Source organism: Phodopus roborovskii, unplaced genomic scaffold (assembly GCF_943737965.1).
Source record: "Phodopus roborovskii unplaced genomic scaffold, PHOROB, whole genome shotgun sequence".
NCBI lineage: Eukaryota > Metazoa > Chordata > Mammalia > Rodentia > Cricetidae > Phodopus > Phodopus roborovskii.
Genome location: NW_026126434.1, coordinates 23,763,557 through 23,818,961, shown reverse-complemented (window position 1 = coordinate 23,818,961; position 55,405 = coordinate 23,763,557). Strand labels below are relative to the sequence as shown.

The following is a 55,405-nucleotide window of genomic DNA, read 5'->3' as shown; positions in this document are numbered from 1 at the left end:
TTAGACTTTTAATTTCCTGGGGTCATTGGAGAGTTAGGCTGTATTTTTCCATCCTTACAATGTCAGGGTCCCAAAGATGGACTGGGGGAAGGGGGAGGGTGTGTCACTGGTCCTCTTTGTTCTCCTTCTTGATGTGGCCACACTGGTCAGATCACTATTTTCTTCTTTCCACTGTGAATTGGTCTCTTTAATTGACCTGTTGAATTTGAGTGCCCAATGCACTCAAGTCTGATAATAATTGGACAAGTCGTGGCTGGGATTAAAAGACTGTTTTGTTAGCAGGTTGAACCAGGTGGAGAGGAAAGACGGAAGAGACCCACATGGTTACTGCAGTCACTTTATCCCAAGGACTTTAACCATCTCCCCACACCAATTTGGATTATGTTGTAGACTCTTGAAGTATGACTCTTGGTGAGCTAGCCAGCTTCCCCCACCCCTCACCTCTATCAGCACACCTCCCAATTTGCCTTCTCTTCAGCTTGGGGCTTTTCATGATTAATTTGGTGCTTTGAATTTGTTTATCTAGGATAGTGTGGCAGAGCATGGTTTGTGGGGATTGACTGAGTCCCCTAACACTTGGAGGTGTCTGTGTTCTTTTTGAGCCATTGTTAGCGATTGCCATTTGGTTCCTGGCTTTGTCTTTCAGAGACCTGCCCAGGTATTTCTGGTTCTGTTGAGCTAATTGGGCTATTTATTGCACTATGACATGACAGGCCTTTGATGGATGGCTTTGCAGCCCTTTGAGCCCTTGGTTGGGTGCTGCTGAGAAATAGAGTTTGGAGGAGGTGTCTGCTGTGACTCACAGAACCCTGAAGAGTACTGCGTTTACTCTTGGTGCCTTTGGTGCCCCAGGAGAAAATTCTAGCTGACCAGCCCTTTGTAAACTCAGAACAACATCTGAAGCAGCCCAGGGTAGTGTTGATCTGAATCACCTAAGAACAAACATGTGGCTCTCTTAATTTTGCATTTATAGTGTTTGGAGGGTGATTTTTTTTTTTTTTTTTTTTTTTTTTTCTTTTTCGAGACAGGGTTTCTCTGTGTAGCCCTGGCTGTCCCTGGAACTCACTCTGTAGACCTTGGCCTCAGAGATCCTCCTTTCTCTGCCTCCCCAGTTTTGGGATTAAAAACATGCACCACCATTGCCTTGCTGGAGGTTGATGTTTTTTTTTTTTTTTTTTTTTAACACATTAAATCTAGTAACCTTTGCCTCTGTCTTGTCCTCATTTGAAAAAGTAGATAAAATATAGTAAATTAAGGAATTACATTATGCGGCTCAAAAGAAAACCAATTTAACAAAACTTCATTAAAGACTTAAATGTATAAACTGACAACAAGGCTGCTCCGTGGTATGGCAAGGGGTTAGTTTTTATTGTAGATATTCTAGAAAGACTGACTGAGCATGGCAGCAGACTGGACAAGGTTAAGAGTATCTTCATGAAAGGGGAGAGGGTAGCAGGGGATGGAGAACAGACACTGCACAGTGAGAATAGCAAGAACAGGTATTGTAACTTTAAAAATCTGTGTTGGAGAGAAAGACGCCACTTGACAGAGCTTAGGTGGAGGGTTTTTTATTGGGGGAAAATGAATGGAAAAAGGGTAGAGGGGAGAAGGGAGACAGGCTCTGGAGACAGAAGGAGGGAGTGCCAGCGAGGTCCTGTTAAAAGGGAACATAGTACACAGGAGGTGCTCTTAGTGGCTGCAGCTGAGGGCAGATCCTGTCAGAACCCCAAGGGCAGGCCAGTACAGATGCCTGTATACCAACAGCAGGAGCCTAGAATACTGAGAATAGCCTGGTTAGCTGGATGGGGTCTTTGAAATGTGTAACAAATTCTTGAAAGTAGGGACTGAGGGAACCTGGAGGCTAGCATGGACTTGATAAGCTGATAGGCACCACAGGTGTATGTTAATTGGAAAGCCATTAGTTCCTTTTGCTGAAGGTAAGGGAAATGACTCCTGAAGAATGCTAGATTTTATCTAGCCACCAGAAATAATCCTATAGACCAGGTTGAACTCTCTAGTAGGCTTTCTCAGATCACCAGCCCGGAAATTATGACACAGAAACTTATTAGTTATGAATACTCAGCTTTATCTTATGCTTGTCCCACTAGCTCTTATAACTTAGTTTAACCTGTTTCTCTTCATCTACCTTTTGCCTTGGGGCTTTTCACCTTTCTTTCTAACACAAAGTAAGCTTTTCTTGCTTACTCCATGTCTGGCTTACTCCATGTCTGGCTGGCAGCTGGCTGGCTGGCTGGCTGGCTGGCTGGCTGGCTGGCTGGCTGGCCGGCCCCAGGCATCTCTCTCTCTCCCTCCTTCTCTCTTTCTCCCTTATTCTCTCAAGCCTAGATTCCTTCTCCTATTTATTATCTACCTACCAGCCCTGTCTATCCTTCAACTGCCTAGTTATTAGACCAGTCAGGTGCCTTAGGCAATCAAAGCAACACGTTTTTACAGAGCTGGGTCTAGACCCAATTTTTGATAAGTCAGGGGGCTGCCCCAAGTGTGTGTGGGTGTGTGTGATACCCTTTGGATCAGACACTAACTAAAATATGAAGTAACTAAGGAAATTCACTTGGGAGACCCCCTTCCTGATGCAAGGAGCTGTTACCATTCCTCTTCATGAAACATTGATTTCTTAAAAAAAGTACATAAATAGCCAGGTATGGTGGCACACAGGAGGCAGAGGTAGGAGGATCTGTGAGTTTAAGGATAGCCTGGTCTACAGAGTGAGTTCCAGGACAGCCAAGACTGCCGTCGTGAATTTGATTCTCAGAACTCACAGGGTAAATTAGAAAACCAACTCTCACAAGTTGTCCTGTGACCTCCAGATTCATGCTGTGATATACACACATATGTGATCACAAAATACACAAGTAAATACATTTTATTTGTTTATTTTGAGACAGAGTTCTCTGTCCTGGATGTCCTGGTACTCACTCTGTAGACCAAGACCAAGGCCTTGAACTCAGATCTGCCTGAGTCTGCCTCCTGAGTGCTAAGATTAAAGGTGTGCGCCCCCACTATTGCCCGGCTGTAAAATTTACTTTTTAAAACATAAAACCAGCAGTATTCACAAAAAGGCAATTATTAGACTCAGGTTCTTTGTTGTGTGGTTAAAGATGACATTCATATAATGTGGCAGTAGGGACAGGGCAGAGGTACCTCCATCTTGTATTCTTGCAGAGGTCATTTCATGTTCACCTGTAATGGGCTACTGAACTATAATTATGCCATCTTGTGGAAATATTCCTGAAAGACCCCCACTATGCATATTGCCTGTTTGAGCTGCTCTTGCTAACTTGTCAAGGTCAAGTTATGGGAAAGTACAGGAGGGAACCAGATGTTCCTCTCCTCTGATGCCTACCAGGTATCTGTGGTCTGCAGCTTGGACCAAAGCAAGGTCAGCAGGACGATATCTGGGAACAGAAGGTCCTGGGAGCATTCTATTGAGACCACCAGAGTGCTGAGATAGTCATAACTGAATTATTTGTATTCTTTGTGCCCAACCTGAATAAGCAACTCTGTCCTTGGTTGACCCCAATTGCCTTAATTGAATGGACCAATGAAATCCCTGTAACCATGCTTCTGCTTCTGTAAGCCTGCTTCTTGCCACCCCAACCCTATATAAACTGCCTGAGTTTTAACCTCGGCACGCTCAGTCCCCCGAAAGACTGAAGTGTCCACAGGTACCTGTGTGTAAACATTAAACAGCCTCTTGCACTTGCATCCAGTGGTCTGGTCTCGTCTCTTGGGGCAAGGGCCTCCCCCTGACAGGCTCTGAACTCTTGGGGTCTTTCATTCCTAAGAAACTTTAGTTGCTGAAGCTGTCCTGGATAAACTGGTCTCTGGTCCTGTAGAACACACCCACAACCTCACTGGTCACATAGATCATCCTATACAATGTGATCCTGACCTAAGGTTAACTGCCTGACCATTTAACTGCTTTCTGCTTCTGTAAATGCTTGCTTGCTGCAGATATCCAGAGCTGCATATATATACATATATAAATATATGTATATGTATATATATCTCACAATTGTGATTTTTGCCTTTAAAAACTCGAACCAATTGGAAGTTGTGGCTGTTGCCTGACACTCTGCCTAGGACAGCCCCACCAGTGGGGAATGGGAAGAAAAGCTCCATATAATTGGACTTATTCAGGCCTCAGGTGGTTTCATAAGTAGAATTTGATCTCCTTGATGAAATTTTCATGGAAGATAATCAACTCTATTCTAAGGCCAGAAGCCAAGTTATGTTAGCTTCTGTAAAACTACTTGCTTGTGCAAACCTCCCCTCAGCTGAAGAGCTATATTTCAAGATGTGGTTTTTGCTCTTTAAAACCCCTTGGTCTAAATACTTGGAGCTATACTTCGGTGGTCCCCAACATCTTACTGTAGTCACAGCTGACTGGAATAAAGACTTTCAATTGGCTATATACAGAGTGTCATCTCTGGTGGGTAGCCCGTAACAGTCTGTAACAAACTGTTCCATGACCTAAGGTAACCATCAGATTTAGCATGATGAAGACACCATTTAGAGGTGCCACTTCCTTTTGTTTCCCAGGTATGTTCTTGATGAATATGCAGTGATTACATCTACAAGTGCCCTTCAGTATATGAGCAAGGATGCAGAGAGGCCCCTGAGCTGGCCAATCCATTGGGTGGGAAATAAGGTTTTTATTATAGATAAGCCTCTTGGGTTTTAAAGAAAAACCAGTAGCTCCAGGGTGGGTGGGTGGGTGGGGTTTCTGTGAACTAGAACAACCTTGAAGTTTAAGGTCATGGGGAATGGGCTTGGGGGTGGGGTGTGGAGGGGCAGGCAGTGGCTTTGGTATGCCCCATAGGTATCTATCAATAAGGACCAGAGCTCCGAGTCTGGAGTTTAGGATTGGCTTTGGTATGCACCACAGGTTCAACTCAATAGTAGTACTTCCTGGTAGACAGAAACCCGGTTTCACAGGTTCCTGGGGAATGATGAGGGTGAGTACTACCAGCAATCCTGTAGTCCAGCTTGAACTGAACCAAGACTGTCATTTTAGAGCAAGTCAGTGGGCCTGCCCTTTTTTGGGAGTATTTGATGTTTTCCCTTTGAACCTAACAAATGACCTGTCTGTAGTATAGGATATAAATGTATAAGACTTAGTGAAAAATAGATCTCATAAGAAAAGATTTTGTGTAATGTACCTGACTATAACTAAAATACTGTCTGGAGGGTTTTTAATGCTTTATCTTCAAAGTGATTAAGTTCTTTCTCTGGGTATGTTGATTTGAGAGATGAGGAGGTAGACAGACCTCTGGGGTAGGCAGACAGATAGGGAGTGGGGTCTTAAATTTCCAAGATGGCCATCTTCCTCATTCTCCTGACTTGAGACAAAAGCCTGATAGCTTAAAACAAAGGCCTTGCAGACTTCCCTCTGGCTCAACAAGTCCAAGGCTGAACCAAGACAGGACACACAACAGTTCTGGGCCAACCAACCATCATCCCTAGATTTCTTCAAATGGACCAACCCTAAATTGGGGGAGAGGCTTCAAAACCTCCAGCCCTCAGGAAGAAATTGGGTTTTATGACTTTCTGAGCTCTCCCTCTGCTTTGCACAATGTGACAGCCAGCCCTAACCTGATGGCACTGTGTTTCTGCCAGCCCAGAATCGAAATGTTCTATCACAGTCTTTAGAGTGTTCATAGCTGAGTAATGATTTACACAGGCTCCCTATGATGATTAAAGAGACTTTTATGGAGCCAGGCATCCCTTAAGGGCTGTTGACCCTTTGCCCTGGAATGCCTGGGAGATCCTCCTTGTCTGCAAGAGAGATAAGAATAGGATAATGTACTGTGAAGCTTTGGCAGCTGTCTTTGCTTCTGTAAGACCTGCTTATCACTACGGGAAAGTGATGGAATGGTCTTTTTATTACTATATAGCAGGAAAGTAAGAAACAGCTGAGGAAATAGAACAGTTTTCCTGCTCATCTGTGGGTTTCATGGATAGTAGTAACACACCTTTCTGATGTCCCCTTTAGGACTCCATCTTAAGCCCTACTTCTTTGTGGCCTGCTATTTGGCTCTAAGGCTGCTGTCCTTCTGCTAGCAGTAAGAATAAATTCATTTAATCTAAATCTGAACTGAGGCAAAGTCTCTGGTTGCTCCCAGTGAATTCGAATGCCACAACGCAGAGGGTCTTTTCTCTGTGTGTGTGTGTGTGTGTGTGTGTGTGTGTACACGCACGCACACGCATGCACATCAGTTTCCTCATGCTCTTTTTATCTGCTAATTCAGTCTGGTGCTTGAGGTCTCTTTCCTGCCATCTGTCCTTCCAGATTCCTCTGCCTTTTAATTCTTTAGCTGGCAAAGAAAATGAATCCAATCAAGACCCCCAGACTGTATTAGATATGCTTTTAGTAAAATAGGAAAGGGTCAAATTTAAAACATTAGAATTTAGCCAGGCATGGGTGGCATGCTCCTTTAATCCCAGAGACAGAGGCAGGCAGATTTCTGTGAGTTCGAGGCCAGCCTGGTCTACAGAACGAGTTCCAGGACAGGTTCCAAAGAAATACAGAGAAACCCTATCTTGAAAACAGAAAACACTAAAATTTAACATTGGGTTTCTTGTTACTTTTGCTTTAACAGAATTTGTATCATATGAATGTCTGTGTAGACTGCTGTTTATCACAGCACTGTTTAAGGAGAACTGTCACACATGTGGGATGGGCTTACACATTAGGTACACTATGAAAGCATGTGTTTTGTAACAGTTTCCTCCAAGATTAGAATATTCCATCCTGCAGGGAAGTTCCTTAAGCAGGAATGTAAACAATTAAAGTAGATTCAGGAAGTCCCTGAAACTGACCAGAGCCACTAGGCTCCTCCTTAGCAATAAAAGCAGAGAATTCCCTGCCCTCCTTCAGACAGAAGGGAGCTGAGCTACAAAGACTCTCAGATAAGCAAAGCTTTTTTTTTTTTTAAATATTAATTTATTTTTTTATTTTCATTTTACATATCGATCCCAGTTCCCTCTCCCTCCCTCTTTCCCTTTCTCCCACCCTCACATGCACCCCTCCCACCCTCCCCTCCCACCCCACCCTCACCCGATTCCACATGTAGGGTGATGCCCTCCAGGAGAGGTCATCTACATCTGTCAAGTCATTTGGAGTAGGGACTAGGGCTTCTCTCCTGTCTCTAGGTTAAGGCAGTTATCCCTCCATGGGGGATGTGTCTGCAAAGTCCTTTTGTGTACCAGGAATACATCCTGGTTCCACCCTTAGGCTGCTCAGTCCTTCTAGCTGAGACACATGTTCAGGGGATCTGAGTCAGTCCCATGCTGGATTCCCAGCTGTCAGTCTGGGGGCCCATTAGCTCCTCCTTGTTCGGGTCAGCTGTCTCTATGTGTTTCTGCAGCCTGGTCTTGTCCTCCCTCTCTGCATCTGAATTCCAGTTCAGCTCAATGTTTAATTGTGGGTGTTTGCCTGTTTCTATCAGTTACTAGATGAGGGCTCCATGATGGTGGCTAAGTTAGTCATCAATCTCATTATCAAGGAAGGGCATTTATGGTAGCCTTTCCACTGTTGGGCATTTATGGTAGCCTTTCCACTGTTGCTCAGATTGTTAATTGGCGTCAGTCTTGTAGGTCTCTAGACATTTCTTTAGGTTCAATTTTCTCTTTAAACCTATAATGGCTTCCTCTTTTATGATCTTTCTTTCTCTCTCTGTCTCTCTCTCTTTTCTCTCTTTTATTCCTCCCCTGACTCAATCTTCCTAGTCCCACGTGCTTTCCTCTCCTCCCCTTCTCTTTCTCCTAGTTCCCTCTCTACTCACTGCCCCTACCCCCGACTCCCCATGTGCTCTAAAGAACTTGTCCCTTCCCCCTTCTGTGAGGGACCTTATATGAATCTCTTAGAATCCTCCTTGTATCCTAGTTCCTCTGGTGGAGTGAATTATAGGCTGGTGATCCTTTGATCTAGGTCTAAAATCCATATATGAGTGAGTACATACTGTGTTCCTCTTTTTGTGACTGGGTTACCTCATTCAGGATGGTTTCTTCAAGTGCCATCCACTTGCCTGCGAATTTCAAGATACCATTATTTTTTTTCTGCAGAGTAGTATTCCATTGTGTAAATGTACCACATCTTCTTTATCCATTCTTCAGTTGAGGGGCATCTAGGTTGCTTCCAGGTTCTTGCTATTACAAATAATGCTGCTATGAACATAGTTGAGCGCATGTTTTTGTTGCATGGATGTGGATCATTTGGGTATATGCCTAAGAGGGGGATTGCTGGGTCCTGTGGTAAACTAATTCCCATTTTCCTGAGGAACCACCATACTGATCTCCAAAATGGCTGTATGAGTTTGCACTCCCACCAGCAGTGGAGGAGTGTTCCCCTTTCTCCACATCCTCTCCAGCATGAGTTGTCATTGGTGTTTCTAATTTTAGCCATTCTGGCAGGAGTAAGATGGTATCTCAAAGTTGTTTTGATTTGCATTTCCCAGATAGCTAAGGATGTTGAACACTTTCTTAAGTGTCTTTCATCCTTTTTGATTCCTCTATTGAGAATTCTTTCTTCAGTTCTGTAGCCCATTTTTTTTATTAGGTTTATTTGGTGTTTTGTTGGCTAGTTTCTTGAGTTCTTTGTATATTTTGGAGATCAGCCCTTTGTCAGATGTAGGGTTGGTGAAAATCTTTTCTCAGTCTGTGGGCTGCTGTTTGGTCTTGCCAACTGTCAGACAAGCAAAGCTTTAAAGACAACTCAGCCAGCTGCTTAGATGAGACAGAAGCCGTGCGAGTTGTCTGCAAGAGGCTTAGACCGGAATCACTTGGAAAGGACCCTTTCCAATCCATTGAGCTGCCTGCAGGCTGCAGCATGCTCCAGGTTACCCAGCCTTGTAAGCTGTCACCCGTGCTGGCGTGGACTTTGGTGATGCAGCTGTCTTTGAGTCGTTTCTGCTTCTGTGAGGAACCCCTCACCCACCCTACTATAAATAACCCAAATAAAACCCATTGGTTCGACAAGTTGGACTTCAGTGGTATCTGTACTTTGATCTGTCTTTATCCATCCTATCTGGGGATGAATAGATGTGTGCATTGCCTTTCCCCTGGAAAAGTGTTGTCACACACAACATAGGCCTTTCACTTTAAGAGGCTTGTCACTGAGATCATGTGTACCATACCTTTCTGTACTTTGACCCTGAGACAATGCACTGACAATCCCTGCTGAGAGCACACACAACTCTACTATCTGAGTAGTGGTGGGGAAATACAGCCAGTCCCCCAGCGATATAAAAATCAGAATATCCCTTCGGTGGGATATCTCTGAAAGCCCACCCCCACCCCTACCCCAGACATCTTGTTTTCATGGAATTTTGCCGTACTCTTTTACTTCAGGCCACTTCTCATAATGGTCTCATGGTGCTTGCATACACATGTGTGTGCACACACACACACTCACACACAGAGAAAGATAAAGGGAATTTATTGGGATGGCTTACAGGCTGTGGTCTAGTTAATCCAACAATGGTTTCTACAAACGAAATCTAAGAATGGATTTCAGTTCACAAGGCTGGATGCCTTAGCTGGTCTTTAGTATACACCAGAATCCCAAAGAAGTAGGTTCTAATGCCAGTGAAGGAATAGACTTACCAGCAAAAGCAAGCTTCCTTCTCCCAAGTTCTTAACAGCAGAAGGCATGGCCCAGACTAAAGATGGATCCTTCCACTTCAAAAGATCCAGATTAAAAGTGGATCTTCCCACTTGAATGATGTAAAACAAAGAAACAAACCCTCACAGGTGTCCCCAACTGTTGGTTTTTAGTTAATTCCGGATGTAGTCAAGTTGACAACCAGGAACATCACAGCATCATGGCTGAGAAGCACTTTCTTCATGAAGCCTGTTTCTGAAGGGTAATTGGTGTCACTGCCTTCATCACCACACCTGCCGCTCATTTTTACACGGTGACAGCTCTGGTGTGGTCACTGTCAACAGAGTGTGAGTGGCCAGAATGAGCTTGACACTTTGCTTTTTGTTTCCAGTTTTTTTGTTTGTTTGTTTGGTTGGTTGGTTGGTTTGTCTGTGTAGCAGTAGCTGTCCTGGAACTCACAGAGCTCCGCCTGCCTCCCGAGTGCTGGGATTAAAGACACGTACCACCACCGCCCGTCTTTCTTTCCCGTTTTCTATGAACTATTTAATCAGTGTAGAGTAGTGAGAAGCCGAGAGAGCAGTTTCTTGGGTGTCAGACTCTTGAAGCCTGCACTGGGTGGGTGTGGGTGTGTGTGGGGTGTTTGAAGAGTGTTTTGTGTGCTTGGTACGGTTTCTGCCCGTTGGAGAATTAGGACAACTGCAAGCAGGCTGGACTTGCTACTTGTTGCTTCAGTAACTCACTGCTGGTGGCCAGTCCTTCTCTGGGTCTCAGCAGGGCCAAGCCTTGGTATTGTCCTCTGTAGTTGTGCCCAGGCTGGTGCCCCCAGCATGGGGCGGGGGGAGACAACACCACCTCTCCTTTGCCATGTGCCCCTTGTTTTACAGAGGTGTCTTAGTGTTCTATTGCTATGAAGAGACACATGGCATGACCATGACAACTCCTATAAAAGAGCATTTAATTGGGGGTTTGCTTACATTTTCAGAGGGCTAGTCTCTGATCATCATGGGGGGGGGCAATGATGTCAGGAAGGCAGACATGTTGCTGGAGAAGTAGTTGAGAGTTTTACATATGAATCCACAGACAACAGGAAGAGACTCTAGGCTTGGCTTGAGGTTTCAAAAGCCCACCCTAATGACACACTTCCTCCAACAAAGCCATACTTTAATCCTTTCAAATAGCACTCCCTGGTGACTAAGAATTCAAATCTATGAGCCTGTAGGGGCCATTCTTATTCAGAACCCCAGCTGTCTGCAGATGGCCTTGCAGGTTTGGTTTCTGCAGCTAGCTGGAGAAACTGAGGGAGAAAGCCAGGAAATTCCACCAGGAACTGGCAGCTTCTCTGTGGAGTGAGGTCTTGTTCTGGCTGGGTTCTGCTGCTCCCACCAAAGAGCACAGGCCTTTCTTGATGCCAATCTCACTTCTTTGGGCAACTTCTGCATCCATAGATTCCTCCCTGTGGCTTCCCAAGGTTGTCACCAACCAGCAGAGGAAGCCCCTACTGATTGTGCAGCCAACTGGCCATATACTGCCCTTGGCCCCATAGTCCCCGCTATGTATACTATTGAAGACTACTGAGGCTTCATCCCAGCCTGGGTGTTCCTCTTTGGCCACTCCCCGTTTCCCTGAGGGAATGCATGGCACCAGTGGTCTATCAGCTTGCATTTGGTGGTGGTGGTGGCAGTGGTGGGGAGGGGCTTTGAAAAGAGACATGCCCGGACGGAAGATGTCCCCAGTGGACAAGCATGCTCCAAGTGTCCCCATACTGGCACTAGTCTGCTGCAGTCCCTTCCCTGGGGCCTTGGTCAGGGAAGATAAAAGGCCCTGGAGAAGAATGGGGAGGTCAGCAGACACCAGGTGGGGTCCTGCCTACTGCCTAATGGTCTTTATCTGAGCTGGTGACATGGATTGACCTGCTGACATGACTGCCTACACTTCATGTTTGCAGGGTAGCTATCACATGTAGCCTTCATGGACAAGAGCATGACTTCTCCCACAGCTCTGTGCTTCCAATTTGATGGCCAAAACGTTCTGCCAGTCAGGACTTTGACCCAAGGAGCTGCCATGGAACACTTGTGGCGTGGTGGCCTGCATGCAGAAGCATTGAGACAGCTGAGATGCTCTACTCAGAGGCCTGAAGGATCCTGTGCCCTTAGTCACTCTCATTCCCCCGGGGCAGGACCCCTCTGGGAACCCTCTGACCCACCACATGTGTAAGGGTTCTGCCCGGCCCTCTCTGTCTCATTCACCGAGTTCCCTTTGTGTTGTTCCTGAACCACTCTGCATTCCTCAGTAGACCCCACCTGACATTGGGATTTTATTTAGAATGTTTACAGCTGGGGTGTGTTCTGAAGTGTACCTAGCCTCAGAGCCCCCAGCTGGCCATCAGTGTGAGCTGATAGCGGCATGGCTAGAGGCTGGAATGATGAGTCCAAGGAGCCCAAGTTCCCTAGGCACTCAGGAGGCTGAGGCAGGAGGATCACAAGTTTGAGGCCATCTGAGACCACAGAGTGAGGCCCTGCCTCAAGGCAAATTTAAAAATAAAAATAAAATTAATAAATATAAAACTTTAAAGCCAAGTTAAATTGCCTTGGGGCTATCTCCAGTCCTTAGAATAACTTAACCCTCCTCCCTGTCTCTCACCTGCCATCCTTGTAACTGGAATGTATGCTGAGTCCCACATGCTCTGGCCTATGCCAACCCTCAGGCTAAGAATGCAGTAACATCCGAATCCTGTAGAGTAGTTCCACCCTGTAAAAGACAACACCCTGCCTTCAGGAGAGATGTTTGTCTCTTTGCAGAACATTCCACCTTCCTGATAACCCTCCTTGGTGCCAGAGAACTTTGGCTTCTTTTCAAATAATGAAGGCCATGGATTTATTTATTTTTTTATTTTATTAATAATTTATTGTCAAGACCATGGATTTATAAAGAGGAAGCGTTTCTTCTGGCTCACGGTTTTAGAGGGCTTGGCCCATAGGCAGTTACTTGACCTGTGTCAAGGCAGTACATCAGGGTGGGACAGAGTGGTAGAGTAAAATGGCTCACCTCATAACCAGGGAAGCCAAGGAAAGAAAGAGGCCAGGACCCCTCAGTGACCTCTGACCTCCTTCCAGGTTCGGCCAAACCTTCAACAATGCAGTATAGGGTGTAACCCTTACAGAGTTTGTACTATCATAAGTCAGTAAGAAGTCTTTTTTAATGCCTAGAAGACCTCAAACAAGATTAAAATACCAATGTAAAAGGCAAAGGTCAAGCCAAGCAGTGGTGGTAGATGCCTTTAGTCACAGCACTTGGGAGGCAGGTGGATCTGTGAGTTTGAGGCCAGCCTGGTCTACAGGCTGGTTCCAGGTCAGGCTCTAAAGCTACACAGAAAAACCCTGTCTTGGGGGGGGGGGGAAGGCCAAAAGGTCAGGCTGGGAATATAGCCTAGTTGACCTAGTTGGTAGAGTGTCTTCAGAGTATACACCAGATCCTGGAGTTAGTCCCCAGCATCTTGTAAAACTGGAGGTGGTGACTCACACCCATAATCCCAGCACTTGGGAATTGGGGTCCTGAGAATCAAAGACACTCTTGGCTGTCCTGAGTTAGTTGGAAGCTAACCTGGTCTACCTGAGACCCTGTATCTAAATACAAACATACATGTATAAAGTTTAAAAGTCCAGGTAGTCTGTCTTTGACCGCCTCTGTGGATGCTAGACTGCTCTCGTGCTCCAGCCCTCATGAGGGTTGGTCCGTCATTTCTGGCTCATTCATGCTTCTATGGGGTAGTCTCAGCCATCATTGCCAAGGTCCCAAGAGTAAGGCTAGGGGCTGGGCTCCCCAGCCTCCTGTTAGACCAGGTGAGTCATTAGTAGTTTGTCCTTTTGGGAAGGGTGCCCTCACAGAGGGAGGAGGATGTCATGGTGGTGGCCTCGGGTTCAGTGGCCAAGCAGGGTGGTATCTTATCAGTTGTTCAGCTTTTACTCTCTGTGTCCATAATGTTAGGTGTAAAATTCAGTCAGAAAGGCCATAACTCACATGACTCACACAAAAGCATGCTTTATTGACAGCTTTCATCATGATGGCCGAGTCAAGGCAATGAGAGCTTGAGGCAGCTGGTCACATGGTATCCACAGTCAAGAAACAGAGCACAATGAAGGAAAGCCTTAATAGCCAATGGGGAACTGACAGGAGTTTCAGGAGGCGGGGCCTGGCAGTAGGTCACTGAGATGTGCTCTCAGCATATTTTGTCCTGGGCCCTTCTCTTCCTCCCTACCTCTCCCTCCCTCCCTCCTTTCCTTACCTGAGTTCATCCCCAGCCCCCATGTGTAAAGCTGGGTATAGCAGCAAGCACTTGTAATCCCAACAAAGGGGGGACTGAGACAGGAGGATTCCTGGTGCTTGCTGGCCAAATTGATGTTCAGTGAGAAAATCCTGTCTCAGAAAACAAGGCAGAGGGCCATCCAGGAAGTCACTGGGCATCGACCTCAATATGCATGGCATATTTATATGCACACACATGCATAAATACACACACACACACACACACACACCACAGAGAAGAACAGTTGAAATAACCCCATATTGTCAGAAGCCCTGGGGACAGCCTTTGAAGACATAAATGCCTATGATCCTAAGCACTTGGAAGGCTGAGGTAGGAAGATTGCTGTGAGTTCCCCGCCAGCCTGAGCTACAGAGTGAGACAATGCCTCCCATGTGTAATTCATCTGTAGCTGTGATGCTGCAGAGCGGAGGAGCAGTGGCTCTGGTTTCCCAGGCAGGAACTAAGCTTCAGGACCCAGTGACCTAGGAAGCAGAAGCCAAATGCTTGACTTCAGCTAAGGGAAAATGCAGGGTTTGGAGACAGTAACTCGTTACAATTAACAACAGATGAGCAACATTGAAAAACTCAAATGTAGTACTGGGAACATGAGAGCTGAAGCCCTTAAGATAACAAAGGAAGAGATCAGGCCTTGGCACTAGAAATTTACAAATGTGTTGGCAGGGAATGAGGAGTGGGCTCTGTGGGGCAGGTTCAGCGTGAGCCCTGACTCTCCACACCCCTAAAGCCAGGATATCTCATGGAAGGATTCTCTGCTTTGGACTTGAACAAGTTTCTTCTCCACCGTGTCTTACACTAGCAGGTTCCCTTCTGCTGTTGTAATAGAATTTTAAGCCTGCAATTCTTTTTTTTTTTTTTTTTTTTTTTTCTCACTATCCCATGCACTGGCTCAGAGGTTTGAACACTGCTGGTGCTAGCTACATGTCTGCAGGACTCCCTCACTCAGAACAGTCACACAGCCCTTGTGGCAGGCTTAACAGCTCTGAGACACATCCTGGCTCTGCAGTGTCTTCTGCTGTCCTCGACCTTGGTGCCATCTGCTGAGAACTTCCTCAGGTTTGATGCTGTTACCTTGGCGCTGAAGATGCAGGTTGCTCCTCACTTCTGTTTGGCAGTAGACTCCTCTGTAAAACTTCTATGCTCTAACCTCTTTTCTTCCTTTCTTCTTTTTTATTTTGATAATGTTTATGTAGCCCAGGCTGACCTGGAATTTGTTATATAGTTAAGGATGACCCTGAGTGTCTGATTCTGTTGCCTCCTGAGTGCTGGGATTACAGGCCTGTGCTAGCTGCTACATCTGATCTATATGGACTGGGAATGGAACCCAATGCCTGTGTGTTAGGCAAACACTCTACCAAGTGAGTCATATCCCGAGCCTTCACTGCCAAAGGTTCCGTCGCACACATTTTTATGACCCTTATGGTTGTCAGGGAAGTTATGTATCTTTATTATTACCACCACACACACATTCTGGAATGTTCTCCAATTTGTTGTTTGAGCCACGCTCAGCTGGTTAGGCAAGGTCAGAACTCTGGTTGTTTGCCTTTGCCTACTTGTCAGTAGGCTTTTAATGGAAAGTAACTTTCCCATAGTGTTTTAAATTCTCTTATATATTAATTCCTCAAGAATTCCAAATAGCTAGCAGGAAACATTGACCAAACAAATCAGCCTCTTCAAACACTCTAACTGATCTTATAAACTACTTCAAGTTCATGTTGACATCCTAATGTGGCCTTCCATACTTGAAGTATTTAGCCTCCTTCAGCTCAAAGTGTAAGACCCTCAGAATGAGGAGTCTCCCCATTTCGGTCGGTACCCCCAAGAACTCAATGTCCAGTCCAGTTGATGCAACACGCAAGAGGCTTTAATAAATAGGAAACATTTGTGTAAACGGGCCCCCTCAGCACGAAGGCTAGAGAGAAGTGTCATTCTCCAGGCACAGGTGTTTTTAAAGGCAAAACCCACAAGCTTAAGGAGGGGCCGTGACCCTCTGACCATTGAGTATGTGACCAGAGTCATGGGCTCTAGCATGCTCTTTATCGTTTTAGATGGTCTCACTATTTAGGGTGTGCTAATCAATTTTGCCTAAGCAAACGGGTGTTGCAGCTATCTCTTTGTTTCTCTAGGACCCTGCTGACACACTGACCGGAGGGGCAATTTGTTCCCCCTTGAGTTTCCTGGGGGAGGGTGACCTTCTTGGTATCTGGCTATCTTAGGGTCTTGTAAGGCAGAGGTTGCAGGTGGTTAGCAAATTCCAGGAAGTAAGTCACAGTGGCCTTGGTCAGCTTTCTAGGTCAAACTGCCCTTCATTTCAATTATTTGGGCTCCATTTCATTTCTTTGCTAGTTTAAGTCTTTCAAAAGCCACAACAATAATAGCAATAATAGAAGATTCCTCAACTTTGATTGAAGATAATGCAGAAGGGTTGGCATGTGTGTGGTTGAAGTTGCCTGCCTGGTTCAGTGTGGTGTAGCTTATGTAGCTTATGCCTGTGAGATTTTTTTTTTGTTAAGATTTTATTTTTCATTTCTGTGCACGTGTATCTGTGTGTGTGTATGTGTGTGTGTGTGTGTGTGGTTTGTATGCATACACTGCTGTGTGCCTAGAGCCTGCAGGGGTCAGAAGAGGACACTGGATCTCCTGGAACTTGAGTTGCAGTTGTAAGATGCCATGTATGTGTTAGGAATAGAACTTGGATCCTCTGGGAAGAAGACCAGAGCTCTTAACTGCTGAGCCATTTCTCTGGCCCTGTGAGAATTTTACATTTTATAATGAAAATATTACAAAATTATGCTTAGGCTATTTTTGCTTGTTTTTGTTTTTCGAGATGGGATTTCTCTGTGTAGCCTTGGCTATCCTGAAACTTGTTCTGTAGACCAGGGTGCCTTGAATTCACAGAGATCCACCTGCCTTGCCTCCCAAGTGTTAGGATTAAAGGTGTGTGCTACCAGTGTCATACACAAACACACACACACACACACACACACACACACACACACACACACACACCAAGACAGGGCATTTAATATCTTTTGGGGTTTCTTTTTGTAGTTGTATTTGTTTTTGATTGTTTGTTTTTTGAGACAGGGTTTCTCTGTATTGTTTTGGTGACTGTCCTAGAACTAGCTCTATAGACTAGGCTGGCCTTGAACTCACAGAGATCCTCCTGCCTCTGCCTCCCAAGTGCTGGGATTCAAGGCATGTGCCACCAACACCCATATCATCTATTTCCAAAACTCCTCCCATTTTCTCCCCTGAGGCCCCACTCCCCAAGCAGCCCTGGAAGCCGCCCCTGTCCCCTCTCAAAGTCCAACTCTAGGGTCTCTGTATAAGTGATGCCACAGCACATTTATCCTCTCATGCCTGGCTTAAGTCAGGTTCATCTACACCAGTGGTTCTCAACCTGTGGGTTGTGATCCCTTAAAGACCATCAGAGAACATAGACATTTACATTATGATTCATAACAGTAGCAAAATTACACTTATGAAGGTAATTTTATGGTTGGGGGGGATCACCATGACATGAAGAACTGTGTTAAAGGACGGCAGTGTTGGGAAGGTTGTGAACCACCACCAATCCATGTCTTTTGTAGATTCCATGACTTAGTGGATAGTGTGCAGTCTGTGTCTGCTCTGCATCGGGTCTGTTCATTCACCCATCGGCAGCACGGGCTGCTTGCCAGCTTCAGCTCTGGTGGCTCTGGTGAACTACGTTGCTGACAGGGAGGGCTCTGTGCATCCATTTGAGCCCCTGCTTTTGATCTTTCTGGATATGTACGCAGAAGTGCAAGTGCTGGGTCACATGGGACTATTTTTATGTTTTGAGGAACTCTCTGCCTCTCACAATGGCTGTGCCACTCACACTTGGGGAATGGAGCGTCCCCATGCCCCTGGCAGCACTTGCTCTTGTTTTTGGTATGCTAGCTTCCCCATGCCCCTGGCAGAGCTTGCTCTTGTTTTTGGTATGCTAGCTTCCCCATGCCCCTGGCAGAGCTTGCTCTTGTTTTCGGTTTACTAATTACCATCCTGAAAATGTGTAGCCACACTCACTGTGGCTTTGATTTGCATTTCCCTAATGACTCCCGGGGGGGGGGGGGAGCAGATTTTTGTCCCATTGTTGTTGGCCATGTGTCTGTCACCTCTGAAGCTATTTTCACTCAATTCCCCCACCATTTGTTTGTTTGTTTGTCTGGTTTGCTTTTCGAGACAGGGTTTCTCTGTATTGCTTTGGAGCTTGTCCTGGAACTGGCTCTGTAGACCATGCTGGCCTCTAACTCACAGAGATCCACCTGCCTCTGCCTCCCCAGTGCTAGGATTAAAGGCGTGCACCACCATTGCCCAGCTGTACTGATATTTAAAATAATGCTCTACGTATTTATCACATGCGTGATTGACAAGCATTTCCTCCATTCTGTGGGATGCTGTTTCACTCTGCCAGTGAGTTCTCTGATGAACCGGAGTCCAGCTTTACTGGAGTCCAGTTTATCTCCTGGACAGCTTGTGCTTTTTTGTATCTTATCCAGGAATCACTGCCAAGTCTGACTGCATGTAGTTTTTCCTACGCATTTCCCAGCTTCCCTTTTCTTCCATTTAAAAGGTTTTTGTTGTTGTTCTATTTTGTATAGGGGTTAGGGATGTTTTGGTTTGGTTTTTCACCCATGCTTTCATGTATCCCAGGCTAGCCCCAGTTCCCTGTGTAGCCAAGGATAGTCATAAGCTGCCTTTACCTCTGAGTGTTGCCATTCTTGATGTATATCACCATGCTCAATTTATGTGCTGCTGTGGTTTGAACTCAGAGCCTATACTTGCTAGGAAAGCACCTGAGCTATGTTCCCAGCTCTCCATCCGAGAGTTATACAGCTTTGGCCCATACACAGAGGAGTTAGGTCCTTCTGTCTTCACTTTGTGTATATGTTGTGATGCAGGTTTTATTCCTTGTCTCTGGATCCACTGAAGGGCTTGCCAAGAGGCAGAGTTAGCCCCAGCTCCAACCCCAGCCTTCCCCTGGAGATCTTTCTGTGTTTGTGTTTTGTTCTGTCCCCGGTTGTAAGTTTCTGGCAAAGTTTTGGAGACAGAATCTGACCAGTGTTTTGAGTCCATCTGTCTGAGCTGGCTTGGATCTGCAAGTCATCACACTTGGAGACAGTCAGAGCATTTGGTGGGTGCTTGCTAGAAGCATTAAGAACCCAAGCCAGCTGGTCATTATCTGGCCTGCCGCTGTCTCTTCAGCTCCTACCACTCTCAATAAAGATTAGAAAAATGAGGAGACGTCAACAGTTTGAGCTTTGTTGCCTTTTGTAGATTCCATTCGTTCTTAGAAGTCTCAAGCCAGCTGGCTTCTTCTGCCTGGCCTCCTACTCTTTCGTTTCTATCCAGGCGGCCAGCAGTACTGCCTCTGTGTCCTGTTCTGTCACCGCCGTGGTGGTCTTGTCACGTCTCCATGTGTGTCTTCATGGTTCCTGTCCAGGAGAGGAGCCAGGCATTCATGAACCTCCACACTCCCTTGCATCCATTACTATAAGTACAGGCCATTGGCACAAGGAGGGGACAGAGGTGAAAGATGGAACCCCAGGCCTGGAAACCCACACCACACACGTGCTGGGTAGAAAACTATGAGGATCTACAGGGTGGAGTCTAGAGTCCCAAAGGCTTCCTGGAGCTGACAAGGTAGGCTAGACTAGGTAGCTGAGAGACAAGCATGTTTTGGACCAAACCACTGAAGGTTTCCAAAATGTCTTGGACAGGTCACTGTAATGCTACTTGGTGTCCCATGCTGGCTACTGGGATGGTAGCTAGTAGCCCAGGCTAGCCACTGTGATGGTGGCTGCTGTCCTCTGATGGCCTCTACCTGCTGCACTACATACATGCATGCATGCATACTGGGCTGTAAACCCAGCTGGGATAGCAGCATGAGTGTCTTACTTCATTGCCTTGGCTTTTAGTAACGTGACAGTACAGAACTCTGACACTTTCTTCTGACTTCCAAAGGTGGTACCCATACTCGTGTGTGTGTGTGTGTGTGTGTGTGTGTGTGTGTGTGTGTGTTGTGTGAGAGAGAGACATGATTCAAGATAATCTTTTTTAAGTGTGTATGCAAACACACATGAGTTGGAGTTCCTACAGAGTCCAGAAGAGAGAGGTCCCATGGAGCTGGAGTTACAGGCAGTTATGAGCTGCCAGGCATGGGTTCTAGGAGCCAAACTTGAATCCTCTGCAAGAACAACTGTCGGTCTTAATCCCTAGCTCCTACCTTAGCCCCGAACCAACACTAAGTGTTTATACCTGTCACCTGTGTTACTTCCATCTCATTCTCACTTTCAGGTGTCACTAGGAAACATGGCTTCAAGTAGAGGTGGGATTTATTTGTAGCAGGTGAATCCGCAGTCCACACCTTTGCCCCAGAATCTAGGATCCTACAGAAGAAAAGGGCGCTGTAGATAGGATCCCCTGGAGATTTGGGGATGGATGTTAGCTGAGTGATCCAGGTGGCTGATGTTCTCACAGGAGGATGGCAGGGAGTCTCAGTGCCAGAAAGAATACCGAAGGAGAAAAGAGCAGAGGATGCTGGGATGCTGTCCTTGGAGGAGGAGGAAAGGCCAGAGCCATGGAACACAGGGGATCCCCACATGCTGAGGAAGGCCCAGCAGTGACCCCTTGGGCCCCTGAAAGTGCCCTGGCATGCCCAGAGCATGGCTCCCTGCAAAGGTTGACTTTGGGCATCTGCCCTGGGAGCTGTTGAATGGTGGCCATTCACTACAGTTGCAACTAGAAACTAAACTGTTGTCAAAGTTTCCACTAAATGCTTTTGGGCAGTGTGAGGATGATAGCTGTGGTGTAGTTAGAAATGATACATCTGGCTCTTAGCTGACAGCCTTTGCTTAGGAATCCTCTCAACAAAACAGTGGCCCCCAGCCAGGCTTGCAGTCTTGTTTATTTGGCCACTTGAAAGGCTACAAGGTTATAGCTGCTGGCTAGCTGTAGATGACCTTTGTGCATTGTGGTCCTGATGGCTACTATTGAAATGTCTCTGGGAGCGTAGGCACTGGGCCGGGGCTCCTCCCTTGTAGTATGTCCCCTTGGCTTGGTCACTGCTAAAGGCCCTAGGAACAGGGTCCCCACAGAGGTCCAGGCGCATGCCATCCAGAGAATTCCCCAGAGGACAGAGAAAGCACACAAGGTACCTCTGGGACCAGCTGAGTGAATGGGGGATGGGTCACATCCAAGGATCCCTTTGTGATCCTGAGGGAAGAGCAAGTTCTCAGCTCATAGCAGATGTGTTGGCTTCACTTAGCAAACCAAAGTCCCACATTCTTTTTGTGCACCAATTCCTTGGAATGTAATGTGGTAGGTGCGATCTGGTTCATTTGTTACCATTCCTGAGGCTTTTTACCAGAACACAAAAGTGATGCATGGTGGCTTCTAAGTCAGAGATAAAAATGTCCACATGCACTTGATAAACAACTTTCCAGCCTGGACCAGGGCAGTCACCACCCATGACACCCTGCAGGGCTGATGGGTTCAGTATGTTTGTTTCCCAGGCAACAATGGGGATCCAGAAACACCCCCTCCCCAAACACATATATTTGTATCATCCAGAGTGCCTTCCAGTTTGCTGTGGTTACAAGGCAATGTCCCTATGTGTGTCCCTTTCTCTCCTGCATAGGACACAGGGCCACCTCACCTCAGTCATGACCCTACGTTAGTGGACTCAGTTCAGCCTCACCACCCACTTAGATCCTACCCATCAAAGCCCTTCCCAGAGCCTTCAGACCCCTCTTTGGAGAAGGTACCATGTGCCTTACCTGTCCTGCCTCCTGTGGACTTCAGGGCTCATGGCAGATGTGGTCCCTTCTGTGCTGAAGCATGTCCTCAAGGGTCATTCAGAAGCATGTGGGAGGGACAGCTACTGGCTGTTATAGGCCTAAATGTGCTCACACCCTGGGCAGGTTGTTTGGCTAAAGATTCTTGGGGAATCTAAAGTGCCCCAGAAGCCCCAGTCCTGGGAAACAGTCTCTCCTCTCTCCCCAAGCAAGCATATGAATCACTTCTCAGAATCTTTGGCATCCCTTTGCTCCCCCTGCTGCTCTGTAGACCAGGCTGGCCTCAAACTCACAGAGATCCACCTGCCTCTGCCTCCCAAGGACTGGGATTAAAGGCGTGCACCACCAACGCCCCCCTTCCCTTGCTGAAATGCACAGATGTGTCTAGTAGATTTTCAAGAGTGTCCCTCATCTTGGACAGTCTACCTGCCCCTCACCTAGAAGCCAGAGGCTCTCTATGCTTCTAAAGCCTCTGTACAGCTTTGCAGAGCCCTGCAGGCATACACTAGGCAGGCTTTACTCTAATTAAACACTGGATGCCTGAGGCTGCATGGTTCTTGCAGAAAGACTTCTTGTGGATCCTTTATCTAGTGGCTGCTTTCTTGCTGACAGAGGCCCAACGTAATGCAGAGCATTGTGTCGGGAGAGATTGTGTGTGTACACGTGTGTGCTCGAGAATGTATGGATATGAATGTGATCCACCTGGGCCCTTGATCCTCTTGATATGCCACTGCACCCAGTTCATGCAGGTCTGAGGATCCATCCAATCAGGGGCTTCGTGCCAGCTGAGCAAACAGCAGGCCATTGGAGCTACACCCTAGCCCTCTCCCTCCTCTTATGAAACCACTGGGATCTGATCCTGGGACCTACCCTGATGTTGCCTCCCCAGGCCCTGCATTCCAATGAAGATACAATTTCAACACACTAAACTTGGGAACACTCAACCCATGTCATACAACTCCTCTCCAAATCCTCCTGCTTCTCTAGCTGGGATGTTTGTATGAGAATCATCAGCCTCCCAGATGTGTCTTCTGTCTTGTTTCTCCACTGTCTTCATCATCTGTCCAATTGGCTTTCACATCCATTGTGTTCTAATCTCCCCAGGTTCTTGTCCAGAGTTCTTGTCTGTCCAGTGGCATTTTTTCCCCTCTTTAACCTGGCCTCTGCCTCCTCTGCAAATTAAGGTGGCCACTGGCTCCTGCCCTTCAATGACCCTGCAGTAAGGAGTATTGGGTTCTGGAACTTTCTGATGGGGCTGGAAGGGGGGGTGCATGTCTATATCCATGAACAATGAGCTGTGTGCATCCTGCTCATGAAAAGTACCTGCTATTACAGCCCAAACATCTGTGTCTCCAATGTTGAAATTTTTAACCCTAATGGGGTAGTATTAGGAGGTAGGGGCCTCATGAGTGATGAGGTCAGAAGGGAGAAGCCTGCTGGATGGAGAGTTAGTGACCTGATCCAAGGTATAGGGCACTTGTTTCTCTCATCTTTGCCATGAAAGAACACAATGACCCAATGGGCAACCATTGCCACACACTTGGCCTTGGCCTTCCAGACTCCTGATGTTTGCACCCCAATCTGTCCCTTAGCTAGGACTGTCACCTCTTCAGCAACCTTTGGAGCAGAGCAGAGCAGAGCAGGGACCTAAGATGGAGACCCTGATGAACGTGGGGGGGGGGGACCAGACTCTTGGTCCAGTGCCAGATGCTAGGAATTCTAACATTTCAGGTTCAGCTATCTACACCAAAGGAAGCAAATGAGAGTATCCGTGAGAAGGCAGGAAGGGATTCTAACCATTGTGGTGGTGTCAGAAGTGGAGGACCCCATACTAGGCATGAGTTGTGGTTTTTTGTTTTGTTTTGTTTTCTTAACTTCGGTCACCACATAAGCTGCATGCTAACAGAGGAATGGTTGGGGGAGGAGCCAGACATGCCTTGGTCCTGTGTGGTTGGCTTGATCACCATCTCAGCCCTGACTTTACAGGGAGATTCTGAGAGTGCCTGACTGCCTGGGAGATGTCTACTTAGCCAGAGACTCTCAGGTGCCTCTGGGAGATCTGGAAAGGGACACTGACCATGACTGCATGGGACTCAGATCCTTCAGCCTTGAATGGGATGGCAGGGTGTCAAGGGTGGTCAGACAGCCACTCCCTGTGTGATTAGCAGGCCTGTCGGTGCTTCACAGCTCCTGTTACAGAGGCTGCACTAAGATCCACCCACAGTTCCACTAAAGGCCAGAACACAGTTGGAGCCTTTGGAACTCTAGGACATTCAGGGAGAGGAAGCAGATGCATGAAGGCTGCCCACAGAGATGCTTCCCCTGCACAAGGAAAGCTGCACAGGGACACTGTTGTCATTATGAGGCCAGAGAATCCCACTCTCTTCCTCTGGAGCCAGCTCATTACCCCCTTCCCAGAAATGCTTCCCTGCCTCACCCACTTCCCACTGTCCTCACTGTGCCCTAGCCTGATCACTCCTGCTCCAGTCTGGTCCACCCGCTGGCTTTCTTTCCTGGACTACCTTCCCTTTTCCACTAGCAGGCTGTTAAGTCTCCTCCAGGGGGCGGAGACAGAGAGCCCTGTTCTCAGGCCCTTTGGCCATTACATAACAGCACATGCAAATGAATCCTCAATGATGCAAGCTGTCCCGCTGAGCAGCTGTGGTGCAGTGAGGCTGGGACTCTTCCTGCATCTGGTGGCACTGAACCAGAGATTATAAACACCTGCCTCTTGGTGCCTAGCATGTAGTAGATGTTCAACAAATGCTTGTGGATGGATGACCCAAACAAAATCTTTACCAGGAGAGTTTTGGTCTTGGTGGAGACCATGTTGGGTAGGGTGGGGGGGGGGGAGAGGGTTTTCTGTTTTCGTTGTTGGGAAGCCATGGTCACAAGGCCTTAATGGGCAGAAAACTCAAGAGTGCAAACTTGGAATGTCTTTCTCCAGGGAACAAATCCTTGGCCCCAGTACAAGGGCTTCTGGGTTTAGGGAAGGCCAGTTGCTTTCACAACCCTTGCAGTCCTAGGATGTCCTCTGAGCTGCTGGCCCACTTCAGCCTACAGTTCCCCAATGGCTGAGCAAAGCCACCTAGCACCTTGGGTCATACCCATGCTGAGCCCTTCCGAAACAAAGGGGTAGGGCTTAAGGTAGGAGCCTCAGAAAAGGGAACCAAGCACTATCTGCTATCCACTGAGCCCAGGAGAGGTTGATTCCAGGCTACACTTGCTTCCTGACATACATAGGCCAGCTACAGTCAGGAGTCCCAGCCCCCCAGGGACTGTCACCTGCATTGCCTGCAAGTAGCCATGGAGGGTAGGCTCTGGTTTCCCACCCTGCAGACAGAGGGTGCCTGTATTAGTTGCTTTTCTCATTCTTATGGCAAAATACTTGACAAGAAGTGACTTAAAGCAGGAAAGATTAGTTCTGGCACATGGTTTGAGGGGATACAGTCCATCATGGAGGGAAGCGCACAGGGGTGGGGGTGGGGGTGGGGTAGCCACTGGTCACATTGCAGCTGCAGTCAGGAAGCAGGAGGAGGTCAATGCTGGCTTGCTTTCGTCTTCTGATGACTCTTCACTTCTTTAGGACTCTCACCACCACCACCACCACCACCACTGCCGCCACACACCCATAGAATGGTGCTGCCTACAGTTAGGGAAGTCTTCCTACCTCTGTCAACCTAATCTAGAAAATCCCTCCCAGAGACTTTCCTCATCTGTCAAGTGACAATGAGCATGGCCTTCACACAGCCCCAGGGCCAGTGGACCAGCCCCGCCCCGCTGCCCCCATCTGTTGGTAGCTGCTGCACCACTGCCCACCCCACCCACCACCCGCCCACCCGCGCTGCCTCTTCTTCCAGCCCTCCTTCTACCACACAGTGCTTCCTGTCCAGCCTCGTCCACTTTGAGCCATTCAAGCTTGGGGCCACCCCATTTCCTCCTCCTCTTCATTCAGTAGCCCTCCACCAGGCGTGGGAAGGAGGCTGACTCTGGGCTCCAGACACCTTCACTCAGAGGTCCATAAAAATGGGTTAGCCTAGCAGGGGTGAGATCAGTGTGTCTGCCTCCAGGGACACAGTGGGCATGGGGGAGAGTGGCCCATCCACCAAAGCACTGTGGACGGCAGTGGCTGCAGGAGGGTAAATGGGACAGAGCCCCAGCAAGCTCAGGACACGGTGGTTGGGAATGTCCCCAGAGAATCGGAAGCCTACCCAGCTGAGGCAGAAGGAGTTGTCCAGCAGCGGGGAAAGCATCTCTTAAGATAGTGGCTCTCAACCTTCCTAATGCCACGACCCTTTAACACAGTTCCTCATGTGGTGACCGTCAATCATAAAATTATTTCATTGCTGCTTCATAACTGCCATTTGGATACTGTTAGGAATCTTAATGTAAATATCTGATATGCAGGGTATCTGAAATGTGACCCTGTGGGGGTCCTGACCCATGGGTTGAGAACCATGGCTCTAAACAATACCTGATAGTCTAAGCAATAACCAATATGCTAAGAAATTCCCACATTCCTTGTAAACTCCTTTTTCCACATCTCTGACCAGGTTCCTCCCTAAAAGTGAGCTAAATGAAGTCTTAACCACAGAAGCATCCCTTGTCTGTCTATATGACAGTCATGATCCACTCTCTTCAAAGGTTATCCTTAGTGTGAATAACTTAGGGGTGGTTAAGTGGGAACTCCTGGGTTTACATGTAATGGTGACTATGGATTATCCATTTGATAGGATCTAGATTCACCTAGCACACAAATTTCTGGCTTGTCTGTTGGGAACTTTCTGGACTGGGTTAGTTGAGATGGGAAGATAGACTCTAAGTATGGGGGGTACCGTTCCATGGGCTGGGGTCCTGGTCTTCACCAAAAGGAGAAAGAGAGCCAAGCACCAGTCAGCATCCGTCTCTCTCTGCTTCCTGACTGTGGATGCAACTGGCCAGCTGCCTCACATTCCAGCTGTCATCCCTTCCCTGCCATGAACTTGAGCTATAAACCAAAAAAGTCCCTTTCTTAAAAAAAGAAACAAAACAAAATGAAAAAAAATAACCACCCCACCTTCCTTTCTTAAGTTGCTTTTGTCAGTTATTTTTTCACACCCATCAAAAAGTAACTAATACATCACCCCGACCTCCCCACCTGTGATATAAGAGGAGTGTGCTCACAAGGAGGTGTGGCTCCTATGAGACACATCAGTATTCAAACCGAAAAGGACATGGTCCTGTAAGCAGGTTGGTTCAGGTCTGGGGAAGCCCCCGGATGTGCGGCCTCAGAGGAGACATGCACGAGTAACCCCAGGAAATAGCGGTGACAGGCATGACCAGGTGTCAGCTTGGACAGACAGGGTCACTCTTAATGTGGGTGGGTCTGTGTCCCTACAGGTAAACCCATAAGGTTTACCACACCCTGCCAGGGCCTCCCAATTGGCTGTTGGCCCTGGGCAGTGACCAGCAGAAGCTCTGGCCACTGTGGCCCTAACAGTAGGCCTTTGCCCACAGGCAGTAGTGGTGCATGCCTTTTATCCCAGCATTCAGGAGGCAGAGGCAGGTGGATCTCTGTGAGTTCGAGGCCAGCCTGGTCTACAGAGCAAGTGCCAGGATAGGCTCCAAAGCTACAGAGAACTCTGTCTCAACAAAACAATAGGCCTTTGCCATATGTTCATAGCTGACTGCCAGCCTGTCCTCAGATGTTCAGAACCCAGCCCTGTCTCTCAGGAGGCTCACTTTGTTCCAGGCCTTCTAACTTGCTACATCACCTCACCTTCACAGGTGCTCTCTGGGCAGGTCCTTCCCTTTCACCATGTCTCCTAGTGCCATGGTCAGAAATGGACTGACCATCCGGCTACCCTGCTGTTTGAGCTATGAGCCAGCATCCCTTGGGAGGTTGCCCCCATGTCTTCCTTCACCCACACACAGATACACCACAGTTGTTTTCTATTTCCTCTTGAGTGTTCAGTGGCAGCGGGGCCATATGGACTTCTTTGCCTCTAGGTGGGAGGAGGCCTCCGGTGTGAAGAGCCCAGGGCAGATTCAGAAGGAGCCTGCCATTTGGGGACACTCGTCACTCGTGTGCTTTTTCATTCATGTGCTTATTCCAACCCCATCTGGACTTCAGCACAGACAGAGCAGCTGGCACACACACAGAACAGGTGGTGGCCTGTAGCATGACTGGGTGACTGAGACCATGGTGGGGTGCTCTTCCCTGTCCCCGAGGGCAACAGTTTCTGGTTGCCTGCTTCACCCCCATCTTCCTGCCCTTCTCCTGAAGCTCAGGTCTGCCAAACTTTATATCGTAAAATACCATGTCCACAGGGCTGACTGACCCAGCTCTACATTGACTCATGTCTTGCCCCCAAGGCCGTGAAGAATACCAGGTCTGGATGACTCCCTGGGTCTGAGCCTCTAGCAAGTAGGAGCTGTCACCTCATTCTGTGTAGTAAAGTTGGAGCCACAGCGAGTTTTCCCAGGAGCCTTCAGGCCTGGAGGCAGGAAAAAGAGTGGTAGGTGCTGATCACCTGTACTGCTCTGACAGGCTAGCCTTGCCCTGTGGGGGACTGGCTCTTGTGAATGCAGGATGGGAGCTTGACAAAGGCAGGATGTGAGAACATGAGGTGGTACTGGCAGACAGAAAGTGTGGCTCCTCAAGGCAGGGATATGTAGTACAAGGATGGTCCTATGAGGAATGCCCACTTGTGGCCATGCCCTCCTGCAGGATACCTACTTCCCTACCTTGACAGATGCCTACCTGCATCCATGCTGGCCTCACAAATGCCCACCTGAAAGGTGACCACTTATATAGTCACCCACCTGCATGGTGCCCATTTACACAGTTGCTCATCTATAGGACACCCACTTATATAGACACCCACCTACAGGGTGCCCACCTGCACAGATGCCCACCTACAGGGTGCCTACCTACACAGATGCCCACCTACAGGGTGCCCACATGCACAGATGCCCACCTACAGGGTGCCCACCTACACAGATGCCCACCTACAGGGTGCCCACCTGCACAGATGCCCACCTACAGGGTGCCTACCTACACAGATGCCCACCTACAGGGTGCCCACCTACACAGATGCCCACCTACAGGGTGCCTACCTACACAGATGCCCACCTGCACAGACACATAGTCTCATACCTGAGGCACTAGTAGGTAGTTTCCAGGCCTTATCACATCATCTAAAGCCAATACATTTGGGGAAATTCCTGGGTCCCTGCTGAGCTGGAGGCTCTAGCTGCCCACGTGTTCTCCATGGGTTGGCTTTGAGCCCCCCACCACCCACCATGGAGTAGTTCAGTACAGCCCTCAGGTGGGTAGACCTAGGCTATGAGTAATCTGAAATTTTGTAATCTGAAATTTTGTAATCTGACCCTTTCCATCAGTTGGGTGTGGTGACTTCAGAAAGGAACCCAGAGCCTACTGTCCCCAGCACTTCCAGTACCTGGTTGGTGGCCTTCTGGAGCATAGTGCCTATTCCAGAATGCTTAGGAAGCCAGAGCCTGTGTTGGTGGCAAGGCCACAGAGAACCACCAGACAATAAAGGGATGTGGTGGGAATAGCACACCCACAGTCAAGAAAGTCACACCACTGTGGCTAAGGAGCCTGATGAGGGACATGGACAGGAAAAGATGGAGGGATCCTTAGTGGGTGGACATCCCCATCAAGTTAGGAGTAGTAGACATTTTACAGTATTCCTTCAGAGGGGGAATGCCAAGCCTGGGGTATGGTTGATGGAGCAAATCCATCTGCATGGCTGAGACTTCAGACCCCAGCATATCTCCACAGCTCTTTGCATAAACTCTTGCTCCAGCCTCTCCTGGCCAGCCCTCCAGCCCTCCGGTGGCTGTCTCTTGGTGAATCTCTCACCAGATCTCTAGCCAGGCATCCCTCCAAAGCAGGGGGTATGAATGCCAGACTCCTAGCAATTCTCATCCCCAGGGCAGGAGCTGGTGAATGAAGTCTGACCACCATCATCTCTCAGAAACCCCCACAGAAACAGTAATGCTCCAGCTTGGCCTGTCACCTCTTCTGTCCTCTAGAGCTGGTGTTGCCCTGATGTCCCTGTGTTACCTGATATTTCCTGACTGGTCTGACACTTGCATTTGTTCTATGTCTCCAGTATCTAGAACAACACTGAATGAATGAATGGTTGAACGTGGAAGAATGCTAAATGAAGCCTGGTGGTGGTGGTGCATGCCTTTAATCCCAGCACTTGGGAGGTAGAGACTGGCAGATCTCTATGAGTTTGAGGCCAGCCTGGTCTACAAAGCTACATAGAGAAACCCTATCTCAAAAAATGAAAGAAAAGAAAGGAAAAAAAAAAAAAAAAGGAAAAGAAAAAAAGAGAAAAAGAAAAGAAAAGAAAAAAGAAAAAGAATGTTGAATGAATGATGTATGTGGAAGAGTGCTGAATAAGTAAATGAATGGATGGGATAGGAATGAATATTACATGAATGAATGACTGCCGGATGAACTAATACCTCATTAATCAATGAGTGTGGTATGAATAAGTGCTGGGGGATGAGTAAGTGGATAGAAGAGAAATATCCTGGATCTTGGGGCTCACAAAAACAAACTTGGGGCCCTCAGTAGAATGGCAATAGAAACTGTCAAAGCTAAAAGGGTTTGGGTTTTTTGTTTGGTAGGTTTTTTTTTTTAATTATTTTATTTTTTGTGTATAGGTGTATTTGTGTGTGTGTGTGTGTGTGTGTGTGTGTGTGTAGAAACTGGGGTTACAGACAGCTGTGAGTGGCTATGTGGCTGCTGGGAATCAAACCCAGATCCTTTGGAAGAGCAGCCAGTGGACTACTGAACCATCTCCAGCTGTACAAAGAGCTTTGTTTGATTTTTGTTTTTTATTTTTTACCAAACTGATGAAAATTCTCTTTATCAAGTGAAGTGCTGTCATCCAAGCCACAGAGTTTGCACTTCCAGAGCCTAAGGCTGTTTCCTGAGAAAACAATAGGATTTGGAACTTCATCCAAGCAAGTGGCCTCTTGCAAAAGAACACAGGCATGATGTTCTGGGTGGATGGGACTTTTGGACTGAACCATTTTAAAAAAGTCATTCGTGCATGTAACCTACAGTCCTAAGTAGGTAGCTGTGACTTAGGAAGATGCCTGGCCAACTATATAGGGGACCAGACAGATGAATCATCACAGACAAGAAATGTTGGGGAGGTTCCCAGGCCCTGATGGACCTCAAAGACCAGGGAATGGGGTGAGCTGGGAAATCTGCTCTCCAAACTAAATCAAAGAGAACACAACCTGGTTTGTTTTGTCTGTCCAACTATTGTGGTAGAACTTGGCACACTATTGGAGGGCACCTGAGATCTGCCAGCTTGGCCCTGAGTCCTGTAGTCACTGTTGCCATGAGGTGCTGGGCTGATGCAGGCAGAGGCAGGGCCATCCTGAGCATCCCTGTGTTGTGCACTCACTGTGCCCCAGATGACTCCAGTCCTCGGCCCTACTTGAGGACTACTGTGCCAGGGAGCAATGCACTGTGACTAGGTCCTGGGTATTGCATTGCATCCCAGGTAAAAACAGATGTATCTGCATTGAGGTCAAGTGCTAAGGTCAAAGTTTCCCAAATTCAGCTCTGCTGATGTCTGCCTGAGTAATCGTTTGTGATTATAAATTTGGCCAGAACAACCCACTCCCTTCTCTGTAACATTAAGGTGGGACCACTCATGAAAAGTGTCTGCACTGTCACTGTCCTTGGGATCCTGTAGGATCCAGCATGGTGTGGGTATCTGGGATTTAGGTTTCTGGGAGGATTCCTGGTTCCTACTCATGAGGAGCTTCATCCTAATGCTTGGGCCCTCCCAAAACCTCCTATAGCTGCCAGGGAATGGGTGACTATAACCCTTCTAATGGTATGCTACTGGAAAAGCCCATTCACTTTGGCACACCTGAGGCATGGCATGTTCCCCTATTCCAGAGTGTCACTAGATGACCTGGACAGTGGCCTTTAGCTCTGTGCTCTGGGTGGGCTCTTCGGGGCCTGGAGGAGCCTGAGTATTTTCCTGATTTATGTCTCTCATTTTCAAGTTGGACATTTTGTCACTTTTTTTGATCACCTGAGGGGCTCAGTTCAGTGGATGCAGGAATGGTATATGATGAGGTGAACCAATGTTCATCCATCTCCATATACCGAAGATTTTCAGAGCCTCTCCAAGACTCAGTTTCAGAACCTCTCCAAGACTCAGTTTGAGCCCTGTGGAATGGAGTTGGTCCTAGCTGGCAACGGGTATCATTGTTCCCAGGAACCTGAGGGGATTTCTATTCTGTAGAACTTCCTCAGGTCCCCAGGGCCCCAGGGCCCAAGGTGGGGGCTGTCTTATCTCAGCCCAGGACACAGAGGAAGAGCACTTGTAGCTCTCATCCTAGAGTGGCCTTTGTCTGTAGGCTTTTCCTCAAGGCTTCCCACAGAGAACAAACTTTCTGGACCATCCAGTGCCCAGACAAAAACAGAGCATTTGATCACTTCCCAAACACCCTTACAGGGATAACCCCCAGCTAGGCACAATGTGCCTGTTCACAGAGGGCCTGTCTTATGAGATAGTGAACCCCTTGCTATGTTCAGAGCCTTCAGATTTTTGCAGGAAATGAAACTCAGGAAATTGCCCAGCAACCCAGGCCGGCTTAGAGACCTCAGTAGAAAGATGCTGTCCTACTTGAATCCTGGGTTGGTGAAAGTACCATTTCCTCTTTCAGTCCTTAGAAGCAGACAGGCCCAGCTCTCCCCTCTAAGCTGAGTCCGAGAAGTGCCTAGTGGATCCCAGGCTTGCTGGTTCTGATCTCTTGTCCTGAGTTTTCAAAGAAAAAGACAATGCCAGCCATCTCCTTCTACAGTGTGAAGGGGCTGCTCTTTGACCTGTAGCTGGAGGCTACCCAGACAGTGTTCTGAACACAACAGTTCCTCACTGTGCCCTTACTGCCTCAAATAACCCCTGTCTCCACTGGAGACCTCAGTGTGTATGGGGTGCTAGAAGACAGCTGGCTTGTCCTGTCCCAAGAGGACCATCCCAGCCTGCAGGAGCTAAGGCTGACTGTTTCCTCCTGGTCTCTGCAGAGCAGATTGTGAATGCTCTAAAGCTGAAGATGGTGACACAAACCCTTCCTGGGGAGGTCACACTGACTCATAGGAAGCTTTCTCTCCCTCTCTTTCAAATTAGTATATGAATGGAGAAGCCAGTCAGTCATCAAAACAGAACAGATCAGCCTGATCAGGACAGACACCCAGGCCGAAAGGTACTCTTCTGGAAAGAGCGAGGTGCACAGTCCACCGGCAACACAGGCCCTCCAGCAACACAGTCCCACCAGCAACACAGACCCTTTACCTTTCGAGGGCTTGAAAGATCCCTCCCGCCAATGCTGGTTTTCAGGTCATTGCTCATCAATGCTGTGTCAAGAGGGCAGCAGCTGAAGACCAGGTCCACCAACCTCATGGTGATGACTGTAGCCCCTGGTGTGGACTGGGGAGGTGGATCACAGTTGCCCGGTGTCAATTTGACCCTGGAAGTTCATGTCAGGGACGCCATCAAATCTGGGGCCCTGTGAGACTGTCACAGAAGCCTCCCTCAACCCAATTCCTCATAGCCTTGGGGGGGGGGAGCTCTCATCTCTGGCTGTACTGCCTTAAGCCTCAGTGATGGCACACATTTTTAATCCCAATACTTGGGAGGCGGGGGCAGGCAGATCTCTGTGAGTTCAAAGCCAGCCTGGTCTACAGAGCAAGTTCCAGGACAGCCAAGGCTATGCAAAAAAAACCCTGTCTAGAAAACAAACAAACAAGCAAGCAAAAAGGCCTAAATACAACTGTCTACAAGCCTCAGAGCCATCCAGCACTCAATGGCTACACTTTCATGGCTTGGTTCCAATTCATTCCCAAGACACAGAAAGAACTGGTTAAACTCAAGGCCTCAAGAGTCAACAAATGCACACTGCCATTAAGAAGTTGAAGGAGAGTTAGAGACATAGGCAGACAAGGAAAGCTAAAGCAGACTCCCCAAGATGGAGGCTTCTTATTCCTGGAAGGCACTGTGAGGAAGAACGGCAGGAAGGCGGACGGGCATCCAAACAGGACCAATAGGAAAATGGGAAGGCCGGGGGCAGGGCATAAAACTCCCAAGAGAATGTCCACTTAGTGGGTTCCTGGGCCTCTTCCACCCCAGGGGGTAAAGCAGTCCCTTTCTCAAGGTCCAGGCTAGGTTTTTGTCTTTTCTCAACAGTCAACTTCTTTTCCATCCAGAGGACAAGCTTAGATCACCTAGATGCCCACCAACACTCCTGTTGTATTTATTGGGGACTGTAATCAGGGAGTTGAGAAGACTTCTACTCAAGTTTGAATGCCAGATTGAAAATTACAGAGAAAGACTTGAAAGTGGCTGTGACCTTCTGGCCCTCCAAGGGAGGGTCCCTTTTCAGAGAGGGGAACCCCCACCACACACACAATTCCTATCATGAAACCCCCATCTAGCACCCACCCCGCCGAGAACATGGAGAGTAGGGGCTCAGGGTCTGCTGAAGTGAGCTGCTCTGATATCTTCTGGCTAGATGGAGATTTCTATCATAAAAACCAGAGCAGACATTTGGCAGTCACTGCTGAGCTAAGAGACTTGACAAACTGAACCTCAGAGAATCGAATCATCTCCTGGGGAGGTGGATGGGAAGGGGCAGGTTTCCCATTGAGGGAGTCCCTCTGCTCTGTGTCCTCTTCACATCTCCCCCACTCTTGGACCCTTAAGCTCTGATTAGCTAAATGTGGGCATCTGGGGGTATGGAACCTAGTCAGCTGTATCTCATTTTTTGAGCCATTCCATAAGTGGGCAAACCTGCAGTGGTCACGAGCATATACATCATCCCAAGCCCGAGAGTCACGTTGAGGACACTAGAAATGTCTGTCTCTATATAGGAGAGCTTCTTTGGGTGCTGTCCCCACATGGCACCCCTGCCCCCACCAAGGGGCTTTGGCTGTTTTTCTGGAACCCATGTGGCCGCTGGAAGCTTGTCCTTGCTCTACCTTTGAGAGCTCAAGAGGAGAGGTAGGAATGTTGCGTCTCAAAATGTTCTCATCTTGTGTAAACTCCGAGGGAGCAGCTGAGGTGACAGGACCAAGTCTCCCTTAGCTGGACTATAGGCTGTAGGGCAAATGACAGCTCTGACCTTACAAATGCTGCCTGTGCGCGCGCGCGCGCGCGCGCGCACACACACACACACACACACGCACGCACGCACGCACGCACACACACACACCTACCTTCCTTCTACAGCTCAGGTTCCCCTGTGTCCCCGCAAAGTTTTCTGCTGGCCTTGGAAAAGACACTGGAGGTCCCCAAACTGACGGGGGAGGGGGGAGGGGTGTGTGTGTGTTTGGAAGAAAAATGGGAGAGGGGTGGGGAGATAGGGGTTTTGTGGGTGGAGCCACTATGGGTTCAGTTGTGGACTGTTTGCTTGAGCTCTAGGCCCTGGATCCACTCCTAGCATAGCAACTGTCAGTTCATAGAGAAGAGAGAGGGGACTCTAGTCTTCAGCCTCATTCATTTGTATGTTTACTGGTTTCCAAAGAAGACTTAAGAGTTTCTCCACCCAGTTGCCTCTAGCACTATGATAGTGAGACCTGGAAAGTGTGTGCTGGGGCTAGGCCAGTTGCTGCCAATGACAATTGGGATTGAAAGAATCAGGCTGTGATGGTAGATACTGGAGGTGAGGGCTCTGCAGGTCTTCTGTCGAGCAGCCTAAGCCTCAGTTTCTCTGTTTACCTCCTTACCTACCTCCTGTTTCTGGCCCTTTGTTTTTTATTTTCCAGTCGCTGTGGCATAGACAGGGCTTCAAGCACTGGGCAGTAGTGGCACACAATTTTGATCCCAGCACTCGGGAGGCAGAGACACACAGATCTCTGAGTTTGAAGCCAGCCTGGTCTACAGAGAGAGTTCCAGGACAGTCAGGGCCACACAGGGAAACCCTGACTCCAGAATAAGAAAAAAAAAAAAAACAAAAACAAAAACAAAAAACTCAGGCTCTCCTCTTTCATGGCTGCTAATGAGGAAGGAAAGGCTGCAGACATTCACACCATGTCAGTAAAGAAGTAACCCAGTCTCCATGAGGGTTCTCTGCCAGGAAGACAGCCCTGAAGATGGTCTGGTATCTTTTCTGTCTTACAGAAGGGCAGTCATCCTCAGAGATTCCCTAAGACTATCCTTACTCTCTGGGATCTCTTCCACCCACAGACCTTAAGAAAGGAATGCTTGTTATCTTTCTGTGCACAGGCCTGGCCTAAATATAAACTGGAGCATTTGAAAGGTGGCCTCGAGTGGAAAATATTAGTTTGTGAAAAAAAAAATAACAACAGGGTAGAATGTAGATGTAGCTTGTGAGCAGATCCTGGTGTGGGTTGAGAGCTAGATGGACCCGTTTCTTGTGGAGTGAAGCTTAAGAGGCAGTACCATGTTCCTTGTGTTTCCTATGTGGCTCACAATGTCTGCAAAGTGAAGGACATGCCTTCAGGGAAGCCTCTGGAAGCAACAGGGGCCTGTTGCATGTAGCAGAGCCTCTCACTTCTGCAGGGTCAAGAGAACAAAAGACTTTATTTATAAGCTGGGGCTCTGAAGTCAGACTGCCATGTTTGGAGTACCTGGGAGGTGACTCTTTCTTCAGATTCTAGATTCCCATGCTGTCATTACCACCCTATTCTCAGTGTTGCTTTACGACCTCAGTTATCAGCCCCTTGGCCTGCCCCTGGATTGGCCATTAAGGGCAGGGGACCTCCAGAGGTGGAAGGATATTGTTATCCTAGTGGCCAAGAAAGTCCTTGTGGATGTCCACTATCACTGCCATGGACCCTTCTGTCCTGTTGATCTCTAGGATAAGTGAGGGAGACAAGAGACAGACTCTAGAGGTCAATGGGCTAAAACCAGTTATTGGAACAAGGGGCCTCAACCTTTCTGAGGTACAAAGGTTGTGGGCATATGGGGTGCTGAGGGACACACACACACACACACACACACACACACACACATCAGGAAGTTACAGCTACATTTTTGTGGTTTGACTGGGAGCAGGGAGAGTTGTTTTTGATACTGGTCAAGCAATTCTTCATGCCTTGGGTCCATACAGACTGACTTAATTTCTCATAACCTGAGGCTGTTACCCAACAACCCTCCTAATTAGAGACCCTTCCCCATTAGGGATGGCTATAGACTGCTTTGTTGGGGATCAAACTTCTCTGTGGCTGCTTTCTAACTTGAACTTTGGCCTCGTGGTTCTGAGATGAGATGGAATATGGAAGAGTGATAAAAATACTGCTTGCTTATATTCCTTTTTTTTTTTTTTTTTTTTTTTGGAGGTAGGGCTTTACCACTGTTGTGAGGACCAGCCTTCAGCAGCTCAGGGATTGGGTGGGGGAATCCACAGAGTTGGCTAACCCATCACTCAACTTGACTTCTGTCTGAGGGAGTAAAACTTAACCCTCTGGGGCTAATGAAAGAGGAAACACAACTTTCTGGGGCCTGCAAAAAAAGAGAAAAAAAAAAAAAAACACACACACACACACACACACACACACACACACACACTCCACCATTTTTTTCTCCTCTGTTTTTTATTTCTTACCTCTATCCAGGTGTATCCCTTCAGTCTCTCCTTATATCTTCCTTCTAACCTTATTTTATCCATTATAGCTTATATATATATATATCCCACCAAAATCTTTCAAACAGAATACAAGTTACAGTGTGATTACATTCTATTTTTTAAGTGAATGATTACAATGAATACAAGTAAAAACATATTTTCCATATCCCTTATGTGATTAAATATTTTACATACTATAGATGAAAAACAGATTATCACAAGAACCCACATACATTGACATCCAAGCAACTTGTTATAGATTATTAGAGTATTAGCAAGCAAGGTAATTTTCTCGGCCATTTCTTTTACTGGCAGGCTTCGGTTACAAAGAAAGGATCAATCATTTTATTACTTATCTCAAAAGGTAATCTCATAAGAACTCTTAGAAGAACCACAAATCTAAACTTATATATGGAAAAGCAGTCATCTCTGTTTTAAATGGGTTCACACTCACTCATAACAGTTTTTTGGTTTTTTTTTTTTTTTTTTATCAGGAAGTTAAGGGCAGAAATGGGTAAAAGGAATTAATTTTTGTCTTTGGTCACCAACTCATCCTAGCAAGAAAAGCACATCAACCAGCAGTAGCCAGGCTTCCATTGTCCTGCTCCCTGACCTCACCAAGTCCCTTGCTCAGCCATTAACAAAAACACCTTAACCTAACCTCAATCAATTTAAAGCTTAGTTTTCCACTATGATGCACAATGAAACCTGTGAACACATCTCTCAACATTAAGATTAAAAGAACTTGAGCTAACTTAGCTTCTGGAACACAATTATTTTTCTTAATCATTAACCTAAGCCACAATCTATGTGGCTTCTCAAGAGAAACTAGCTGTGTGACATTTCCTCATTCTTATTTTCTGTCTTCTGTGGCCCCTGCTTTATCAGGGGTGAAGGCAACACCATATCCTGCTTTTACCTATATTAGTTTTCCCACTAAACTGACCTCTATCATAATCCCTTACTGTATTTATTAAAGGCCTTTAATCATCAAAATCCTATTAAACTATTACTATTTTTCTATAAAATCATTGCTTCAGTTAAACAGTACATCTTGGGAGGAAGTCATCTTCATAATAATCTACAAGTAAAAATGCCCAGTAGAAGGGGATATTTCCATGAGATAATCACACTACATTAAAGGCTGTGGGAACCTCCCTATGCCCATTCACACCATGCCAGGTACCAGAGAAAAATGGCAGCAACAAACATGTAAAGGCACAGCAGTAGCAAGAGACAAGGCTCTCAGGAACATTGCCTATCTGAGATTCACAAATCAGAGCTTTGCTTCCTGGGCAGACCTTTGCAACTTCAATTGCCACCTGCTGCTGTTCAGACATAGCCACAGGCAGGGTTTCTGTAGCCCTGGCTGTCCTGAACTCGCTCTGTAGACCAGGCTGGCCTCAAACTCAGAGATCCACCTGCCTCTGCCTCCTGAGTGCTGGCATTAAAGGTGTGCACCACCATTGCCCAGCTGATATCTCTTATATTCTAAGAGACTACAATTTTTGCTGGGCTTTGCAGTTAGAGTTAATAATATACCTTGAGGTCACTTAACATGGCTCTCCTACTGTGTTGTCAGTCTGAGATTTAACCTGTAACAACCAGCTTTCCTCTACTGTTTGCCATGAAATCATCCTTTACAACCTAAGCTAATTCATACCTGTAATCTTCTATTTTGTTCCCCCTCAAGACTCCTGAACCAGAAAGCAATGTGTGTATGTATCATTTGCTGAAAGCAATGAGGTTGAAACAAGTATATAAAATGATCATCCACCACAAACGTTGCACACAACATTTGGATATTGATTGACCAAAAAAAAAAAAAAAAAAAAAATGTTTGTAGTATTGTTTGTTGTCTGGGTCATTTGGGGTCAGTTGGAGCCAGTGACTTAATCCCTTGTAAAATTCTGTTAAAGATTTCTGTGAAATGTCCCTCATTACTTCTCTGTGTGATTCTTTCTGTGCTGTTTAATAAATATAGAACAAGGGGCTGGAGTGGTTAAGAGCACTGGCTGATCTTCCAGAGGACCTGAGTTCAATTCTCGGCACCTACATGGCGGCTCACAACTGTCTGTAACTCCAGTCTGACACCCTCACACAGATATACATGCAACCAAAACATCAATGCACATAAAATAAATAAATCTTTAAAAAATAAAGTTAAAAAAAAGTACAGAACAAATTTTTAAAAAGTACAGAAGAAATGAATCTGAGAGCCACAGCCACAGATTCAGAGTCCTACAACAAACAGAGGTAAAAACCCCACGGTTTTTACACACAGCAAGAGTGAAGCAGAGTTCAAACCTGGACCTGCTCTGGGTTAAATAAATGACACCAGGATGTTCTGTGATGCAACACTGACACATTACTGGTGACTCAGAGTTTAGCATTAATATTGTAAAACTGACCACAGGGTAAGTGAATATGAATAGTCTCTTCCTATTGGGAAATTGCACAGAGAAACCCTGTTTTGAAAAAAACAAAAATAAAAGACAAAAAAACAGAAAGAAAGAGGGAGGGGACAGAGAGAGGGAGAGAGGAAGGAATAAAGAGAGAGAGAGAGACAGACAGACAGATAGCAGAGTGGTGATCAAATAGCTAGTGGCCTGAATGGTAGCCCAGTGAGGCTCTGGAACCTGGCTGGCCAGTATGAAAGGTAGCTGGGTCTCAGCAGTCCCAGAGTCAGGTCACAGGAGTGATACTTGTATAACCATGAGTTGTCTTCCCCAAAAGACCCCCAGCCTGCTCATCTGAGAACCAGATAAGGTGCTACTGAGAAACACCTGTGAAAGAGAGCTAACCCCCCTGCTGTGCATAATGGGCTGATACCCCTAAATTCTAATAGTTTCTCTGGGATTTCTGCAAATGACTAACAATAGGAGTATTTCTGAATTGGTAGGTAGATGGGGTCCCAGGATGAGACAGAACTTAAATTCTAGAATTTCTAGACTCTATCTGTGGTGAATTTGGCTTCCAGGACCCCCCCGGGAGAGTCTCAGAGGTACAGTGGGCTAATGGGCTGGAGCTTTCGTGGGTCCTGCTGCATCTTACTTGGTGTCCAGTCCTGTGAACATGATGGGTTCATGATCACTGGGAAATACCTTAACCTGGGGCGGGGAGCCTGTGCAGCTGGAGCAGAGCAGACCCACCACTTAGCTTGTGCTCTGTGGATGCAGTAAACGGGGCTTCTGGTGTCCCTCTGAGTTCCTGTGGTCTAAACAGAGATAGACAGCGACTTTTTTTTTTTTTTAAATAGAAAACAAGGTGTTTTGAGGAATAGTATCATCAAATATCTTGGATACAGACGGTCCCTATAGAGGACCTGGGCCTGAGTGTCTGTTGCAGATATTTGATCGCACCAAGAAACTACAAGACTGTTAATAAAATTAACTTTGGATCAGGGAGAGGAACCAGGGACCCATTGACAGGAATTAGCCATAGAGAATATGGAGGAGCCAGGGATACGCATAGAAAGACACACCGGGAAGCGTTGGGAGGGACTTAGACATTTGCTGTCATTTTTGGTTTGGGATGGAAGGAGAGGCGACCTCTTGCTGGATCTCTAGCCAGAAGGGAAGGTCAGCTGGTGGGCGTTTCTCAGCTTCTCTGATCTAGCAGGTTTTTACCCCAGTATCTGACTCCCGGCTCTTCTTGGTAAATAGAACAACTTATATAAAAACAAGTGTCTATAGGAAGGGATGGATAAAAGGGGGCGACACTGCCCGAAGAAAGACCAGTGAAACCAGGAGCTGGCAGGGCGCTGAGCCACGGGCAAGGGCAAAAGCCCCACTGCTTCTTCGGGTCTCTCCCCACTGCAGACATCACTAGATGATCCCAAATGGACCAGGAAACAACTCTTTCCTCCTTCATTTCATTGTAGATGGGACAGACTGGTCCAAGATTCCTCCCAAGTGACCACTCAGCTGCTTTTTCAAACACTGGGCAGAATTAGACTTTTAGATATTTAATTTTTTTAAAAAAAGAAACCTGATTTTCTTTTGTCAGGAAGCATGGCTCAAGTATCTCCCTGGAATGTTTTTCTTGGAGGAGATGGTGGGAGGATTCCGATCCTCCTCACAGAGCCTTCTTATTAGAGGAGCCTAAAGAAACACAGAGGGTGTTAGGTGTCTGCCTCCATTTGCAGGCATACGCTAACTTAATTGTGGCTACAGGCTTCCAAGCAGTTGGTCACCCCAAGTGTAGCTAGGGAGGGTCACCTCTTCCATCATGGGCGCTCGTTGCTACACACCCAAGACTTAAAAACTCTAAAGAAAGCTTGTCACTGGGTATGGTGGTACACACCTTTAATCCCAGCATTCAGGAGTCAGAAGCAGGTGGATCTCTGTAAGTTCAAGACCAGCCTGGTTTACAAAGGGAGTTTCAGAACAGTCAGGGCTGTTACACAGAGAAAACCCTGTTTTGAATCCCCCTCCTCCCAAACAAACAGACAAAAACTTGTCAGTCCCTGTTCTCAATGCATGATCCAGTAGATGATGAGGCTCCTCTGGACAAATCTGTAGTGTTAAAAGGAGCCTGCCTGGTGTCTTGGGTCCAGCCAGTAGTCACTGGACTCAGTGGCAAAGCTCCTGTTCAGTGGGTTCAGGTTTACAGATGGACAAACTAAACTCCCTTTGTGAAAACTACCATGTGTTGTTTCAGCTCACTGACTAGCTATTTCTGGAGATGGGATTTGGCCCTCCCACTTCAAACCCAATCCTGTTGGTTTCCAAATGGTCTCCAAAACCTCCTTCCTGAGTTAGGCTAGCTCCTGATTCTGGAACAGGGAGAAGAATGAGGAAATAGTCAAAGAATAAGGACATGGTGGCTGTTACTTATCTTGTAATATAAAGAAAAGCAGGTAATGGGGGGGAGGGGCGAATCCTAGCACCAGACTTTTCGACATCCATTCATAACCAAAAGCAAGATAGCTTACTCCATGTTCTATGTTTTCTATAAGGTTTATCCAGGAACTTACTGAGCCCCATCATTGAACAGTATGTACCCAGTAGTATTAATTTATTATGTGTGTAGTTTGGATTCAACATTCTTTTATTAAGGTGGCATTACATAGCACTGTCTTCCAGGCAAACAAGTGTCATGACATTAGCTGTACCCACATGCAAAAGATTGTCATAGTAAGGCTTGTTGATTGTTGATGTCTCCCACAGTGTTTGGATGTTTTTCAAGAATGAAAAAGCCAGAAAACTTCAGCAAGTTACATATATCTGAGCTAATTCTTTAAGAAGCCATCTGGGGTGATTCCAGCCACTCCCTGCCAATCTTGAGTCACATACTACAATCCCCTGGACTGGCCCCAGGAGCCTGCCTCATAAGAGTCCCTTCTCTCTTGGACCTAGACTCTGTCCCTTCTCAGCATGAAGCAGCTACGACTGTCATTGCCCCTTTCCCCCCACAGTTGTGGTGTCTACCTCTGGGGAGGCCCAGGGGACTCAAGGCAAGTTAGAGGGACAGAGACAGGTAAAGCAAAACCCTGAGGTAGTGGCTTCTTTTTTCCCAGAAGACATAAGGAGGACTAACAGTAGGAAAGCACCAGGTAGGTATCCAAACAGCCCACAGGGGAAAGGGAAGGACCTAGAGGCCAGTTAAAATACCAGAACACCAGGAAGATTCCATTTCCACAGTCCCAGGCTTAGGGCTCCTCCCATCCCAAAGGGATAAAGCTGTTACTTTGTTACTTGCTGTTCTTTGGCTGTCTTTCCCAGATATTTAGTCCTTTGTTGGTCCCAGCAACCCCCAGGATCAGCAACAAGGTTGCCAAGTGATTTTTTTAAAGTAACATTTCCACTTCTGAATTATAATGTGGCACAGTAGATTGTCTTAGCCTGTCGTGTCTAAAGGCTTAGTTGGCAAATTCTCCCTCTTGGTCCTGAGAGATCATGATAACTGTCTCTTCCCCCACCACAAGCATCTTCTCTGTCACACCTTGGTGTCACAAATAGCTCACGGTTTGAATTCTCTACCAAAGGGTTGTCTTTCTCCCTATGGTTTCCCTCAGAACCTTGGAGGCCACTTCCATCCTCCCTGAGGACTGATGTCACACCTTTATTGGAGCTGTGGGGGCCTGACCATGTCTGCAGTGTCCTCATGAGGCTGTTGAATACACCCTGAAAGAGTCTGTCCCAGTGTGAGTTCCTCAAGACCACATTTATGTCCTAGTGCTAGGGACTGGCTGAGGGGGCATCACAGGGCAATGAAGCACAGGGAATTAGGACAGGGCAGCCAAGCCGGGTGATGGTGGCACACACCTTTTATCCCAGCACTCAGGAGGCAGAGGCAGGAGGATCTCTGTGAGTTCAAGCCTGATCTACAAGAGCTAGTTCTGGGACAGGCTCCAAAGTGACAAGAGAAACCCTATCTTGAAAAGCAAAACCAAAAAAAAAAAAAAAGAGGCAACTGGATAACAAAGCTCATGGGCTCATGGGCTTTTGCTATGTGCAGCACTAAAAGGGCTGGGAATGATGCTGAATGTTAGAGCTGTATGAGTAAGTAACTACCAGACCCCATTGCTAAAAATGAAGCAGCATGTCCTTATCCCAGCCTGCAGCTTCCCAACTCAACAGCTGCCTCAGAGCATTTGGGGCTGGGGGCAGGGGTTCCAGTTCTTTGAGAAACCAGTTTCCATAGCCTGCCTCCTACCCACAGCAGCTCACTTAGAAGTTACAGGCCCTCCAACAACCCAGCATGCTGGGATCACACCCTCAGAGGATGGGTGGAACCCTGGAAAGAGCTCCAAGGTCAGGGGCCTGGAAAAGGGAGACCAGGGGAGGGACTGTTTAGCAGTGGAGACAAGCAGTGTGTGGTGACCACATGTGACTAAAGGCTTATTGGAAAGAGGCAGGAGTGAAGTCTGTTCTGGGCATGGACTGTGCTGATTAAGCCAAGAATCCACCAGTCCCCAGGAAGATGCACATCATGGGAATGTCTGAAGGGAATGCAGGGATCTTGGGGTGGGGGGAGGCTGTCTAGAAAAGGGGCAGCATGAAGCCTCTTCTCTGCTTTTTTGGGATAGGAGGGACTCTCTACCAATGATCAGCCATGGCCATGGCGGGAGCCTTGGGGTGGCAAGGAGGCTTGGTCTCCCAGCATCCTCTGAGCTGTGGGTGGGACAAAGGACTGCAATGGATGAAATCATTCTCAGATTGCCACAGCAGCTGCCTCATTAGCTGCATGGGTTTGTCCTCCCTTTAAAAGGTTGGGCTGGGAGGGAGACACAGGCATCAAACTGGTGCTGGACCTGGGATGGGTACTCTGTAAGAGCGCAAGCATCCTCAGATCCAGGTCAGAGCAGACCAGGCAGAAGCAGAGAGAAGTTAACTTTTCTTGAGGCTGGTCATTTCGGAGCCACAGCAGTCACATTCCAGGATAGTCTCTATCAGGAATATCTGAACTGAACAGACCAATAGGAAGACTCTGTTCTATAGGACACAGTGATTAGATGAGATCATGCTAGGGGCCACCTGCCCTGTCCACCTATCAGAAGGCAACCACTGTGGTCAGGCCTTTCCCCCTTGGGACCCTTCTGGGCTCTATGGGATGCTGAGAGTTACCTCTGGCTTCTGTGTCAGGATTGTAACAAGCCCCAAGGGTGACTGCCCATGTCCCCTGAGGAACAGAGCCACCTGTAGTGGTAGCCTTGCAAGAGCAACAGCTGGGCTAATAGAGCCAGGCTTTCCACATGACAAGCCACCAGACACAAGGCAGAAAACACATCTTGTATTTATTCCCTTGTCAGAGTTCTGGAAATCACTATGAGAATATTGAAAGCCAGTCCCGCCTACAACCCAGATAAAGAATGCCGGCAAGGTTCTGGGCTGAAGGAGGCAGAAGGTACAGGGCAGGTCTTATGAATGCTGATGTGTTGTGGGACACACACACACACACACACACACACACACACACACACGCCCAGGGGTCCATGGGAAAGTGGGGACCTGCTGGGATCAGCAGGCGATGACTGTAGAGCAAGCAGCCCAAGGTCTAAGCAGAGGCCATAGAGACGAAGTTGGTGAGGGTTCCCACTGCCTCCAAAAGTGGTGGGAACAGAGCTTGTGGTGTGCTGAGGCAGCTGGGCAGCAGGGTTGACCACTTTCTGACAGAAAGTAGTAGACTGGTCTTTCTGCTGGGCTGTCACAAACCCACCCCCACAAGACCCCTGGGGCATGGCTGTGTCCTGGAACTTGGATAGGCACTGCACCCCAGCTTCTTGCACCCCAGGGACTTCTTCATGCTTCCTTGCTGTAGCTGCCAACTCAAGACCCACAATGATGATTGCTATTTCACGAACACATAATGCTTTGCAGGAAGAAGTGGATGTCTATACCCATCCAATAAATAAGTCCATGTGAGGAGCCTGTGCAGAAAAGTAGCTAGGCCCTCATAATACTGATCCCCTTGAGCCTGACCCCAGGGTTCTCACTGCTTGACTCCTGCTCCGTCCAGGCCTGGGGTCTCACATCCGTCAGCAGTGAGCAGTGGGCATATAGCAAGCAGGCCCTTACTGCCCAGGACTTTCAGGCCTCTGGGGAGGGAGGAGAGGGTGTTTGCCCACCAGTAGGGTCAGATGCTGTGTCCCATTGGGGAATCCGTGCCCCTACTGCATCTCCCTGGAGTTGGTACACACCTAGGTTACACAGCAGCCAACTTTGCAGAACAATCTAGAGCCAAACTGGCTAGCTCTGTTCTAGCCAATAACATAGAGACTCTAGAGGCTGTGGCCACCTGGTGGGCCTGGTGGCTCCAAGAATGGCAGGTCTTCATATAGGTCTTCATGGGCTGCTGAGACCCAGTTAGTAAAGCTGTTCTCTCCCAGCTTTGTGTTCAGTCTGAAAGAGAAGCATTCCTGCTTCTGTATCCACAGGCTAGTCAGGCACGAGGGCCTTCAGTGATGAGTGAGCAGCATCCATGTGTGGCACATGTCTTGCTTTGAGGCATGTCCCTTTGCTGTTGCAAAGCCAAGGACCCCAAACCTCTGAGCCCAGCCCTTATCACCAACAGCAGGTTCTCTGGAGACAAAAACCCCACGCATCCTTTAGGAGGCCCAAGTAGGTTGAGACCAAAATAAATACAGTCTGGCTTTCTCCCCTCCTGAAAGTCCTGTAGGGAAATGGTCTCTCTCCTGAAAGTCCTGTAGGGAAACGGTCTCCAGTGGATTTTGTAGGTGCTTTCACAGTGGCTCAAATGCCCTTTTCCTAAGAACCAGAGGCTGAGTCACGTGCTCTGGAGCTCCAGCTGGGGAAAGACCTCCCCACAAGTGCCGCCTCTCTGTGCTGATGGCTGGGTGGGAGCCACTCACTGGGGGCTCTGTATTCTGATATTGCTGCTGCCCACTGAAAAGGTCTCCCTTGAGGTTTCTGGGATTAATCCTCTATGCCTCTCAAGGCCAGGGACTCCTGTCCCCTATCACAGCACTTAAGCAGACAGCTCATTGTCCGCTTCTGCGGTGGCCTGTGTGAGTTGGTTCTGAAGCTGTATCCAACATCCACCGGGTGGCGTCTCACAGAAGCCCAGTCCACATAGAGGGCAGAGTCCTGTCAGGCATGGTCTTGGAAGGAAGAAGAGAGAGGAAGGTGAAAGCAGGCCACACCTCTTTATGCTTGCCCAGCAAGCCATCCTCAGTGTTTTAATTTCGGAGACAATGAAATGATTCTTTCCAGGACTCAGACTGGTGAAGGGAAAGGGGCTACAAACTAGAAGAGTCACATGATTGGGTTAGGACCAAGTGGCCCGACACTAGCTTGTCCAGCCTGGAGTGGAATGTATCATCCATCCAAGCCTGCTCACCTAGCAAACAGGCTCTGCTACTGCACTAAAGGGACCACAAACCCTGGCCCACCCCCTTAAGAGGGAAAAGCTAAGTTTAGGGAGGTGCAGTCACTGAGGTGGCAAAGGCGCTTAGAGTTAGAGATATCTTCTGGTGGTCAACATCATATGGATGTCTTTTCAATACTGGGAGATGAATCCACACCTCTGGAGATATGAAAGGTCCAACTGCCACTGTGCAGGCACACCTCTACCAAGAGAGACTGAGCCGCTAGTCACAGAGTCAATGGGTCCAACAGAGCAGAGGCAAGAGGGGCCTAGGGACCTTTGCCAGGGCTCTCTGTTGTGCAGGATCCAGAAGTTTGCAGGGTTTCTACATCTATGAATCATCAGGTATTTAAACTATCAACTGAAGGTGTGAAAGGCCCCCACAAGGCACACTCACCTATGGGTTCCTGCTCTACAGTCCGGGGACCTGTGGGTCAAAGCAGACAGGTTCAGGCTTTGTGGGAAGGTAGGCTCACAAAAACATCACCTCGTCTGTCCACCCTGCCCACCAAGACTTCTGCTCCAGGCAGGAAAGGGCTCCCACTGGGATTCCCCGGACAACCTTGCCTTTAAGAGAAGATGGATTTTAAGGAGCAAGTGTGCAAACATTTAAGTCACTTTGTGTCAGGGCTGGAGAGGTGGCTCAGTGGTTAAGAGCACTTGCTGCTCTTGCAGAGGACCTGGGTTCAGTTCCTGACACCCACAAGGGTGGCCCACAACCACTTATAACTTTAGATCCATGCTCTCTTCTGACCTGTATGGGCTTCTGCACACAAGTGGTACACATACATACACACATACAAGTAAAATTAGATTTATAGTGGTGCTTTGTGTCCCCAGCTCAGGGGCCATGGCACAGCCTGACCAGATGAGTAGGGGGCTGTGAGCTGGGGAGAGCAATTCAGACATCACTAGTATTAGCCACATACTGGGAACACAAGGGTAGCTTGTAGGGAAGGGGAGGAGGGTTTGTCAGGGATGGAGCCAGGCTGTGAGCTGGCACAGGGCTCCATTTAGCTTCATCAACTTCCTGAGTCCTTCCAGCATTTCTAGACTTCCTTGCCATAGATTCTGCACTGTGGGCCATGTGCAGGACATGGTGACTTCACCACTTTCTGGGCCTGTCCTTGAGTACACAAAACTCCAGGCACATAGCCTTGCCCGTGCCTTAGAGCAGCATCAGTTGGCTTCCACAGAAATGAACTAAATCCAGTCTCTGGGAACTGAACTTGTATCCTTTAGGAGATAAGTATGAGAGTGAGCCTTTAAAGGCTGAGTGCTCTCCAGCTCATCCATCCCACCTCTGAATGTAGACTCCATCACGCCCTGGAGCCGGAATGTGAGCTTCTTGCCACTAGTATGGCTCTATTGGAAACAGAGGGCCTAAGCCTCTTCTGAGGAGGCTTCAGGCTCTTGCTAAGCATGCCTATGCTTTTAAGGGCAAATCTTAAATAAAATCTCAGAGTGTAGAAAGCTGTAAAAGCCAAAGCATTCATAGCAACAGTGTAAACAGTCAACGAGTCTCGTGCAAACCTGTATACTGTCTGCAGGAACACCTGCTTCTGCAAACCCAGGTGAAAATGATACCCACTACCACCAGTAGTAGTAGGATAGCAAGGATGATGAAAATGGCCACATTTTTCTTCTGGCTGTGGTTTTCTTGTGGATCCTTTGTGATCTTATCATTGTTTCCAGTGTAATTTTCTGCAAGAAAGCAGAAATGGGCTGGGGATGTGGCTCAATGGGTACAGTGCTTGCTTAGCATACATTAAGCCCTGGGTTCAATCCCAGTACCACATAAATAGGATGTGGCAGAGCACACCTGTAATCCCAGCACTCCAGAGGCGGAGGAAGAGGACCATTTCAAGGTCACCTTGGCTACACAGTGAATTTGAGATCAGCCTAAGCTACATGAGACACTGTCTAAGGAAAAGAAATATGGCCAGATGGTGGTGGCTCACACCTTTAATCCCATCACCAGGAGGCAGGGGTCAGCCTGGCCTACAGAGCAAGTTCTAGGATGGCCAGAGCTACACAGAGAAACCCTGTTTCAAGCCTCCCTACTCCCCCACACACACACAAAAGAAAAAGGAAATGGGAAAATGCCCAAGACTTAAAGGACCTTGATGGGGAGGACTTTTCCATGGAAAGGAAGAGGCAGATTTTTAAAAACTTCACTGTCATCACGTTGTGAGTTTTAAAGCCTCAGGCTGGTATGGGGTGCTCTTTCAGGTGAGGGTCCCCATCCTACCATGAAACTCGAAGCTTCAGTCAGTTCCTGGGCTTGTAAGGAAGGGGTATGAAAGAAACTCAGTGTATGGGAGTTTGTTTCCACCAATAGTTTCAGAGTCTTAGGGCATGGCTTTGGACGTGATCCCTTATTAGAAGAAGGATACTCATGAGCTCTCTCTCTCTCTCTCTCTCAGGGTGACAAGTTGAGAGCTGACCATCATCCTGTATCACAGCATCCTGTGCCCCCCCCCCCCAAGCAGTGGCACGTGAGTGTTCCCTAATTTAAATATTTGTTAATCTTTTACTCAGGCATTCCTGGACTTCCTTAATCCACCCTTCATGTCAGGCTCTCATGGGGGTGAATCTCTTTGATGTTTATACAATACACAAGTACTCACTGTGACAGTTCAGTAGCACTGAGTATGCCAATACAGTGCCATCACTGACCCCAAAGAAGGCAGCCCCTCCTCACCCCACTGTACCCAGTTTCTGGCCTCTTCTCACCTGCATTCTCCCTCTGTGGACCACCTATTTGGGACTCTTCTTATGAATAGAATCGTGATTCTGATATCTGGGGACTGGCTGGATTCCTCACCTGGACTGGGATGGCTATGGCCTTTGGGGAGGGTCATGTCTTTGTGGTCCATAGAGGATCCAGCCAGCAGCCTAAGCCCAGCTGAATGCCCTGGAAGGGCACATGTTCAAAGGAAGAGAATGTGGGGGAGTGCCCTCCATCCTGGTCTGTTGTGCCTATTGAGATGCACCAGGCCCTACAGAGCCCTAGTCCTCCCTGGTTAAAGAGCCCAAGAAACAGCTACTACAGATGGTAGCCATGCTAATCATTTACCTGGACAGTGAGTAAAGGTTACTGTGACAGGCCTGAGCAGGACTCTCTATCCTCGCCTTCAGAAACCAAGAGCCCCTCATGGCTACTTTCTGTAGGGAGTCTATGCATAAATAGGCCTCTCCTATCACACAACCTAGTTGCCCCCAGAGTCTGTGCCGCCTGGCCTGGGCCTCACCTGCCTGGCTGATGCTGGTGAGGTTCTGATGGAGGACCACATTCTCTATAGAACAACTAACGTTCACATGGGCCGCCCATGGTGCCCATGGGATCCGCAAGGTGCTGACCACATCATACAGGCCCCGCTCGTTCAAGTAGACAGTATTATTCTGCAGACTCTCGGCTATCAGGCTGTTGTCTGTCCTGTTGATCCAGTACAGGTTGGGCCTGGGGTAGCCATTTGTGGACATGCAGGTGAAGGTGAGTTCTTGGCTTGAGATGGGGCTACCAGAGGTACTGATGACAGGTGTGCTGAAATTCGCTGTAGGGAGAGGAGACAGTGGTGAGGCGGGCTCAGACCAGTGGGGAAGCCTGATCACAGCAAAGCCAAAGAACTTCATGCTGTTGGGCGGTGGTGGCACACACCTTTCATCCCAGCCCTTGGGAGGCAGAGATAGGTCTGGGTGAGTTCTAGGCCAGCCTACAGTCTACAGCCTACAGTCTACAGAGTGAGTTCCAGGACAACCAGGGCAGTTACACTGAGAAACCCTGTCTCAAAAACTGACCCTCACCCCCCCCCCCCGGAAAAAAAAAATAAGATTTGATCCCTTCTGTGGCCACCCAGACATACATGCTGACAAATACCCACATGCATAAATACTTTAAAACAAGAGAAGAGCTGATAGTCAGCCTGCCCTTTTCTCTGCACCCTGGTCTGCTGGGCACATGCTCCAGCTGTCACCAGCACTGCCCTGCTGCCATGCCTCTCCCTCCAGGATGGCCTGAAACCTGAAACTATGGGACATCTCTGTTTCTTTGTCATCAGTCTAATATCAAGTGTTTTGGTCATAAGAGTACAAAAAAGTAATTAGAGCAGCTAGCCATTGGGGGTGGGGTTAGGGGTGTGGAGAATGACACTGAGCTTGTGGGCGGTGATGTCTCCCACACCAAACTCCTGATCCCTCATGTGGGCCTAGTGATCCTCACTGTAGACATACTGCCTCCCCACCAAGGGCCCCCAAATCCTGGGTGGAGTAAGCTTCCCCTTATAGCTGTCCTCGTTTAGGTTTCCAACACTCCTTACTCCTTGTGTATACACGCATTTGAGAACAAGCTGGGGGGTGAGGGTGGCTGTGTGTACCCGTTTGTGTGAGTCTGCACCTGGAAGCCAGAGTAGAACCTCCATAGGAGCTGTCCACCTTGTTTTTTAGGGTCTTTTTTTTTTTTTTTTTTTTTTAAAGGAGGCAGAAGCTCTCATTGACCCAAAGCTCAGTGGGCAAGACTGGCTAGCCAGTAAGCCAAGAATTCACCTATCTCTGCCTTCCTAGTGCTAGAACCAAATAAATGCACGCGCCACTCTGCCTGACTTTATATGGGCACTGGATTGAAGTAAGTCCTCACATTTGTATGGTAAGCACTCCTACTGAATGAGTCGTCACCACCCCTCCACCCCCACCCCCGCCCATTAACTCAGTTTCTGGTGTCTACTTTGAGTTGAATTGAGCAGCTGCAGACAGAGATGGCTAGCTAGGCAGTTCTCAGAAATCAGAGGGTCTTGAGTTATGAACTCTGCTCAGAGAAGAGCTGCATAGGTAAAGAGGAGCCCACCACAAAGACAGGGATGTTCAGGAGCACCAGGCTGAATAAAGCCAGTCCTTGGGCTGGAGAGATGGCTCGGTGGTTAAAATATTGCCTCCTCTTCCAAAGGTCCTGAGTTTAATTCCCAGCAACCACATGGTGGTTCACAACCACCTAGAATGAGATCTGGTGCTATCTTCTGGCCTGCAGACACTTATACCTAATAAATAAATGTAAAGAAAAAGAAGCCAGTTCTCTGGAGGGTCTTACCTGCCACATGCAGCCTTATTGTCTCTTTTAAGACTTCACTTAAGTCTTCAGACTCAAATACCAGGCACGTGAACTCCTGGGAGTCCTGGGGGGTGACATTCTGCAGGGACAGAGAGAAGTTACCCTGCTTCATGCGCTCCAGTGACAGATGGGCCCGGTTCTTGTACTGGCTGTCCACATACAACTCTGTAGACCCATTAGGCAGGTGATAAGTCACCACAGTTTTTGAGCTCTCAATTTGCCAATAGACATACAGATCATTCAGGTTGAAATGGCTTTTGTGGGTGTCTGCACAGAGGAGCTCCACATCGCTGCCCACCATTGCATGGATTTCCTTGACTTCACTCTCTGCAGAGTCAGAAGTGGCACAATTTATTACTCAAGATCCAAACATTAAACCCATCCCAACCCACCAAGCCAAGGAAGGAATCTATCACTGAGGTTCATCAGGATGGTGGGTGAGAGTCTTGTAACAACCCAGGTGAGAGATACAAGCTTCTACCTAGTGCCAACATTGGTCCCTCCCTGACTTTGGCAGGGTCTGGCACCCCAGCTCTTCCCAAAGGTGGCTTTATGGTTCGCCATGCAGAGACCAGAAGGGACATTCTATTAACTCCAAGCAAGAAATCCAATGAGAAGTACAGAGTTTGGGAAAGCCCTTCCCTTTATGACCTCCAACCAACCCTGTATATATCAGCCTAGGTATGGTACCCCAGCTCTCTCCAGTGGGCCTCTGGAGAGTCCAGAGGGGCTATACCCAGGGCTTCTCTGATGCCCTGCATCTGTGCATTGCATGGCATGGAGCATCCCAACTTACCAGCGCACAAGCAGCTGATGAGCAGCAAGAGCAGACAAGGACTGGAAAAGAACCCTCCTGGGAGACAAATGAGATGATGCTTCCTCCAGACTTGCTGGCTGGCTCCCAAGGATGAGACATGGTGACACCTGTCAGAGATGTGAACTCGCCTATAGCAAGACCTTTGGCTGGTATTCCAGAGACCTCAGAGAATCCAACCAGGCCCATACACGTCCCTTCTCCCCACCCACGGCAAGTCCCCAGGGCCTGGCAGCCCCCAAACTCTGAAAGACAGTTGATTTGTGTGATAACAAGGGGCACTGAGCGCCACTGCTGAGGCTGGTGCCCCTTCCCTGTGACCTAACTTTCCTGAAGAGGGACACAAAACTGTAGGAAGCTGCATTTGAGGTGACAAGGACATGAAGACACCTGGTTGCCCAAGGGAGGCAGGCTCAGGTAAGTGACAGGGTCATCTGAAACCAAACTTGGTGGGGTCCCATGTTCCAGACCCTTCCTTGGTGGCTGGAATGCTTCTTCCAGACTCAGAAGAGTCAGGAGTCACTTTGTGTCCTGGGTACCTCAGCCTTGCCATCTCTTACAAGCCACACAGGAGGCCTTTCTGGTGTGGGGTATGGAGGTTGGGGGGGTAAGTGGTAGGGGAGTGAGTGGGGGGAGGGGCGGGCAATGAGGGGGTGGGAAACGAGGAGGCGCCTCACCCTACTCTAAAGCAGCCTTTGTACTTTAGCCAGTGCGTGCCCAGTCTCCCAAGACCACCTGTTCTATGCAGACTTTGGTATAAGACCCAGCAGTGGGCACATAGCTTTTCAGCTGACATCCGAAACCTCGCCCAGCCCCGCTAAACAGAAGTGCTGAAACTCTCAGAAGCTTGTCCAAGAGAAACCCTTGGTCAGGGGGCAAGCCATCATGCCTCAGGCTTAGGGATCTCACACCCAAACTTAAGCCAGCCACTGGCCATCAGTAACTCCATAGCCTGCAGGTGTTCCCCTTTTTTCTCCCTGAAGACTCTGTAGGTAGGACACCTATGGGCAGAGAGTCTCCCCAAGTAGCCAAGGGGGACAGGGTGTCCACTGCACAAGTGCCTGAGGGGACATTATAGCGAAAAGCTGGAGCGCAAAACTGTCACACACACAAACACACCCCTCCCACTTCCCCCTGGCCAGGCCGGATCTGTGGGATGCCAAGCCCTATCCCCAAGCAGTGGGTATCAACTGGTCTTTGAGGTAGCGCACATCCTTCCTTCTGGGAAGTCAGCTGGGAGAAGGGCGGCGGCGGGTAAGCCTGTGCCAGGGGCTGGTGTGAGACTTCACCTTCAGCCTCCGCTTCTGCCCTTCCTCCTCCCACGAGTTGCCTGCCCACACACCGGTCTGGTCGCTGGTGCAGCGGGTTGGCCGCGCGCCGCCCCCTGCTGTTCATGCTGTCAGGTCCAGGTGAGCCGGTGGGGAACAGGGGGCACCCGCCCGCTACTGGGCCACAGCCAGCGCTTCCTACCGTCGGGCGCTCTCGGCCTGGACTCAGCCAGGTGGGTCCCCGGCTCCAGCCCACGGCTCCCCCGCCCCATCCCACTCACGGGACGCGACCGCGAAGGGACTCACTTTCGCAGCATGGTGCGAGCGCAGAATCCGGGCTGCTGGACCTCGAGGCCCGTTGGGCTGCAGTTGCCGGAGTCCCAGAGTTCTCGGGGGACCACGGAGTTGGGGGCTGCTAGGACTTGGGGCGCAGAGATCTGAAGCTACGAGGACGGGCTGTAACTGCGCTGGCTAGCACAGCGCGCCTGGCCGGTAGGGTACAACCCAGATCCCCGCCCTCCGGCCCGTCCCTCCTGCCACAGCCTGGGGGCGGGAAGAGGCGAGAGCGGAAGGTCTCGCTCAGGCTCCAGAGAGCAGCCCAGTCTGATGCTGGGTAGGGACAGAGCCTGCTTGTCGGCGGGGTGGAATCATGGGCCTGAGTTACAGGTGCAAGGGTGTAGAGTAGTTTGTAGGTGGTGGAACGCAAAAGGCCGACCGGCAAAAGAAAACTGGGGCTGAGGGTGCGGGTGAGAAGGCATAGCACTCAGCCACTGGCCTCCAGCGTTGCCCAGAACATGCCAGGTCAGGCCGCTGTGTCCTTCCTCTAGAGCCCCGTGTGGGACCCTATCTTGCACAAGATGAACCTGGGTTCAGAGCCCGGACCTGGGGCTGGTCCAGCCCCATAGATGAGCAGAGAACCTAAAGATTAGGAATTAGTGAGAGTGAGTGGAAGGCAGGCAGGTGGGAGGGGAGTGGGGGCCAGCAGGAGG

General features: G+C 48.3%; 1 protein-coding gene across 1 annotated transcript; it reads right to left on the bottom strand.

The window, feature by feature from the left end:
* Positions 1-45,123: 45,123 nt before the first annotated feature.
* On the bottom strand, positions 45,124-54,838 carry Icoslg (inducible T cell costimulator ligand). Its single transcript, XM_051187015.1, has 7 exons — positions 54,723-54,838; positions 53,131-53,258; positions 52,314-52,661; positions 50,485-50,787; positions 48,764-48,934; positions 47,628-47,657; positions 45,124-46,964 (listed from the first exon to the last, which is right to left on the bottom strand). Exons 1-7 carry the CDS (start codon positions 54,731-54,733, stop codon positions 46,954-46,956), a joined length of 1,002 nt encoding a protein of 333 aa, XP_051042972.1. The 5' UTR covers positions 54,734-54,838; the 3' UTR covers positions 45,124-46,953.
* Between the last annotated feature and the right edge of the window lie 567 nt (positions 54,839-55,405).

Coding starts and splice junctions, on each gene's coding strand:
- Icoslg (XM_051187015.1), bottom strand. Junction 52,662..53,130: donor CATCAGCTGCTTGTGCGCTG/GTAAGTTGGGAT, acceptor CTGACTCTGCAG/AGAGTGAAGTCAAGGAAATC. Junction 47,658..48,763: donor TTCCTGCAGACAGTATACAG/GTTTGCACGAGA, acceptor TTTGACCCACAG/GTCCCCGGACTGTAGAGCAG.